The following is a 72,089-nucleotide window of genomic DNA, read 5'->3' on the forward strand; positions in this document are numbered from 1 at the left end:
TTCTTTTTACCTTAATTAACATATAACTATAATCTACTCATTGAAAGCTTTTATAGGCTTCCTGTTAAATATAAGAATTCAGCAAATAACTACAAAGAGCAAGAAATAAATCTAGCTGTTGGTGCCTTTAATTCAAGGAAAGTAATAATAAATAACAAACTATGGGCCTTTAATAAATCTTGAACGCATATACGTACTGTATAAAATAAAATTATACATATAGCAGTTATATAGCTCTATATATTAGCTCCCAGTCCCACTCCCACTCCCCTTCGCCAGTCACCACACACATACAGCAAACTACAAAGAGCAAGATTTTATGCTCAAACTTTGATGCTATTTTGGTATAAATTTTAATGGCTGAGCTCAAAAAACAAAAACTTCATGATACATATTAACATAAATTCAAACACGTACACATGCACGCACATATATGAGTGGATTATACTTACATGTACATACATGCATGTATATATCAGAATTCATAAACAAGAGTTATGTTATGGATAGGTATCATGGCACCATCCATGTGACATGAGCATGATCGCCCCAAACGCCGCGCCGGCTTAAACATTGACAAGAATTATGGGTGGGAGCGCCATCTCCATAACGGCAACCTTTAAGCTCATTTTTGTTGGGATCGATCGATCCACCCACTAACAACCAATCAAACTTTTTTTCTTTTTGTTTTTTTATTTCCTCAACCATCCTAACTAGCTAGTTAAAGCTACGTAACCCACAACACGTTAGTTAAAAGGTGGGCTAGTTAAAATGTGTCTGCCTACATGGCATTACATGACGTGACGATTTAACTGGCTAGTTAAACCAAAACGCAACCTAGCTAATAACTAGTCGAAATAAAAAGTTAGATAGATTTCTATAATTTTGATAATTAAACTTCCTTCGAGGAGATTTTGCGAACACAAACATGAAATTATGACAGGACGACTTGATAAAATAAATTATGATTGTTTTTTAGCGGCATTATCATTTCTTATAAACCAAACTTTGTTTAATTAACTCTTCATTAAGCTATCGTCCTTCTATTTTCTTTTCATTTTTTTATACCATAGTTTTAGTTTTATTTATATCGTTTTTGATTAAATGTTTTCATTTTTTATTTTGTTTAATTAATTCTTGATTAAAAATACTCATTTAGCATAATAATCATAAAACGGGCACAAACAAGTTCTGATAAACTCAGATTGAAACGACGGCTAAAAGATGATAATGGTGGAGGTGTTGATCGTGTCGTAAAATAAGGCTGAGGGGTGTGGGGGGGCTCTAACGGGGGCGCGAGTGGGGGCTCCAGCCAATAATAATGTGACGTGTGGCAGAGAAAGAAACTGGATAAGGGGGGTGTTGGAGCCCCCGCTGGAGCCCCTGGCCCTGGTGTGGAGGGGCTCCAGCAGGGGCTCCAGCGGATTTTTTTTTTATTTTTTTATAAATATATTCAAAAAACGTATTATTAAAAAAACTCATAAATTATTAAAAAAAACACACATTAAAAAAAACACATTAATATCTAAAAATAAAATAAAAATTAAAGTACTAAAAAAACATTATTCTTATTCTTCGGCTTGGTCTTCTTCGATCAACCTCTTTCGGATACGTTCCTTTTGCTTTTCCATCAGCATTTGATCGACCGGATTTAGGTTACTGAAGTCTCTTGTAAGGAAGTCCAAATCTCTCATTCGACTTTTTTCCTTTTTGTCATTAGAGACCACCTCCATGGTTTTGTTGAATTTATTGAGGGATTCAACAAGATCGACGATGTTTACGGCTCCCCCCTCAGCCGGTTTTTTCCCCTTGGCGTCCCGTCCCAATGGCCGCCTCCTCGGCGGTGAAGACGTTTCCTCCCCCGCAATGTTTAGGTCGAATCCAACGCGGCAATCCGACCCGGCGGAAGTGCTATACGCTCCAGACGAACTAGTTTTAGTCCGTTTCGGCCCTACTTCCGCATCATGGTCCGGCGCCACAAGCTCAACCCACTTGGAACACCTTTTCAACCTCTCCCACAACTTTAAATCGTCCCACGTCTTCACCGTCCCATACCTCCGCAAACACTCCTGCCTCCACTCTTCGACCGTGAAATTGTAAACCGCCAAATCATCACTGCCACTTGGTCTCATACGACCGGCGTTCCTGTTGAAAAGATTAGTAAACAAGCCGACAAATTTTCTGATTTCGGACCACCGACCCGAAATCATATCGGCGTTTCGCTCTATACTCCCAACGAGCGTATAGAATGTCTCCCTAACCTTTGTCCAAAAAACCTTGCTTTTTTGGTAGTCGGCTGCAAAATGAATAATTAAATTAGATTTCCAGTTAACTTTTTTATTTAACTTTTTTATTAAAAATCATTTTTAAAAACGTTAAAACAATTACCGCAACGCCGATCCTCAGAAATGACTATCCAAGCCCGACACAAGGCTTCCTTCTCATCCGATGACCACGGAGTGGTTTTCCGTTTCGTCCTCGGAGTCGAAGCCGGTCCCGGCCCGTCCGTTGCAGGTTGTTTTTTCCGGTGGACGCGTCTTCTTGCTCCCGTAGCATCACCGTGTGATTCTTGTGTCTCTGGAACAACAAAGTTAGGAGACGGTTGTATGTTGGATGGTTGAAAGCCGGATGTTTCCTGCGGCCCCGAATAAAACATCGGTTGGTCTGGTGACGACCATAAATCGTCGTCAATATAATCTGAATCTAGATTTGGGTACCAATTTCCAGACATTTTTGGGTATTATATAGGAGTTTGGGATATTATATAAGAGTTTGTAAGGTGAAATTGTGTTTTGATATGGTTGAAATGGGAGTAATTTGGGGTATTATATAGAGGTTTTAAGGGTTTTTTTTTAAAAAAATCGGAGCTCCAACGGCTCTTTTGGGCGAGCTCAACGGCTCTTTCTCTCTCTTCTCCCGCGACCACACTCACGCCTGCCTGGGGGCTCGCGCTCGCGCCCCGTTCGCGCCCCGGTTCGTGCCCCGGTGGTGTGGGGTTAGCGCCTGGGGGCGCGAGCGGAGGGGCTCTCACGCCCAGGTTAGCGCCCCACACCCCTCAGCCTAAGAAACATCAGTCTCTCCCTTACCACACCACAAGCTCGTCATCGGCTAAAAGATGAATTTGTAGGCGTTATTAATTTGTTTCTCTAGGTAAGATATGATAATTGTATTTAGTTCGTGGGTAGGAAAGGAATAAGGATCGGATGGACGGCGGAAGGAGCGTGGGGAAGGGGTGAGACAGACACATATTCTAGATGGGACCCATGAGCAGGAGGAATCCTACGCACACAGTGCGTAAGTTAGGGGCTGAGATGAAATGAAAAGATATGGCAACGAAGCTAATCATTTCGAATTGTCTTGAAAATTGAAGTAATTGCGACGCCTTCTTTTCCTTCCTTACACACCTAAAATCATCATTCCTTTTGGAATGATTTTTCTTTTATTACGGCCGCCCGGAATTTATTTTATTTTATTTATTCCTTTTGCATTTTCCATTTATCAACCTTCTTTTATAATCTTATAAACTAGTCAATGTGTATCAAGTTACGACATCGAAACCAAAGAAAGGAAATAAACCTTTCATCGCTAAAATACAACAAATTATGATACGTAGAACCAAAAAGACCCGACACATTACAGTTGCGAACCAACACAAATTCAATTAGTATCAATGGTACCAACACTAATTCATGAACATAAATTTGTAAGTAAAAAACATAACTTTATTTATGGAATTATAGCTAGTGATTTAATGGTTATTAACTAATAATTAATAAAATATTAAAAAATTGAATAGTAGATTGAACAATGACTTTGTGAGAAGGATTGAATCCCCTTTTAATATATATAAAACAATATATATTCTATCAAATCTTATTTATTCTAACTCAATTAATAAGGGTCAGAAATCAAAATTTTGAACCAAACTCGAATTAGATTTTAAGTTCAGTATCAAATTTCATCATTTCAGTTCGGTTTCATAAAAAGAAAAAAAAGATTCAAACCGAACCAATACACACCTCTGGCCTAAGTTGTGCACAATTAAGTTAATACTCGAGAGGGATATATCAGAGTACACGACACAAAAGTGTAGTTTTTTTTTGCCTTAGTTTTAACTCTCACGGCCATTAGATCACTCATGTTTTGTTTGCCGTGTCTCATTAGTTAATAAGGCATTGAGTTTTGGAAAGAAAAAAACAAAACATTTTAGATCTTTGTACAAATGATTGTGGGTCCTAAATAGTCAATGACACATAAGCACAATGCTATTATGATCGTTTTTATGTATAACATGTAGGGCTGGCAATTCGTGTCTTAACAGGTTTAACAGGCAAGAGGCGACGCGTGTAACACAAATATCAAACTTGAATACGACTCTTTTAACTATTTTATATGTCATGCCTATAAGATAATTTTAAGTTTTGTGTACCAATAAGGGATTATGGGGGAGTCTAGCCTACTAATTTTAATTATTTAAGAAAATAGAAAATTCACATACCGCACTTTTTTGATTAACAGGTCTTATCGTGTCTTTAACAGATATCCAATTACCAGTAACATGTGATCCAAACTCAAAAAAGACAAAACCCTATAAACGTTTAGAGAGAAAGGTGACATGGTACGATGTTGTTTGATTTGGGTTAGGTGATGAGGTATTGGAGAAGTACGTTTAGTCTTTATGGAAGTACAAGTAGTTAATGCATGAGCCATACACTAGAAAAACATATTGCATCACATTTGAAACCCTTTTTATGTAATGTCGTGTAAACAAGTTGCCATTCTCATATAAACTTATAAGTACATCAAGTATGTTGTAAGTACCACTCCTTCCTGCCTTTTCTACTTTCAACTTGTCTACCTTACGTATGCTTAATAGACAATGAGTGCAGTACGATTATGTTTATTATTATCACATGTAGATCCATATATGTAGGGTCAGGTCGGGTCCATCGGGCCTAACTATGAACATTTTAGTCTAATTAAGTGTTGGATTTTAGTGTGATCAGTCAAAAAAAAATTATTTAGTAAAACCCGATTCAATAAATATGACAATAATAATTAATCCAATTAATTAATATATGCGCAACGGAATTATAAAACGAGTGATCAACACTTTAACGAATCCGTAGGATCCGGTTACAAAACGACATACGAGCACGATAACAATACACAATTTGTTATCAGCTACCGATGAGATAAATTATACCTCGGTTAATGATTAGCTGGTCAAGACACCGAAAGTTAACGACTGACGCTAGGTGACGAAACGAGACAAGTCCGGTAGTGGTGGCGACGCTTGATAACAGCAGCGGTGGTTAACGGAACAGCAAGTAGCTGCCCAAAATTGAGAAGTAAAAACCTAGAGTTGAGGGCCGGCTCCTGTTATGATTATTTTCCAAGAAAAATGGATTATATTGAAAATATTGGATTGTTATCCAAATTTTAATAATCGAAGTGTATTATTAAAAAAAAAAGATTATCCATATAATCCATATATTATTAACAATAATATTAATCAGGCCTCAAAGTTCAACTCGGTCCACCTCTCGCTTAAAGCCTGCTCCATGTATATTTATCTAGTAGTAAGAAACTAAATACAATTATTATTTATATTTAGTATAAATAATAAATATCGTTACTATTCGTCTTTACCAATTAATAAAGTTAAGCGAGTTTAACGCTCGTTACCCAAGGTGTAACTCTTACGGGGTTATAGCTCGGTCAACCGCGTTAACTTACTCGAACCGGTCCATTATTTCCATTATTAAGAATACCACAATTAGCTAACTGTTTTGACATTGTTTGTTTGGAACTATCCCAATACTCGAGCGAGTCTTCCTAAGACGGTATCTAACTCACCCAAAAACAATATCAAAGAGGAAACTCACCACTATAGGAGAACCCATTTAGTCAAGTTTTAAACCTTAGAGTTTGAGCTTAAAAATTCCAAGCCTTAACCATCATCCCACGCCATTTAACCAAAAAGCCAATTGCCATCAGCTAACTTTATATGTGATGAGAAATCACTATTCATTTTATCCGCTCATCAACCTACAGTCGGCTCAACTTGTTTTATTTTTTTAAAGTTTAATCAAAGTTACAATTAAAATTTGAAACTTTAAAAGTTACAACTTAGTTCCTGAAGTTCAACTATAGATACCATTTACACCCTATACTTATCCAGTTCAGTTCTTCCATTTCTTCTGTTTTTTTTAATCTTTTGTAACGTTTAAAATACAGATCTTATTAATTACAAATGTACTACTGCGTAGTTATTATTTGTATATATGTTTCCATGTAAATTTCATTCAAAACAGAGTTGTGCTTGATTGATAATGTAAAAGTCATCGAAACACAAAGGTATAACCCGTCATATCTGCTTATAATTTTCGTTTTTACTCTTACAACTTTTAAAAAATCTAAATTTACCATTACAACCTGTTAACTTTTATTACAGTTTCGGTTTTTTTAGTCCAATTTTGCCATTACGACATACATATTTTTATTAGCATTTCGACATGAAACTTTTAAACGTTTCGTTTCTTTATATAAGTTTCTAATATTAGTTAATGTATTAAATATTTAAATGTGATTACAAAAACAAATACTTTAATAGCAGGTTAGTAACATCATTGTTTTATACAGTATGTTGGCAGAAAATTGAAGCTGTATAGATAATGGTGGTACCTGTTTCTGAAGACAGCCATCAAACATAAATATATTTTCTACTTTCTTCCAACATATGCTGCCAGTTTTGACAAATCTGGGATCCAAAACGACAATTCAGAAGAACCCGTAACAAACATTAGACTGCCTGGGGCCCATTTTATGACAGGCGGTTCGTTTTCGGTGCTCAACCAACTAGCCACCTGTAAAGAATTAGGTTGGGACACAAATAAGCATCTGCCTTTAAATAACTTTGTTATATAAATAACAAATACCGAATTGATTATAATAATACTTTGAACCATACTTCTTTGCCACTACGAATGTTCCAAGCATAAACGCTGCCATCACCAGAACCTGCAAAATAACATTCTAATTAGAATCCATAACACACTGATTATTATAGAGCATTTGCATTTCACCTGATATAACAAACATTCCTTCGGGGCTAAAAGAGGCCTCCAAAGTAGAATTACTTGAGACCGGCTTTACATTATGCGTGCCTAACTGCATAAAGAAAAGTACAAAAACAAGCCTTTTCTATATATGAATTGAAATCATCTTTAACTGTTCAAAGAATTTTACAATTAAAAATAATACTCACAACTGTACCACGAAAGGAGTCAAGTACATGAACACACCCATCCTTAGTTGTCAACAACATAAGTTTACCATCATTACTGAATTTGACAACATTTGCATCCGACACGTCTCCACCAACAGAAAATATTTCAAAAGGACCCTTCACGAGATCAAACTTCACAAACTTAATATTTGCTTAAAATTTGAATTAAAAAATAAAACACGGTATTTTTACCTTTTCATAATTACGTGAATCAAACATCCTTATCGATCCTCCAAAAGCAACTGCAAAGACAAGCCCTTGATCATCATAAGCTGTTGCTGGTCTTCCTTGTACACGTAAAAGTCCCTAAATCCATAAATAATCAACTAGTTTCATAGAATATGCATGCATACATATATACACATACAACGTTGTAGAATATAGAAAACAACCTGACATTTATCAGCTCTTTGATCCCAGAGTAGAACAGTTCTATCAAGAGAGCCAGAGATAAAATGTTCTGCTCGTGCACATAAACTGAGGGAGACAACCCTAGAAAAAACAATGACACAAAAAGTTGGCCGGTCAATTCAGTACTATAATTGCAAGCACGTAAAATGGGATATGATGTGGGACCCTACCTGTCATGATGACCTCTAAAGTAGCGCAAGTATTTGTTGTCGTGCAATGAGAGAAGCCGCAGAGATTCTGCATTATGAAATAAAATAAGGATCAAGGACTAACTGAAAGCACACGTGAAATGATTATTATGATATACGAACCATCCCATCCGTTTTTGGAGGAGTATATAACAGTCGTGGGATGTGAAGTAAAGGACACCAAGTCAACTCCATACTTTTTGCTATTAATCGTCTTCAAACATCTGCAATAAAGAAATCACTGTATCAGCAACTGGATATTAAGTATACACTATACTACATATAAGTTCACTAGTTATATACAACCGCGGCAGTCGATTATACATATAAGTTCACTAGTTATATACAACCGCAGTAGTCAATTGTTGTTCACTAATTATTTTAATTTACTGCTGTGCTACAGAAACTTATTCCTTCTTTCAGAAGATTCACAGATTTCAAACAAAAAACATACGTTGCATTAGCCACATCATAGAGTCGAATGGACTCATCATCACTAGCAGTCACCAAATTATTTGAAGCCCTGTGAAAATCCATTGAGCTTATCCTACCACTCTGCAATTAAAAAGATTTGCGTATCAGTGTATCAATTAACTGGACACGTAAAATTATAGTGCAGCATCATGACCATAAATCAACTTATGTCTACAGATATACCGATCATGATCGGGAAAATGAATATCACATTATCAAGTATAAACCTCAAAAGCACTAACCACCTTCCACTTGAGTCTCAGTATAACAACAGAAAAAAAGATACACAAAACCAAGAATATAGCTTCAGTTGTAACTTGTAAGTAATACTGAAGTCAGCTCAGTTGAAATGAATTCATTGGAGATATTAGCACTAATCAACAACACGTCAACACCATGTGATGCACCAATAAAATCAAAGCTAAAAACAAATTCCAGTTCCAAAACAAAACAGTAACCAGCATAGTTACGTGTGCAGAAATGATATCAACATTCTGAAGTTAAGTAATGAAGTCGAACCTAGCTGTTAAACACAGCTGATGCTATATAATAAGTTGAATAGTTAATAACACCAAAAGAAGTATATTTAGTTGCTTGTTGAATTCTTGCAGATAATCAGATGTCGAGTTATAAAGTAACAGTCTAGTAAACAAAAGCGTTATTTCTAGAAAGTAATATCAACTGTCCCTTATATTACAAGTTTATACATAATTTACTTTGCATATAATAATATTCTACTAACAACATCATCTGCTGCATATATATAGAAGCTTTGAAACCCTAGAATTGCAGTGATCACAAACTTTCAGCTATGAATGAAATTCAGAAGCTTACGTAATCACGGAAAGCCATGCCTACTTCCATGCTCTGAATAATTTCTTCCGTAAGCTCCAATGACACCTTGTCTTCTCCTTCCGTTTGTCCACCTGCAAATGATGGTACGATACGATAACGAAAGCTCAATTAACTGAAGCATTAACGAAATAAATACTGGCATGTTATGAATCTATCGACGGAGTCTAACTACTCGCCTGCCATAGGCAAGCTTCGTGCGAAATAAATACTGGTATGTTTATTCGGTGGCTCTATCTGTTAATTGAAGTAATAATGCGTTGAATTTTGAAAGATAAGTGGAGAGTGTAAGGTGAATTGGTGAATTTGGAGGGAATAGCCGGATTCCGGTGTATCGCCGTCGTCTCTTCCGGTCTTTGGGTTAGTTAGCAGGTGTTTCCGGTTTGGGCTCAAATATATATGTGTTCATGTTCGGGCCCATATAAATCAAAAAATCATATTTTCATAATACCATTACCAAGAGTTAATTATACAAATACTCATTTGGTTATACTTATACACATTACATACATTACACAAACATTTAAAATCGAAGTTTAAATATTACATGTTTAGATGATTTTTATTGTAATAACGGTACAAATAACTAAAGTAATTATGTTAACATTGGTATAATTGTTAGTACTCATTAACTTTTTAACTAAAGTCATTAATATTATACTATCTCATTTTCTTATAACATAATTACACTAGTTAAAAACTGTAATTACTCTAGTATTTTTATGTTTGGTTAACTAAAATTAATTCATACCAGATCTCATCTTTATATGTTTAAGACTTAATACTAACTTTTTTTTATAAATAAAAACTCTATAAATTGTATAACATTACTAATTTACCATTTGAAAGAATAAGTTATTTAAAAAGGGAAAAACCCATATGTGCTAATTGCAGTGACGGATCCAGGAATTTTTTTTAGGTGGTTCCCTCTTAATTTATAAGGTGGTTCCTACGCGTCTTCTATATATCCGTACACTATTATTTCGAAACTCGGGTGGTTCCGGGGAACCACCCGTTTGTATGCTGGATCCGCCCCTGGCTAATTGACCGGAGAGTGACCATAGAAATGAAATGACAAGATGTAACGGTGATGGTTTTTTTGTGTGGTGGTCAAAACTAGTGGTAAAGAGAGTGTTGGTGTTTAGGTGATGTATGCGGGTGGTGGTGGAATAAGAGGGAGACTAGGAGAGAGAGATTGACGATGCCTCGGTGATATCCGTGTTCAGTAGTGGAAATTAATTATCCATCTTAATTAATAGCAAATGTAACGAGTCCTTTAAACTCATAACTAAGCTATTGTCACATTAAAATTTTCCTCCTATTTTCAAGCATTCTCATTTATTCTTCATGCATCCATTATCAAAACACCCTTTAAAATATTCACACATGTGTGTGTTTTCCAAAGAGCGTTTAATGAGCATGGCCTTGAAGAATAAATGGTTGTGTTTGGATTTAACATGACATATACAATAGATATCTTGCTTTTATGTAAGAGGGGCTTATTTGCTTGCATCTGGAAATCTAAACAAGCTCGAGTAGGGTGTGGGATAGAGTTCGAGTGAGGCATCAACGCATATCTCTCCACCATCTAAAACCATATGAGCTCTCCAATGGATTCATCCGACCACCTAGATGTCCATTTTGCCACGTGTCCACTATCATCCATTTAATTGCAGATGCTCTAAGGTCGAGGTTGTGTGGTCGGAGTTGGTGGATGGGGATGTTTATCATTGCTTATTTAATTTTTTTTACATAAATATTCCATCTGGTTTGTGAAAATATAAAATGGTTATTTTCATAAATTTTATGTTGCTTTTTATGAAAGTTAATGTTAAACCGAGATATGTTATAAGCTGAAAACCTTAGATGTCAATTATGTAACTTTTTAAAGAATCATCTTTTATTGTTTAAATAAGAACTCATGCTTTACCAATATTGATAGATTGGACACTTTCAAGTTTTTTTTAGGTTAAAATGTATCAAACAACATCGACACGAGTTATGATTTGTTGTTTTATATTATCAGAAGAACAACAAGAATCAATATCAACATCAAAGTTCCACCAAATGCCACAAAAGACCCATCAACATTGTATAACAAATAATCAATGTGCACCTATCGTTTTATACTTTAAAGTCATATAAAGCCTATACCATTGAATTCAATTTCATAAAATAAATTCCAAGACTTAGATCATTGTCGTTTGAACATAAAGCATGTGCTCTAGTTCAAATCGTTAACAATTTGAAAAGGGAAAAAAATGATAACACTTTTTTTTCTCATTTCTAAAACATGAGATCAAGATATAAAGTTGGGTTCTAATTAGGATGTGACATCTTAAGCATGCCACACATTAGTCATGAACCATGTAGATATATGATAGACTATAAGAAATGTCTTGCCACAAATACCGTGAGCGCATTTTATGTGTTTTGTTTCCAGATGGGGAAAAACTTTATAGTTAAATTAAATATAGTTAAATTAAATGTCATCAAATGAGATGAGTTTTCAAGATAAGTGACATCATTAGAAGTCTTCACTTATGTAACTAAAAACGTAGTAATGAGCTTTCGATGGGCAAAGAGAACACTACTAGTTGGTATAATATGTCAAATTGATGGTTACATACATGTTCTTTATGTAATCAATGATGATGGGCAAACCTCATCGAGCCCATAAACTAGGAGGGGTTGTGATACCTTAGATGAGTCCCATAATGCTCCTGGACATGATAAATTTCGTGTAATAAGAAGTGTATAACTTAAAATACTATCAATGCATTTTTGGTTTTTATGTAAATGATATGAAAAATGTGTGAGATATTTGTAAGGTTGAGAGACCTCGTCATAAACTTTATCATAAACTTCTACACAGATAACCAAAAACAAATAATGAGATCTTGAATGTTACATATATGGATTTTCACATCATCATAAAACAACAAACATATAACACATGTGATGGTAATTGGTGACGAATAAAATGGAATTTCATACAAACTCCACCTAAGCATGAACTCTTTTTTAAAAGCAAAGTTTGGTGAATGTGCATATTAATAGTTTGATCTCGTGAATATTAATAATTTTATGCATCGAACTAGTAGTGTGAACTAAACTAGCTCAGCTTGTTACTTTGATTCGATCTAGTAATTTTTTTAGGAATTTTTACATATTTCCCCTTGCTAAATACCCTTAATTACATATATCCCCAACTCCAAAAATCAATTACATATTTCCGCTTTTTATATGTGCTAGGAAGGGGAAATATGTAATTATTTTTTTATTTTTAGGGAAATATGTAATTAAGGATGTTAGGAATGGTAAATATGTAAATGCCCCATTTTTTATGCAAAAACTAAAACTTGTGAAATAAATTTAAATCAACTTCACATGAAAATCTTCATCCTAGTATTAAACAAACTTGACACTTTGAATTAATATCATTAATTCAAACTTATCAGTTTCATTTGTTTTACCTTATTTAAATTTGGATTCAACGTAAATTTATATTAACAATATATATTATCAACCCTATATATATATAAGTATATAACTAGTTAACTACTAAAAAGACCTAAAAATGAGGGATGACCCTGGCTTGCCAGGGTTCGAGTCCTGATCTCACCCGGTTTTACCGGCTCCTCGTTGTCCTGTCGTTTGGCGGGCGTTGGGGTCGGGTTTTATCCGGTGAATCCCTCAATAGGTGGACCGCTAGGGGCTCCGTCCGTCCGGACTAGTGGCCGGCTCGGGCTATCTTTAGCCATTGGGGGCCGCGTACAGAGTACCCGACATTACTTAGTTGACCGTTCAAAAAAAAAGACCTAAAAATTAGGCGATAGTCATGAAAGTTTACTATATATAATCTTTATTATACCAAAGGTAAGTAATCTAATACCTAGTGGCTAGTGACCATCCTTATTGGAAAACTTTTACCAACTTAGGATTTCATAGCAAGAGGTCCGACTTATAGCAATAAGCCGAATACAACATAGAGACGAAAACTATCTCCATATGGTGTTAGGATTAAACACACATACGAAACTGAACACGACACGAAAGCAATAAACGACACGCGGATTTAACGTGGTTCGGTCTAAACTGACATACGTCCACAGGTGGCAACTAGGTATATCTTTATTGAGTGACAACGATTACAAGTACATAACAATCATATATGTAGAGATGCGACTAGGGTTAGTATCTTATTAAACAAGAAATCCAAACCGGGCTGGGCCTGCCCTTTGGACTTCAAATAATAAACCGAGCCTACAGCGAAAAGGCCTACGAAACCCAACAAACTCCCACTCGGAAGCCTTGAGTACTCTCGTCTGCACTCCTGATTGTACTTCTGTAATCTAAACATTTAACTTCTAAGTGCCACCGCCTTCTCATCAATTAACCTGAAGGCCCGTTGAAGCTCCCCGAAGCTCCAACAATTCAGTCACGGCTAAAACTGCCCCTGACCCGTTATCTGTCCCTACCGGCTCCCACTGAAACAAACTACCGGATCCTGAGATATCCTGAGAACAAACACTCTCCATATTCAGCAAGTAATTCACTGGAGAGACTTTTACAGCTAGAATACTGGTTTTCTTAATCCACTGTCGACCTAGAACTGTAACTGAAACACGACATGTGCTCCCACTGTCACGATGTCCTCTGACTGATTTAACCTTCCTAGCTCGTTCATCCTGAATCTTCACTTTGGCTCTGGGTTTGTTACTTGCAAAACGAACCTTCTTCTGCCCACGAGATTCTGTGAACCGGACTTTGTCTTTCACCAAAACTGGATCCACTCCTTTCAGTGACATATCGACCATATACAACGAACCCATTTTCTTGCCACGAGCAACAACGAGATTCCCTTTGACTACTTTCCACTGCCCATTCCCGAACTTAACATCGTAACCCTGGTCATCCAACTGCCCAACTGAAATCAAACTTTTCTTCAAACATGGAATAACCCTAACATCTTTCAAAGTCCAAGAAGTACCGGCTGAAGTTATCAAATCAACATCTCCCATACCCGTAACCTCTAGAATATCATCGTTCGCAAGTCGAACCTTTCCAAAATCCCCAAACTTTAGATTCTTTATCGTTTCACTACAGTGAGTGGCATGAAACGATGCACGAGAATCCATCACCCAAGCATCAACGTTATCCTCAACACTAAGAACGTAAACTCATCCTCTGGGCATTCTTCTGCAGTGTTGACTTCTGTAACGTTCACCTCTTTCTTACCATTCGGACACTGATTCCTGAAGTGTCCCTTCTCTTTACAACCCCAGCATTCAATATCATTACGAGTCCTAGACTGACTCCTCTTCCTACTCCCACCGCCTCGTTGTTTTCCCCTACCTCTTCCTTCTGTGACTAATATATTACTTGATGATTCACCTGAATTTCTGCGTCTTGAATCTTCTCCAAGAATCAAATCCCGAATCCCATCAAAAGTAATTTTTGTAGACGAACTACAAACTGCAGTCACTGTTTGCGACCAACTGTCGGGAAAGGAGGATAATAACAACAAGCCTTGAACTTCATCATCAAACTTAATGCCGACTGACACTAAGCGGGAGAGGTTCGAATTAAGATTATTGATATGCGTTGTAACTGACCCACCCTCTTTCATTCGAGTTGTCACTAGCTCTTTGATAAGATAGACCTTATTCGCTGCCGAAGGCTTCTCATACATATTGGATAGTGCGTCCATCATACAACGGGCTATGGTTTCTTTCATGACGTTAAACGCCACGTCTTCCGACAACGACAAAGTAATACAAGCCCTAGCTTTCTTATCTAACTTCTTCCAATCTACTTCTGACAACTTTTCTGGTTTTTCATCCTCAAACACTACATCTAAGTCTTTCTAACAAAGTAGCGCCTCAATCTGCATCTTCCACCAACCAAACTTCTGTCCGTCAAACTTCTGTATCGAAACCTTTCCGTCTTCTGCCATGACAATGACTAAAACGAAAAACTGGATAGAAACAGTGACAGACACATCAACACGAGCCTGAACTTAACGATTGTTCTACTTAACTCTGTTAAATAATCAACCTATTTAAAACACAACGGAATAACGAACTGAAAATCAGAAACTGAAACGAGAAACCTGTCAAGCGCGGTTTGGCACTAGTTTTGGTTTCTTTAACGCTTCTTCTAATTGACAACGGTTTTTCAACAAAAAAAATAGGATATTGATTTAACTGTTCTTGGCTCATACTTTGCAACTACGATGTTGACCCAAATTTATTTTCAGGTTAAACTGCCCAATCCTTTTGGTCCACACAAAATAATAACACTAGGCCTACTGCCTTGTATTATAAGACCTAAAGATAAAATAATAATAGAAGTTTGCTCCAAATAAAAAAAACAATCCTTTCTTCCTGGTCAACAACAAACTTCAAGAAAAAGAGACAATATTATTACCCTTCGTCTACTATGGGCACTCACAACCAAAACCGGTTCTTCAAGGATATTTATCGGCAATCACTGTCATCAACGGCAGTCGACACAAACCAAAAAAATAAACCTAATCGCGGTTTTCAAACGAGCAAACGGGTGAACAGACCTGAACGGTGGTGATGCGCTGCTTAACTTGTTTCGTACGGAACCCAAACACTCCAATCTTTGACGGCAAGCGACCGCGACAACCGGCTGCTGTGGCGGCGAGAATCGGACGGCGACGACGGCGGAACCCTAGCGCAGTAGGGTGGCGGCGACAACTCGGTGGGTTCTCGTGTTCTTCGTGTGATCCTAAACCTAAGCTCTAATACCACTTGTTAGGATTAAACACACACACGAAACTGAACACGACACGAAAGCAATAAACGACACAAGGATTTAACGTGGTTCGGTCTAAAGTGACCTACGTCCACGGGTAGCAACTAGGTATATCTTTATTGAGTGACAACGATTACAAGTAGATAACAATAATATATATATAGAGATGCGACTAGGGTTAGTATCTTATTAAACAAGAAATCCAAACCGGGTCGGGCCTGCCATTTGGTCTTCAAATAATAAACCGGGCCTACACCGAAAAGGCCTACGAAACCTAACAATTCTTACTTTGGAAACCATACCAAACGGGAGATGATTCATTTCTCCTTTTGGGTGCATACGTACCAAGTAACGTAATTAAACCTTAAATAACACGCAAAAGGAACATTGTATGGCGACTAGCCGACGACCTATACTTATGTCATGGTTGGTTGTAAACTTATAATAATTGTATGCAACGTTCCTTTTGTGGGTTAGATACTGCAAAATAGTTTTTTTCTTAGTTACATCTTAGATGCTAGGTAAGTAGGTGGAACATATGAGTGCTTTATGATGAATGACGTGAAGTTGATAAAGGCTCAACGATTTGTAACTTGCCACACCTTTATTTTTTTCCTACAAAAATCATAAATGATTTGTTGTGTTTCCTTAGAGTTAGTTTGAAAAAACCGGTGTTGTCTTTATGTCCAGAATCACTCGATATTCATTCCCCATGTAATCAGCATAAGCATGCCCGCCTTGCCTCCTTTCTCTTTCGTGTGTTGATTGCACTCTCCACTGCGGTCTAGATAGCCACCATCGTGTTGTATATATTGTGTAGTCTATAACCCAAATTAATCACTTAAAAGAATAAACAAACTTGGTAATCTTGTATGTGATTATAGATGAAGAAAATGCAACATGGATTATTCTCTGAATTGTGAATGACTTTCAGATTAACCTATTTGTGGGTTACACAAAATGATTTATCGAATAAAAAAGAGAACTCTTAACATGAAGTTGATTTTTTATTGTTATTGATGAAGATCCAAAAAGAACCTAGCAATCGTGGTTCTCCTCTGTATGTGTGCAATCAAAAGATTGATTCTCATATTGGAATGAAACATCGGTCAATTATAAAAACCGATTCTACATCTCCACATGAACCCAATTAAAATTAAGCCAAGCCCATTTCACATATCACTTAAGCCTAAGTGAATAAATAATAAACCCAATGTTACTATAAAGCCCAAATAACATTTAGAATAAAATGTCAATATCATTCAGATTTAAAATATAAAACTATAAAACGATTACCATAGAGTGGCAGGTAAACGGGCAACAAGCTGTGCCGCAACCCCCTTTTGAATAGCAAAGTCAATCCTGCTAAAAACGAAGCTTTGGGACCTAAGAGCTGAAGAGGTTCCGTGTATGAAACGCTGAACCCTACTCAAAAAATTCACAGCCTCTGGGGCCAGAAAACCAAATGTATCAAAGGAAAATGGTAGAAAGACATGTTGATTATCTAAACAAGCTTTCTCGTGTTTAACAACTTTGCCCGATTCAACCTTCAACGCAGCCTGACCCACAACAAACCCACGCCCCCTAAGCCCAACAAGAGGAGACACTCCTGTAAGATCCACACATGCATGTTTCCCCCTGCCCACCCGAACACAAGAATATCAGTTGGTCGTAAAGTAGACCTCCCTTCAAGAGGATCCGTGAGAAATTAACAGGGGCCTCCTTTTTAGCAGAAATCCCTGCCCGTTTAAGTCGAGCATGTGCACTATCGCGTCACCTAACTCGTTTAATCTCTAAATGTTATTTCCTCGATCGACAAATTAATCCAATAACACTAAAATAACTAACACATCCCTATCCACATCATCGTTGCCACCACCATCTTAACGTATTGTCATTTGCCACATTGTTCTTATACTTGGCCATTGCCGTCCAAATTTTTGCCACTATGGTCTAGATTTGTCACCGCCATGGTTAAGCTATATACAACTTTGTGCACCCATATATTTAACCAATCATTCATCACTCATTCTCTCTAACCCTCCTTTCAATTGGTATTCTAAATCTAGTCACAAATTTAAGAAATTGTTTATAAAGATTTAAGAAAAAATAGCCACATACTTCAAATATAATTTCATAAATTTCAACTGGAAAATTGATAATTATAATTATTTCCTCTATCACCTTCTATTTTGAGAAAATCCCATTAAGTAATGGAATTAGAGCTTTCTTTTTAGTTTTCTAGATCTTGAAGGATGAAGGGCTTCTACCTTGCATCTTTGGCACTTCAACAATCACTTCCGTTGGCGTGGGAGTTTCAAAGTTGACGGATCATCTTGTTTCAATTAAAACTCGTTATCATATTCGGATCACATTTGTCTATGGTCGGCTTCACATAAGTTGGTTTTGGATTTTGGATAAATTTGATCTCTTCTATCCGATGGACGTGTAACAACTTGGATATGGTCCTCTTGTTGACTTCATATGGTTGTGTTCTGATTTTGTCTCTTCAACTTGTTGTTTGAGTGACATAAGATAATATATATCTTAGAACCTTATTTACAAACTAACACATGTTAAACTTAATATATAGCACACATAATCAGATGATAATACTTTAATAATATATATTTTATCACGAGCTCAATATAACCTCTTTTAGCTTCTTGTGTGCATAAATTTTGCCCACTAAAAACCTTTTCTCCAAACAACATAATGCGACTAAGTGCGCTTAATACATAATTTGGTTAGTTGAGTGTCAAAACTGCCCTTGTAATTATTAACACTCCATGACTCCATCAACTTGGAAAACTTGCAATTATGATAAGGGTCATTAAGAGTAAAATGGAAAAGTAGTAACTACTAACTAGTAAATTATACTTACCTGACTATCCATTTCAAAAGGATAACTTTTTAGAAACAGACTAAAAATAGTAACAACTTATGATCCTCTAGAACAGCTCGGACGGAATTTGAGCTTACCTACACCAAGAACACCATTGTTAGAGCATCGAGAACACAGGCCTCCATTGCAATATAAATCGAGATCTATAAAATCAGTTAAAAAAATACAATTTCAGTTATATGCAAACATAAAAAAAAGTAAAAACAAAAAATAAAAAACACTAAATTTATTGACATGAAGAAAATGGATCTTATTTTGAAATTTGTACCTGTCCTTCCAAACCCAGTGCAACACCTGATACAAGAGGCTGCAAGCATATATATTTCAAGTCAAATTACTTAAAAAATTTCAAACAATATGCCTCTGAATATATTGAATCTTAAACAAAACACACCTTCCATGGTAAAACACAGTTTAGACGTATTGGTTTCAGTGAAAAGCCAAATAGAGAGTTTTGCGTGTGCCTGCTTTAGTAAGAGTAAGGAAAAAGCTTGAAAAGCGTACTTGCTTTAAAAAAAGTGAATAAAATAAAGAACATACGAATGGCAAGCTGCAGCAACAGCAGATTAATCTACTTTAGACCGACAAATAATTAACAAAATTAGTAAAAGAACAGTATGTTTGCTAGCATAATTCAAAGAACATCATGTACACCAGTTCCACTGATAAGAAACAATAGTACCAACATCTGTAATAGAGAAAGCAGCATTAACATACCTGTCTGTGCAGAATGTTTAGCACAACCACATTATGATCAACCATACCCAACCGGCTAACCTACCTGTCAAGATTTAACTAAAATAATTAGTCCAACAATCTCTAAGGGCATAGTTTCACCATTAGGGGGTGAAAGCAGATATTTCACTCACCTACACCACAGGCTGCTAGATATATATAACAGAGCAGGTGATCCCAAACCACCAGCTCCAATAACTAAATTCATGAGCCGCGTCTTTCCAGTCTTTGTATGGCTTTTTAAACTTTAACCAACCAAACTAGGCGATTCATTAGAGCGGATTCCACGGAGTGGGAGGTGGGAAAGGCTTGAAAAAACCCGATACCAGGTGGAACTCCGTCCCTCTTTTTTTTCCCGGGTTACTTTCACCAGATAGGGATACCGAGGAAATGCAAGAAGAAAAATGGGGGAGAAAGTTATGTGAATTTTGATTCGGGAAAAATTATAGAGAACACCATCCACAAGTTCGGAGAGCTAATCTTTTATAATTGTGTCATTATTGGCTATCATATCAGACTCCAACCATTGTAACCATGTATATAGAAGAAACCTTAGTATTTTGTAACTATGGTATAATTCAAGTTTGGTTCATAGTTAACAGTTAACACCATATATATCATCTTGAACCGAACTGACTCCACCGATTACAACACCTACGGATATACCTAGCTAGCTAACGTTATAAGTTTTTAATTAGTTACTAAAATCTAATAATACATGAGTTGAAAACATCACAACCGAACTTACGAGATAAGAATGTAAATTGCATGATTTTGTATTCCGTAACCGAAGTTGATCAGTTGTGGAAGGGTATGTATAGTTATTATTAATACAATAATTAAGCTGGTATTAATAAATCACAAACATATATTAATTAAAGAGTGCATCATGTGGATGGAAGTTTGGCTCTAAGGTCTTTTCTTAGAATCTTTCCTGATGCAGATTTGGGTATGGAGGTGACAAAGTACACCTTGTGCAGTTTCTTGTAGAACACCACCTGTTTCGCAATGTAATCTTTAACCGCTTCTTCACTCAGCTCCATGCCAATCGACAACACTACGAATGCAACGGGCACCTCCCCAGCAGCGACATCTTTTTGCCTGCTACTAACTAATTAATTAATACCGCCCACTTGTACATTCGTTTGATTATTATTATTGTATATGTTCAACTACTTACGGGACAACAGCAGCATCAGCAATACAAGGATGGCTCACTAGAAGAGCCTCCAGCTCAGCCGGTGGCACCTGTGGAGTTGATAATTAAAAGCTAGCTAGCTGCACATATATAATGTAGGTAGCTAGTTGGTTGGTACCTGGAAACCTTTGAACTTGATGAGCTCCTTAACTCGATCTACAATGAAAACTTCATCGTCGTCTACATAGCCAATATCACCAGTGTGAAGCCAGCCTAGTTGGTCTATAGTTGCAGCTGTGGACATGGAATCATTCAAGTATCCTTTCATGATCTGAGGCCCACGGATACATATCTCACCAGGTTGGTTATATCCGAGAGAGCAACGAGTGTAGGGGTCAATCACCTTGAGCTCAGCATTCCTAACAACAATCCCACAAGATCCCGACTTGGTAGGCAAAGGTTGTTTCGCAAACGCTGCACTCATTGACAACACAGGCCCTGCTTCTGTCATCCCATATCCCTGCACTCATTCATCAATCATGCAAATAATATTTGAACTTATCTGAAACTACTTCCCAACCAAATACTACACTATGCTGTAATTACACTATGTTATATATATAATTACACTACTTGATTCGCACAGTTAGAATATTAATTTAATATATTTGAATAAATAAATTAATAAGTTGGGCAACTTACCTGACCGAAAATTGCCTGGGGGACTCTACCTCTGAGACCATCTTCCAGCTCCTTTCCAAGAGGTGCCGCCCCCGACAACACCACCCTTATCGAGCTCAAGTCGTAGCTCCCAACCATCGGATTCTTAGCCAAAGCCAGCACCAAAGGAGGCACCACCGCGGCCACAGTCACTCTATACCTCTGGATATGCTCAAGTAGTGATCTTATCTCAAACTTAGGCATCAACACCACCGCGGCTCCAGTTCTAAGAGAACACAAGAGTATGGAATTAAGCGAATATATATGGAAGAGCGGGAGCACGCATAAAACCACGTCGTCTTGTTTCAAATACAAATTCGGGTTCTCCCCGTCTACTTGCTGAGCCACGCTCGTAATCAAGCTCTTGTGGGTTAGTATCACACCTTTTGGCAGCCCTGTCGTCCCAGACGAAAATGGCAAGGCCACCGCGTCGTCTGGATCAATTGTGACAGAGGGAATATCATCATTATCATCATCCAGGTCATTGCAAATCAGAACAGAGAAATGCATGCACTTGTCCTGGACGGGTGGGTCATCGACGGTGAAGATTGGGATCAAATCAAAGTCGTCCGTGTTATAATTACAATTACGAATTAGCTTGTCCACGTACTGAGCTTGGGTGATTATTATCTTGGCGCTTGAAGCAGTGAACTGCTTGAATATCTCTCCAGCAGTGCAAAATGGATTAGCCGCGGTGGTGATGGCGCCAATCATGGAAGCGGCGATGAAGGTTAAGGCGAATTCGGCGCAGTTTTGAAGGAGGAGCATGACAACGTCACCTTTTGAAATACCTAGCCTGAGCAAGCCTTTGGCAATCCTGCGAGAGAGAATATGTGTCTGGGAGAAGGAGTAAGTGGTACCGGTGGAGCCGACAACTAGACAAGGCCGGTCTGAGAATCGCGAAAGATTTTGGAAGCAGTAGGAGTGAAGAGGCATGTTGTTTGGGATGTAAGGCAAGTCTGGTAACTTTGATCTAAACACAACCTCTGAATCATTCTTGTTATGATTATTATTATTATTATTATTATTATTATTATTATTATTATTATTATTATTATTAATGCAAGAAGTAGGAGAAGAAGAAACCGCGAGTGGTGGTGGATATGGAGGTGGAGGAGGATGTGTTTCGGGTTTCTGAGCTGCTAATTTTACGGACAACATGATCGTCTACGTCGATGAAATAAGGTGTTTCTTTCTGTTATGGAAGCTGTCTTGTGTTGATGGTAGCTAGGTACAGCTTGTTATTAGTTTGTTATTTGCATGTCTTGTAAAATATGGGATAAATTTGTGAGAGTAGAAGAGGAAGTGCAAGAGGGTGACATGCAATCCCATATCCATGCACTAGCTCATTGATTGATCATGCAAATGGAGTGACAACCAACACGTACTTACGTAATGTATAATAATATGTAATCTTTTGAACTAATCTCAAACTACTTCCCAGCCAAATACTACAACATTCATGTTGGATTAATTTCTATTCCGGGTTATAAGTCGGTGAACCGGGCCTAAGAGGTTTTAACAAGTCAGTTAAAGTCTAAGGGGTATTATGAAACATTCCATATGCTTGGTGGCCAAGTTTACCTTGTTGTCCAAGTTGACCTTGTTGCCCAAGTTCACCTTGGTGGCCAGGTTGAGTGGTGACCACATATTATGCTTGGTGACCAAGTTGGGTTACTAGTATAAATAGATGTACAAAGTTAGTGTTAGATACAACACAACAACAAACACAACAATCACCACCATCACTACCAAAGTTATTGTAATCAGTTTTTTGAGTTATATTTTCTGGTTATAATATAAGTCGGTTATCTACAAGTTGTGCGTTAATTATCGTTTATCATTCTTGAATTGGTATCAGAGCTCGGTTCAAGAACGCGATAATTAACGGTAACAAAGAAGGTGTTTCGATCAAACAAGTTGGTTTGATTTCCCGAAGAAGTTGTTAACGTGGTTGATCGAACAAGTTGGTTTGATCTACCAAAGAAGTTGTTGTCATTGTCGATCGCATAGTTCATTCAGTTTTTACTTTATTCAAACAAGTTGGGTTTGAGTAGCCATGGGTGACATAACTCCACCGCTGCAGCCACCAAAGGGGAAAGAGAACGGGCCATCTTCCGTTCAATGTCCAATGTTAACTACAACGAACTATACCGTGTGGGCTATGAGGATGAAAGTAGTCCTAAGAGTTCACAAAGTTTGGGACACCATCAACTCAGGTGTCCCCGATGAAGACAAAAATGACATGGCTATGACCTTGTTGTTTCAATCCATACCCGAAACCTTGATCATGCAAATTGGAGATCAAGAAACTGCTAAAGCCATGTGGGATTCGATTAAAACCCGACACTTAGGTGCCAACGGGTGAGAGAAGCACGTCTCCAAGCCTTGCCAATGGAATTTGACAATATGAAGATGAACGAGTCAGATTCCATAGATAACTTTGCGGGCAAGTTATCGAGCATTGCCTCGAAATCAACGGCTCTCGGCGAAGTTATAGATGAAGCAAGGTTGGTAAAGAAGTTTCTCAAAAGTCTCCCAAGATCGAAGTATATTCAAATGGTTGCTTAGCTTGAGCAAATGTTGGATCTCAATAAAACGGGATTTGAAGATGTTGTAGGCCGACTCCGAGCCTTTGAGGAGCGAATCCGAGAAGAAGAAATTCAAGGGGGTGACCAAGGTAAACTTTTATTCGGTAAATATGATTCATCAAGTCATAGAAGTTTTGAATCTAATGGGGGACGAGGACGAGGAGGTCGAGGTCGTGTTCGAGGCCGTTTCAATGGCCAATACCGAACCCCTAGTACCGAACAAGGGTCATCAAGTCGGGGAAAAGCAAGGATGAAGAAAAATCGTTCAAAGATTTTATGTTACCGATGTGACCAGTTTGGTCACTTTGCATCCGGTTGCCCGGACCAAGTTCAAAAGGGTCAAGAAGCAAACAAACTCGAAGTCCGTGAAAATTTTGATGATGCGGCGTATATGCATCAAGTTGTGTTCTTAAATGAACAAAACCTAATACCAAAAAAATACGAGACCGAGCGGGTCGAAGATGATGTATGGTATTTGGATAATAGGGCAAGTAATCATATGACGGGAAACCGGTCATATTTTTTAGAGTTAAACGAGAACATAACCGGGAGGGTTAAGTTCGGAGATGGGTCATTTGTTCAAATCAAGGGAAAAGGCTCAATTCTTTTCCAAGGAAAATCGGGTGACCAAGACTTGTTAACCGAGATTTATTATATTCCGGAGTTAAAAAATAATATAATAAGTCTCGGTCAAGCAAAGGAGTCCGGATGTGACATTCGGATGAAACACGATCTTCTGACCATGTACGATGAGAACGGGAGGTTACTCATGAAGGTCAAGAGATCCGAAAACCGACTCTATAAAATACGAATGAAAATTGGAGCTCCCGTGTGTTTGCAATCAAAGATTGAAGATGATGCATGGCGTTGGCACGCAAGACTTGGGCACATCAATTTCGAGTTAATGAAATCGATGGCTAAGAAGGATCTTGTACGAGGTTCACCACATGTTGAACATGAAAATCAGTTGTGCGAATCGTGTTTGGTGGGAAAACAAACGAGGCGTTCGTTTCCGGCTACATCCTCGTTTAGAGCATCCCAACCATTAGAGTTAGTTCATGGTGATTTGTGCGGTCCAATAAGCCCATCCACTATCTCGGGTAATAGGTATGTCTTTGTTATTATAGACGATTACTCACGATATATGTGGACGTTTTTATTGAAAGAAAAATGTGAAGCGTTTGAAAGTTTTAAGAGGTTTAAAGCCCTAATCGAGACGGAGGCGGGTTTACCAATGAAAACTCTTCGAACCGATAGGGGAGGAGAATTCACTTCACGTGATTTCAATCGGTTCTGCGATGAAAGTGGAATTATTCGGCATTTAACCGCCCTGTACACGCCGCAACAAAATAGCGTGGTAGAAAGGCGAAACAAAACTTTAATGGGGATGGTGCGGAGTATTCTAAAGGCAATGCAGATACCAAATTATATGTGGGGAGAAGCGGTCCGACATTCAACCTTTTTAATCAATCGGGTTCCAACCAGGGCCTTGGTTGATCAAACTCCATATGAACGGTTCAAAAAAAAGAAACCGATTATTGAACACGTTCGAGTATTTGGGTGCATAGCGTATGCTAAAGTTGATAGTGTACATCTAAAGAAACTTGATGATAGGTCAAGACAGCTCGTTTATCTTGGGTCGGAGACGGGTTCAAAAGCATACCGTCTCTTCGATCCGAACACCCGGAAAATTTTTGTTAGTCGGGACGTTATGTTTGACGAAAACAAAGGGTGGAATTGGGAAAAGAAAGTCGAAAAGAATGACTACGAGCCGGGTATGTTTTCTATTGTTTGGGGGGGGGGTGCGGTTGACAATGGAACTGGTCAAACTGAACCCACTATTGAAGAAATGTCTAGAAGCAACCCGGGTAGCCCAAGCTCTGAACCTACATCATCGGTTCAACCCGAGTCCAACGACTCAGCCGAACCAAGTCATATCGGGCCTAATTCCTCAATCCGCTCTCAAGTTCAGTTGACGAGTAATGGGTCACAGGTCCATTCGGGTGAAAATGAGGCCCAAACGGGTCTAAGACGTTCAACCCGAGTCTCGGTTTTACCAAGAAGATTACAAGAAGATTATGTGTTACATGTTGACTCTAACTATGAGCAATTGCTTCTTACATCAAGTGGTGAACCGAGTAGCTATTTTGCGGCTAAGTCAAACCAATAATGGGTTCGTGCTATGAATACCGAGATCGATTCGATAAACAAGAATGAAACATGGAGGTTAGTCGAACTTCCAAATGGTGCAAAATGTATCGGGTTGAAGTGGGTGTTCAAAATCAAACGAAATGCGGATGGAACGATAAATAAGTACAAAGCTCGGTTGGTTGCAAAGGGTTACGTGCAACAACCCGGGATTGACTTTGATGATGTTTTCACTCCGGTAGCCCGAATCGAGACCGTTCGGCTACTAATTGCATTGGCTGCATCTAACGGGTGGGAAATCCACCATCTTGATGTAAAGACGACATTTCTACATGGTGAATTGAAAGAAGTTGTGTTCGTTTCTCAACCCGAAGGATACGAGAAAATAGGCGAGGAGGCAAAAGTTTACAAGTTGTCAAAGGCCTTGTACGGGTTAAGGCAAGCTCCCCGAGCTTGGAACACAAAGCTCGGTAACATCCTACGAGACATGAAGTTTCAAAAATGTTCCAAGGAACAATCGGTTTACCGAAAGACGGATGGGAAACATTTTTTGATCGTAGCCGTGTATGTGGATGATTTATTTGTGATAGGTACAAGCTCGAGTATAAATTCCAATTTCAAAAAGGGTATGGCGACCAAGTTTGAGATGTCGGATCTCGGGAAGTTAACCTACTATCTCGGAATCGAAGTATTCCAACGAGAGGACGGGATAATAATTACACAAGAAGGATACGCCAAAAGGATTCTAAAGGAGACCGGTATGCAAAACTGTAATCCTTCTCAAGTCCCGATGGATCACGGTGTGAAATACTCAAAAGCCGAGAATGAAGTCGAACTCGATGCAACCGAGTATCGAAAGGTAGTGGGTTGCTTACAGTATTTATTACACACTCGTCCGGATATGGCATACTCTGTGGGTATTGTTAGTCGATATATGCAAAGCCCACGAGAATCTCATGGTATGGCAATACGACACCTATTGAGATATTTGAAGAAAACGACGAGTTACGGGATCAAGTACGGGAAGAACAGGTCTAAACGACTTGTAGGTTATAGTGATAGTAGTCACAATATAGATGAGGATGATGGTAGAAGTACCACTGGCCACGTGTTTTATTACGGGTAATATCCAATTACATGGTGCTCACAAAAGCAAGCGACAGTTGCACTCTCATCGTGTGAAGCCGAGTACATGGCGGCTTCAGCAGCCGCATGTCAAGCTGTATGGCTTCGAGAGTTGTTGAGCTAGTTGACTGGAGAAACGTTGCAGAAAGTTGATAACACGTCCGCAATAGCCCTTGTGAAAAATCCGGTTTTTCACAACCGAACAAAGCATATAAAGTCTCGCTTTTATTTTATCCGAGATTGCTACAACGACGGCGAGGTCGATGTTGAGCACATTAGCGGGAAAGAGCAACGGGCTGATATCCTCACTAAAGCACTCGCAAGAATCAAGTTCACGGAGATGCGCGAGTTACTTGGAGTTGAAGACCTTTCTAATCCGAATCAGAAATTAGGGGGTGAATGTTGTATTAATTTCTATTCTGGGTCACAAGTCGGTGAACCGGGCCTAACAGGTTTTAACAAGTCAGTTAAAGTCTAAGGGGTATTATGAAACATTCCATATGCTTGGCCGCCAAGTTCACCTTGTTGTCCAAATTGACCTTGTTGCCCAAATTCACCTTGGTGGCCAAGTTGAGTGGTGATCACATATTATGCTTGGTGACCAAGTTGGGTTACTAGTATAAATAGATGTACAAAGTTAGTGTTAGATGCAACACAACAACAAACACAACAATCACCACCATCACTACCAAAGTTATTGTAATCAGTTTTTTGAGTTATATTTTCTGGTTATAATATAAGTCGGTTATTTACAAGTTGTGCGTTAATTATCGTTTATCATTCTTAAATTCATTGGTTCATATATATAAATTACTAATGAATTAATATATCAATTGACACAAACAACTTCCATTGAAAATTAACTACAAAGTTTGTTGTAACGAAATAGTAAATAAAACAAAATACATAAAGGGGGTCCTAGTAGTTTAACCCGGTACGAAAAGAAGTATTCATTTTATGTAATTGTCAAAATTAGAGTCCAGTTGCGTTGTTTGGCCCAAGAAAAGGCCAACTGCCAATGTAACACATGTGAAGGATTTAAAAGCAATAAACTAAATTTAATTCAAACAATTTACGTGTAATAAAATGAACTTTGACTTTAAATGGTCAAAATGCATCATTTGGCATATTCTACTTTTATTTGTTTATGTGAAGTATATAGCCTAAACAACAGTTGATTTCGTCTATACAGATTCAGTAGAGCAACAACATGATAATATTTTAATACTTAAATATGGTGTGATTACTATAAATTACTACGATTTTCACCATCTTTATAAGGGTTTTTTTTACCTATTTTAAGTAATCAAACACACAAAAATAGATCAACCAAAGTGTCTATAAGTATAATGAGGGTGCAAGCACAATATCTCTCTTTGATCTTTGAAACTGCATCTTTAAATTTGGATTTAAGTTCAAAGTCGTCAAACGACTTTGTAGCTAATAGTAACTGCTGAAGATTCTCTTCCATTCTCTTGATACCTCCGATCAAACTGCCTTCAAATACCTGTGTTATTTTTATTATCTTGTAAAATTTGACCCTTTTGCGTATATATAATCTTCCCCATAATATCATGCATAAACAAACTCACAAAACTCTCAAAGTCCATTTCAACATGTCAAAACAATACATCATTCAAATCAATACACATTTGGAACAAACCATGTAACAATATAACAAAATATGAATAAAATCCCACGCAAGCCTGAAAGACCGACCTGTATAAGGATAAACGAGCTACGTTGTCAAGCAATCAAGATTTGTTATAAGTGATTACCGACTTCATGGTTTATCACAAGGAAAGGTGATCCGCCAAGCTTGACAAAAGTAATATTGTAAAAAAAACCGAGCCCATCAAATCACGATGGAAGAACATCAACGGTCGTTGCTAACCCAGCAAAGGAAAACAGATTTTAGATTTCATGCGTAGTATATGAGAGATACGGTTTTAGAAGAAAAACAATAATTTTTAGACGTTGGGATGGCTTATCGACTTTTAGTTTATTTTTATATCTTAGGACTTGTTTATTTTATTTATGTTTTTTTTATTTTGTTAAGTTTTGTAATTTATTTTACTAGTGGAATGTTATTTTAATTTTATTATATTCATGCTTTTAATTTAAGGGTTTGGATCAAATACAAATGAAATTAGCGTGCTAAACGTGAGAATCAAGTAGAGTAATTATATATACAAATAGAGTAATTATGTACTTACATCATAGAGTAATTATTAATGTGTTAAACATGAGAATCAAGTAGCGTAATTATGTAATTACGTCATAGAGTAATTATGTAATTACTCTATGATTTAATTACATAATTACTCTACTTGTATATATAATTACTCTACTTGATTCTCACATTTAGCACGCTAATTTCATTTGTACGTTAACTTTCTCCTTAATTTAAAGACAATATATTTAATTTAGAAACAAAATTGTTGAAAGATGGATTGGGATGGTTGCAATGGTTTAGGATGGTTGTGAGATTATTGATGTGGCGCTAACATGAACGAGAGATAGCGTGAAAAAGTGGTGAAAAGTGGTCTAGGATGTGGGATGGGTAGCATTGCTCACACCCTAAGGTTCAAAGGCAAAGCTAAGACAAAACCTATACAATTCCCTATAAATCTGTGATTTAATTCGTCGTCTCCACAAACTCTTACTGACCGAATTCCCTTAATATCCTCACCATAACGCGCTGGCTCTTCCACTATTATAAATTAAATTGTTTGTATTTTGTGCCACTGCAATAAACAATGAATAAAAACACATATGGTGACTGAGAGTACCTTTTCTAAGTGGTTTAACCTTACTTTACAAAAGTGTAATCACAATGTCAGTACCTCCATAGTTTGATTAGAGTAAGAAATAGAAAACTGGTAAACAAAGATGACAACAAGCCCTTGGTGAATATGTTAGCATATTAGGATGTTGATAGAAGATAAAAGAATACAGTTTCAAATACAAGTCAACAATTAATACATTAACAAAATGGTTCCAAACCATCAAATTTTGGTTGAAAATTGCCTCACATCTTGCGTATGTGGACCAAATTATGGCATCAAACCCATCCAAATATGTTAGGCTAAGCAAAGTGTACCAAAAGTAATGCAAGTGATTAGCTCTTCAGTACCATATGTAAAAGTCACCCATCCGCAACATGTAGGCTGTATTACTAGTAACTATCATATTAATATTAAAACCTCTAGAAAATAAACCCTTTATTATGATTCATTAAAAAATAAAAAATGTGTATAGCACGCAAATGGAAAAAAGTAGTTGTGATACTTTTACGTTTATGAGCAAATGCCATAAATAAACCAACCTGCTTTCTATTGTTTCTCATAAAAGTCCCTCTATTTTTTTTGCATATAAAAGTCTCTCTACATTGTATTTTTAAACATAAGTGTGAAATGAGTTATAACCATTATATGAGTTAATTACTTGAATGGTCCCCAACTATAATTACAATATAATTAGTTGGCTCGAATATATATTTGTTAAGCTTTTAAAAATCATTAAAATATCTTAATAATAAAAAATTTAAAATAGCCTAATGTTCGTTCTGCTCCTGTTTATCTCACCAACCGCACGCCACAGAACCGGAGAGTTTCCCATCAGGTCTGTAATCGTTCCAGACGGTAAAATCCATGGTTTCTAAATCTATGCAGAAAAGACGTGGTCATGACTCGGTTTTTACCAGAAAGTTGAAGAAAGAGACGATGGAGATGGCAGTAGGCTGATTTGTAGGTAATTTGTGGCTAGGGCGATCCTTCGTCCGTTCCCCAGCCCTCTAATTTCAAGTGTGGAGATGGTAGGCCGGCGGAAACCGATTGACGGTAAACCGCACATAGACAAACTTAAAACCCTAATTCGCAAAAGTAATGAGAGAAATCAACAACACCTGTTGATTCATATTGTCATTGCCGTTTACATCGAAAGGAATGAGAGGACACATAAGAGAAGAAATTTATGCAACAAGTTGTTGTACGGTGTGCATTAAAATACCAAGCAAAGAGAAATAATGATTTCCCCTCACATGCGTAGTCTTCTTTTTAATATATAGTTCCATAAGTTATTTCATGCAAAATACTAGGCTAAATTTGTAATTTTTATAAGTTATAACAATATACTAAACCAATGTATATTATAAGGATCATTAATGTAATTAACTCATATAATAATTAGAAGCTATTACACATTTATATTCAAAAATGCTATGACAATGGACTTTTATATGTAAAAAAGAAAATGGATCATTAATTGTACATTTTGTTGTTGGGGTCTATTTACTGAAAATTATACTATAAAATATTTTCTAATATGTCATTCGTATTCAATGTCTTTGGAAACATTCTATTGTTATATGTTAACTTTAGATATTGATTATTCTTTTTATGTTTAATTATCTTTTTATATAATTTTGATTGATAATTTCATGATGTTAAAAAATAATTTATCATTTTTTTCAAATTAACATCTGTCGTGATCACTCAATTAATTTGTTTAATTTTGCCATAACTGATAATTCGATTATAGAAAATGTTAAAACTAATATTTAATAGTATAATTAAATTAAATCATGCAGCAACGCACGGGTAATAATGCTAGTAAAAATACATTTACAAATTATTTATTTTGTTTTGGTTCATAATTTTTATAATATATGAGTAAAACCAATTTATAGGTAACAAGAAGTATATAAACATAATAAAAATAGGAAAAAAACAATTTGAGGATAAATAAAGGCATTAAGAAAATCTAACATATTTGTTCCTTCTTTGTTTGCTGATTGGGGGATGCCTTTTGTTGTTGTTCAAGTGCGAATAAAAGTTGCAATTCGGAAAAGAAAAAAAATCCGAAAACACGTGTGAAGGACATCCAACTAACAAGTAATCAAGCATGTCTATTTTCTTTTACTGCTATATTCATGTAAATAAGTACATGTGTAGAATTTTACACCTATAACTACCGATTTCAATTGATTTTAACACTCATAACTATCTATCAAATACTTCAAAAGTAAATAGTTTAATAACAAAATACTGCCCAAAAACAAAAATATAGCAAGAGTCAACTAACGTTTGCTATAAACATTTGCAAACCATTTTAAATAATAACAACGAATCAACAAATAGATTCAAATGCGTTAACGGGTCGGGCACCGATTTTAAGTAGCATCTTAAATAGCAACTTGAGGACTCCCAAATATGTTCCAAAGTCTCAAAGTCTCATCTCCTACAGCTAATGCCATTGAACACCCATCCGGACTCTGCAACAACAAAAAAAACATTAGAGTATTAGGCTATTGCTAGTTACCAATTTTGACTTTGACTTTTAAAACTATTTTAACTTTCAAACCTATACCTGTGTCCTGAAAATAACTCTGGATGTATGACTTTTGAGCTCAGCCATTTTAACCACTGATGGATACTTCCATAAAGTCAATTGGTTCTGACTGAACCCGTGTGAACTCAATAGCTCGCGCTAACGTGTGCTCCATAAAAGTGAACACACCTGGGACCCGGTGTTAACATTAAATTCAAGCACGAACCTGTGTGCGCGTTCCAAAACTTTATGCCCCGACCATTACCACCAACTACCGAAGCAAGGCTGTTAACCTGAAACGGGCATCACACGAGTGCCTTTATGTAGTGTGGTCCTCCAAGCAGTGGAGCCACTCGGTTCACGAATTAACATAACTCATTGATCGGTCCCAAATATAGAGAAGATTGTCATTTCCACCACTGGTCAGCTGTTAACCGGAAGATGACCATTTTAACCAAAAACATCATTTTATACTCTTGCATGTTCTATATATACAATAAACTTTACCGTTTCACTGTTTGCTAATTAAGTGATAAAAACATACTACTTGCATTTCAACTTGAAATTTTAGGCTATGAATTTAACTTTTATTATTTTCATTCACTAACTACTAACTTTAGAAACTTAGATGAAACATACAACTTGGATTTACTATTTATCGCTTTATGCATAGTCACTTCATTTATTAAACATATTAAAAGTGGCTATTTATATACTTTTTTCATATAATATTTTCAGTGAAATTGCACTAATTTTGACGTTATTTTACTAATATTGTGAAAATAACATTAAAAGTGATGAAAGGTTAATCATGCATCATGTGGTGGTGTTGATGGCCGAAAGACAAATGTACATGCACCAATCAGTTAGCTAGTGTATGAATGGTTGAGTGTTATGTGTCTTATGTCCCAGGCTTGATGCAAAACTACTATCGAGCCGGGGGTCTCACCGGAAGCAGTCTCTCTATTCCTAAAGGGTAGATAAGGCTGTCTACATCTTACCCTCTTCAGATCCTTTCATAGCTTTGCTATTGGTGGGATATACTGAATATGATGATGATGATGACTTCAGGTTTTTTAAATTTAACCAAAACCGAACCGAGTTTTAAATTCAATTCCAGGTAGACAATTTCGAAGTCAGGTCAGTACGTTTTTGGATATGGAAATTTAACCAAAAACGCTAAACATAAGCTCGCAGCACATCGACGCGAAGTCAGCCTGTATCAAGTTACGACATCGAAACTAAACAAAAGAAATAAACATTTCAATGCCAAAAATACAACAAATTATCATATGCAGAACCAAAAAACCCAACACGTTACAACTACGAATCAACACAAAGTCAATTAGTATAAGAGGTACCAACACAAATTCATAAACATAAACTAATAAGTTAAAAAAAAAATTTAAAAGCGATGTATCAAACGTTGAAGCACATATATAAAACCATGCGACAATGATATATTTTTAAATCATGAAAAAGTTTCGGTCATTGTATAGACGAACTATAAAAAATATGAAAACAAAGTTTAAAAAAATCGTTTAACCGCCAAACAAAACATGTAAAATTGATATTTACCCAAGTTTAATGTTTAAAAATATAGTTTGTTAAATATTTCAATTAGTTGAAATAAATATCATAATTTTATTGATGGAATAATAGCTAGTGATTTTATAGTTATAATTAATAAATTAAACAAATAAATAGTAAAATGAATAGGAACTTTGTGTGGAGAATTGAATCCACCTTTTAATATATATATTAACTAGTTTTTATCCCCCGTTTTACGGGGGGTTGTTTTATTTTGTTTGTTTTAATATTTATTTATTTTTCGAATTTATATTTTCTTTATTGTATGAAAATTAATAATATACTTATGGTTTGATGATAAATTGTTTCACAAATAAATGAGATGTTATAACCAGATTTAAAATCTATATAGTATTGATGAGACCCAAGACCCGTTTATTTTTTTTACTATAAAATTGGTTTTTAATTATAAATAATATTTATGAAAGTTAATAATATACTTATGGTTTGATGAGACCCAAGACCCGTTTATTTTTTTACTATCAAATTGGTTTTTTAATTTAAATAATATATATATATATATATATATCTTTTTCTAAAATAAATAAGATATCAATTCTTATTATATCTTATTTTATAGGATTTTTACATCAATAATTTTGTGTATTTAATTTTCAATTTAATGAGATGTTATAACCCGTTTAAGGAATCTGGGTTTGGTAAGACCCATATCCATGAATTCGGGTCAAATGCATGAAAATCCTCCATTTAAAAATCAAGCAAATCTGGTGACTCCAAAAAAAGGGGAGCGACCACATCACGACACGTAGGATTTTTATGTCTTCGTTTATATATATTATAGATTAACATTGACAAAAAGACAATAAACTTTTGCATCCTCAAAAGATTCAAAAGTAATTTCAGAAAAGGTAAAACTTTATCTACTTGCACCAAACACTTTAATAGCGGATCAAGATATTGGCAAAGTACTTTTTCCGCCCAATTGTGAAATATCTGTATATATTTGTGTATTATTATTATTTATATATAAATAATTATTATTATTATCATTAAAAATGCATTATTATATGAACTTAATATCACAATGTAGTTAATTAGTTGTGTATTATTATATGTAATTAATGTAATCATTAAATAAGTATCATTAGTAAAAGACAAAAAATCCTTTTGTATCCTCAAAAGATTCAAAATTAATTTCAGAAAAGGTCAAACTTTATCAACTTGCATCAAATGATTTAACAACGGATCAAGGTATTGCCAAATTACTTTTTCTGCCAAATTGTAAAATATCTTCTTTGTCCCTTAATTGTGAAATTACACCCATAACTCTTCCTTAATAATAAATGCATTATTATATGAATTTAATATCATAATGTAGTTAATTAATTGTGCATTATTATATATAATTAATGTAGTTATTAAATAATAATTATCATTGACAAAAATAATAAAAAAACCTTTTGTATCCTTAAAAAAATTCAAAAGTAATTCCAGAAAGCCTAAAACTTTATCAACTTGCACCAAATGATTTAACAACAGATCAAGGTATTTTCAAATTATTTTTTCCTGCCCAATTATGAAATACCTTCATTGTCTTTGTCCCTTAATTGTGAAATTACATCTATCACCCATCACTCTTCCTTAATAATAAATGCATTATTATATGAACTTAATATCATAATGTAGTTAATTAATTGTGAATTATTACATGTAATTAATATAACTATTAAATAATAATTATCATTGATAATTGGTAAAAGACACTAAACCTTTTGTATCCTCAAAAGATTCAAAAGTAATTTCAGAAAGGGTGAAACTTTATCAACTTGCACCAAACGCTTTAACAACGGATCAAGGTATTGCCAAATTATTTTTTCTGCTAACTATGAAATATTTCTTTGTCTTTGTCCCTTAATTGTGAAATTACCTGCATCGCCCATCACTCTTCCTTAATAATAAATTCATTATTATATGAACTTAATATGATAGTGTAGTTAATTAATTGTGCATTATTATATGTAATTAATGTAGTTATCTACCTATACATTTAAAGCAAAATCATTTTTTCATATGCCATTAGAGTAGCCAACCAGGATATTAACTAATTCTATTATCTTTTAAAGAATTATTAACAAAGTTACAAATGTAACTTTAAATGTTATATTAAATAAGTTTTTTAGATATTTATGAATTATAAAATTTTATCTATCATTATTTATATGTTATGAATCCAAAAAGTATGTTATTATGTCTATTATTAAATTTATTTTTTTGTTGTATTTTTAACCACCCGTATATTATACGGGCTATATCCTAGTTACATAATTATTATTATTGGCTAAAGCACAATACATCTTTTGTATTCTCAAATGATTCAAAAGGTGATTTTAGAAAGAGTAAAGCTTTGCCAACTTTTATTAAATAATAATAGTAATTATTATCATTAAAAATGCATTATTATATGAACTTAATATCACAAAGTAGTTAATTAGTTGTGCATTATTATATGCAATTAATATAGTTATTAAATAATAAATATCATTGGCTAAAATACAATAAATCTTTTGTATCATCAAAGGATTCAAAAGTAACTTCAGAAAGGGTAAAACTTTATCAACTTGTACCAAACGCTTTAACAACGGATCAAAGTATTGCCAAATTACTTTATCACTAACTGGTCGTGTAAGGTAAAATGTTTGGCGAGTACTCTAAACTCGAAACTCAACGATATAGAATCCACCCGAGTCCAAAGTTCCTTTTCCGATAAACCGTAAACCTTAAAACTAAAAGGACCGTTTATGCAACTGATCAAAACTGAAGCTTCTCCCTTCGGTCTATAAATTTCCCGAGGCCCTCTGAAGTGCGAGTACGAGTAGGGCTATAGAGACCTGCTTATATGAATGAATGAATGATCACCATATCAAGCTTCGGTTTCTTCTTCAATTAAACCACTACAATCAACCTTCTACTTTCGTTCTGCAAGACCTAATTCCGTACAGTTATAATAATCTCACTAGCAGTTACAGAAGCAAAATTCGCAGTAATTTTGCCCTAGAATTCAATTTCTATTACAGTAGCGGTTCGTGTTCTGTTCAATAGCGTTTGAGAGTGAAGCTAGGGTTTATTACGTCATCATGAGTCCAATTCAGAATTTCGAGCAGCATTCTCGCCATCTCATGGAGCCTGATTTACGTAATTATTCTATTATTATTGTATTAACAGTTTAACACACGCACACGACGTCGTTTAATAGTTGTTGAAACTGAAATTGTATTATCTGTTTCTTAATTCTTCATTTGGATTGTCACTTCTGTACGTGTGTGATTTTTGAGTTGATCAAATTAACACTCACACACACAAATGATGAAAGTTTTGAGACGATTAATTGAGTTTAATATTTAGTAATTAGTAATTCGTTTCGTAGCCCTAGATTCACGAAATTGAAGTGCTATATTAATTTGTTGAATTTGTTACTGGAAGAAAATGAATAATTTAAAGTGATGATAAGAAGGTTTTGAGATGATTATTTTTGAGTTGAATCATCATCATCATCATCGTACTCAGTATATCCCACCATCATCATCATTATTTTTGAGTTGAATGTTTTAATAATTAGTTACTGGAAGGAAATGAATAATTTAAAGTATTGATAAGAAGTAGTTTTTGAGATGATTATTTGAGTTTTATATCTTAGTAATTTGTTTCGTAGCCCTAGCTTCGCTAAACTAATTGCTGTATAGGAATTTGTAGAAGTTGTTACAAAGTTTAATTTAGTTACATGTAATAAACTAGGACACTAGAAGGAAATGAATTATTTAAAGTGATTTGCAGGATTGTGTTTTGTGATTAGATAGTTGTTTTTAACTTTGTATGATATATAAAGTAAGTGTGTTCTGATATTGTTTTTCTATATGTGACAGCTATTCAAAATAGGCTTCAAATGGTAATGGAGGTTAGGGATAGTTTGGAGATTACACACACAGGGGAGTACTTAAATTTTCTAAAGTGTTACTTCCGACCATTTTCTGGGATTCTGTGTAATCTAACAAAGCCGCAGTTTAAGGACAGCCCGGAGCATAAGTTGCGAAACATTATTATTGAAATCCTTAATCGATTACCTCATAGTGAAGTGCTAAGGCCTTTTGTTCAAGAGTTGTTAAAAGTTGCGATGCATGTTCTTACCACCGATAACGAGGATAATGGCTTGATTTGCATTCGCATTATATTTGATCTTTTGAGGAATTTCAGACCAACCCAGGAGACTGAAGTGCAGCCTTTCCTTGACTTTGTGTGTAAGATTTACCAGAACTTTAGGCTCAAGGTTAGCCATTTCTTTGAAAGTGGTGCAATTGTGGCTCCAGCAATGCCACCCCATCATCAATGTCAGCGTTACCTTCTCTTGGTGGTGAAGATGTAAAGCCAATGGACATTTCAGATCAAGTTGGATCTTCAACTGCCTCAAGCACTGGGTCGGGGCAACTTAATCCAAGTACCAGGTCGTTTAAGATTGTGACAGAGAGCCCCTTGGTGGTTATGTTTCTCTTTCAGTTGTATAACCGGCTTGTTCAGACTAATATCCCTCAGTTATTGCCATTGATGGTTTCTGCTATCTCAGTCCCGGGTCCTGACAAGGTTCCACCACATTTAAAGACCCACTTCACAGAGCTAAAAGGGGCTCAAGTTAAGGTAATTTCTTGGGATCTTCTTTGTGTTCTTCCTTCCTAACTCATATTTGAAGCATTATATCTCTCGTATTATCACGTATACTTATCTGTTTCTGGACCTATTGGTGCAGACGGTGTCGTTCCTGACTTACCTTTTGAAGAGCTTTGCTGATTATATCAGGCCACATGAAGAAAGTATATGCAAAAGCATTGTGAATCTGCTTGTGACTTGTTCAGACTCTGTTTCCATCAGAAAGGTGATAGCATGACCTAGATTGTTTATCCTTAATTTACTGTTTCTTACATTGTTTGTGAACTAATATATATACTTATCACATGCAGGAATTGTTGATAGCATTAAAACATGTCATTGGAACGGATTTTAAGAGGGGCTTATTTCCTCTGATTGATACACTCTTGGAAGAGAGGTAACACTGATATTTTGTAAATAGTTAGCTTGCCAATTTTGTTTTCTGATTTTCTTTGTCATTTAATTTCCACATTGTCATTGTATATGGACGCTTCAAATAAAAGGTTTTCACATATTTCTATAAAACCTAATTCTTTTACTGACTTACCTTTTTGTTAAGTTATTAGTGGAATATATAATATTTCTTTCTTTTGAACAGTTCGATTGATAGCTATCAAACATCTAAAATACGCTTTTTAAAGGGAATATTTCATACATACCCATACGAACTTGTAAAATATCATGTATATCTAACCCAAACTTAAAATATCAAGTCTTTAAAAGCTAAAGTATCGTATTTACCCATTTCATGAAATAATTCAAGTAATGACCATTCTACTCTTATTTTGAAACTTTACTAAAATATCATATCTACCCTTTATTTCATTAAAAACAATTTAGAATATAATCACGCTACCATTATCTTATTCAAAACATTAAGATTAATTTCATATTTACCCTATACATTTTTATTTTCTTTTTAGTTTGTAGGGATGTATATGAAATTTTCCCTCTAATAAAATTATTTTCTTTTTATTTTCTATGTAATTCTATTCTAATTTAGCTCTTTAGTTCCCAAATCTATGCTACCATGTCACCTTATAGTAAAGATGACAATGGGTGAATAGGTTATTTTTTCAATGGAAATGCCCCCAAAAGAATAATATTGCAAATTTTCTTGACACCCTAAAAGAAAGTATTGTAAATTTTATGAGATAAAGGACGCACAACTTTAATTAGAAAACTTCTTATAAAAGGCGAAAGTAATGCACCGGGATCCTGGTTCTGCCCATTCAGGACATATGTGAAAGAGAGATGCTGATTTAAATAAAATGACTTGCTTTTAATTTCTTTAAATAATGTTTTGCATTCAACGTAATGTTCATTTGATTAGTTTGTTAACTATATTAGGGTTCTTGTGGGAATTGGTCGGGCTTGTTTTGAGACACTGAGGCCATTGGCATACAGTCTCTTGGCAGAAATTGTGCATCATGTTCGGGGAGATCTCTCATTGTCCCAGGTTTGCAGTTTGTTTTGAGACACTGAGTTCAGCAAATAAATTATAGTTCTGTTGATTGCCTGTATGCATTTATCATCTTAACTTTTACTTTATCTGCAAACAGAGATGTTAAATAGTAATTACACAAATGGAAAGATCACTGTTCAATGTAGTAGAAAATGTATCCACTTAATGTTCTTTTTAGACCATGGCCTTGTGAGGTATAAGTGAACAGCATAAGAGACTATTGTAACTTGTGATGCAGATACGTAGGAGGAAGGCGTATGCACTTTGAAATAATTAGTTGATTACTATCAGCATGCAGCAGAACATAATGCATATAACTAGTTAATTAAAACACATTTACTATCTTGGATAGCTGGTTGTATATGTACTTCTTTCAGTTTGGTTGTTCTAATCTGTTTTCTAGAAGTGTTAACATGTTTTATTTTGTATACATTCTAAGTCTATTTATTGCTTCCTTTTTTGCCTGACAGTAGCAATACTTATCAATATTGATGCATTTATAACTGATGAGTTGTTATGTGCTGTTTTCTTCATTTCATGTGCTACATGTCTTACTATCGTGTTATCATTTTGTTGCAGCTGTTACGAATTATCTACTTGTTTTCGAGTAATATGCATGACGCTTCATTATCTCTCAGCATTCACACCACATGCGCACGGTTAATGTTGAATCTGGTATCAGCTTGAATCTATCAGTTTAAAGTGTCAAGAGTATTCCGACCTCATATTTCTTTGAATCCCAAGTTTATATTAATAATGTGAATAGGTGGAGCCCATTTTTGAGAAAGGTGTTGATCTACCATCCATGGATGAAGCAAGGATCTTACTGGTAAGATTTTATATGGCCTCTTAATTTTCTGTTATTTTTTCTGGAGTTGCAGTGACCCACATTGCAATTTCTTGATGGTTTTTAAATCAGAATAATGATAGCTGATTCTTCTTTTATTTGCAGGGGCGAATATTGGATGCTTTTGTTGGGAAATTTAGCACCTTTAAGCGAACTATACCTCAGGTATACATCACTTTGCTACACTCAGTTCCTACTTGCTTTTAAAGAAAGATAATTTGTCTGAAGATGGTATAAAGGGTGAAAATGGTCTATTAAGAAGTAAGAACTGAATTTTGATTTTGGTTCAATCCAGTTAAGCATAGCTAATAACTGATGTAGAGGAGTGCCATTATCATGCTTAAATGCCTAACACAATTTATTCATCAATTGTTTTATGTCAAGCTTCTTCCCTAGTCTGATAACTCTTGCATCTTTCTACTAATTGTGATCATTTTCTATGACAGCTTCTGGAGGATGGAGAGGAAGGAAAGGAACGATCCACCTTAAAAGCAAAGCTCGAGCTGCCAGTGCAGGTTGTATTAATTATTCTAACCTTTTTTCCCCATGAAAACCCACTGTTTCTTACTTTCTTATGATATGAGGCGAGCATCTATGTAAGAAACTGAAATGTTTGATGGTTCAATTCTACTCTAACCATGAATACTTCTAGTTACCACTAAGTGAAGTACACTCTAGAAGGTAAAGGCAGCCAGTAGCTGTGAAGCTACTGGGAATTTACCACACTAAATCTTCTGTAAGTTATCATACACACATATTGGAAGGATAAATAAATATATTAACTAATTACATAAATAGCTTAGGTGTATCTAGGCCTAGAAAACCTAGCCCATTCACTCAATATTGGATCACTCTGGGTGTTTATAGAAACCTAATGGGTCATTCTGGGGGAGAGTTAGTTTTAAACGGATTATTCTGGGTCATAGTTTTAAACGGGTCATTCTCGGTTAAATGAAAAAGAGTAAAAGTTGGGACATGTCAGGATGAGCGGCAACTTAAAAGTGAGATGCTTGAATGGGATACTAGGCGACAATTCCTCTTCTTGATTATTGTTCCAGTTTTTCACGCCTTGCACTTATCCCTAGAACATTATCGTAGCTTGCATATTTCTTCATTGTATGTCGATTGCCTCTTGTTGGTTCAGGTTTTCCTTACAGTTTTCGTTAGGGACTTGGGGTTTGTTAAATTCGGTGTTTTGATAAACCATACTATCCTTTCATCATTCCGACAAGTTTTTTCCAGTTATTTTTCAAACAGATCAATCGATGCGTCTATTACTTCATTTACACTTTCGTATAATATTTGACGTTAGTTATATAGCTGGTAATTTGTTTTTTTTGTTTATGTTTTTTTTCCTATTTTCAAATACTTTTGTGTTCTAAATTTTACCTTCACTTAGGTTGAAATGATAGATTATTGGTTATATGTGCTTGATTGAATTCTTGTTATGAAAATTGGGATGTTTTGTATATGTGGAAAAACAGGTCAGAGGAAGTTTGGGTCAGAATTCGGGTCAGAATGGGTTTGTGTCAGAACAAGCAGTTTTAAAAAGTGATCATTTTGGTTTGGGTCAAAACGGGTTGAGTCAGAATGGATGTCAAAATGGGCTGCTTTGAAAGGTGGTTATTTTGGTTCGGGTCAGAATGGGCTTTGGCCAAAATGACAAATAAGAAGGTTATTTGATTATAGCTAAATCAAGATATACCATATGATTAAAAGTGGCAAAAACTCTGGATCTTTATATATGCCATCTGACATAATAAATTTTAAAACATCGATAAACACAAGAGATATTAAGATTAGATAACCAAATTGAATAAGTTCTTTTAAAACATTGATGAATATAAATGTTGTAAAACACTGCTGTCGTGTGAAAATACCTCCATCATCCGGTTCCAATTTTTTTTATGTTGATCAATGTTTAAAAGGAGTTTATTCAATTTGGCCATCTCTCATCTATTCTCTTATGGTCGTCAAAGAACCTAAGTTTATTTTTTCCCACTTTTCATCATATGGTATTTGCTTGATTTAACTGTAATCAGCGTATAACCTTCATATTTGTCATTTTGGTCAACCCGTTCTGACCGAACCAAAATGACCCCATTTTAAACGGCCTATCTGACCCGCCCGTTTTTTCATTATAGGTGTATCATGTTATATGTTCGTGTTCGTGATAAAATGTAGCACACTAACACCAATTGAACATGCAAATTTCTGGCAGGCTGTTCTAAACATTCAGGTTCCGGTAGAACATTCCAAAGAAGTCATTGATTGTAAGCATCTGATCAAGACCTTGGTTATGGGTAAATTTCTTCCATTCACTTATAGCTGATAGGCTCACTTCAAAATGATCATTTATCAATCCCTAATAATTCGTTACTTTTTTATAATTTATAGGAATGAAAACAATAATATGGAGTATCACACACGCACATCTACCCCGATCGCAGGTTTCAACTTCCACCCATGGTACACCTCCACAGATACTTCCAACAACCCCACCTAATTCAGCCACAGGCCAGCCATTTAAAGGGCTGAGAGAAGAAGAGGTGTTTAATTATTTATTATTTATACAATAAATGCTATCACCGAATAAGATGATTATTAATACTAACTTGTGAAATGGATTTGATTAGGTGTGGAGAGCTTCTGGTGTCTTGAAGAGTGGTGTCCGTTGCTTAGCTCTCTTCAAGGAGAAAGATGAAGAAAGAGAAATGATCCATCTTTTCACCCAGATTTTGGCTATTATGGAACCTCGAGATCTCATGGATATGTTCTCATTATGCATGCCAGAGCTTTTTGAATGCATGATATCCAACACACAGCTTGTGCACATATTTTCTACTCTTCTTCAAGCACCCAAGGTTTTCAGACCATTTGCAGATGTCTTGGTTAATTTCCTAGTCAGCAGCAAACTTGATGTTCTGAAACATCCGGACTCCCCTGCAGCAAAACTTGTTCTACATCTATTCCGGTTCTTATTTGGTGCTGTGGCCAAAGCTCCAGCAGAATGTGAGCGCATTTTGCAGCCCCATGTTCCTGTTATTGTGGAAGCCTGCATGAAAAACACCAGTGAAGTTGAGAGACCACTTGGTTACTTACAGCTTCTTAGAACACTGTTCCGTGCCCTAGCTGGTGGAAAATTTGAGCTTTTATTAAGGGACTTAATTCCCACACTACAACCATGCTTAAATATTTTGTTGGCAATGCTTGAGGGCCCCACAGCTGAGGAAATGAGAGACCTTTTACTTGAGCTTTGCCTAACACTCCCTGCGCGGTTAAGTTCATTGTTACCTCACCTTCCTCGACTGATGAAACCACTTGTAATGTGTCTTAATGGGAGTGATGAACTGGTCGCCTTAGGGTTAAGGACACTTGAGTTCTGGATTGATAGCTTAAATCCTGATTTTCTTGAACCAAGTATGGCAAACGTGATGTCTGATGTGATTTTAGCATTATGGTCCCACTTAAGGCCTTCACCGTACCCATGGGGCGGTAAATCTTTACAATTACTTGGCAAGTTAGGTGGTCGTAATAGACGGTTTCTCAAAGAGCCACTTGCACTTGAGTGTAAGGAAAACCCAGAGCACGGTCTTCGATTAATTCTTACATTTGAGCCTGAAACTCCGTTTCTGGTACCTTTGGATCGATGTATTAATCTTGCTATAGCAGCTGTTATGAACAAGAGTGGTAGCATGGATGCTTTTTATAGAAAACAAGCTTTGAAGTTTCTTAGAGTATGCTTATCATCACAGCTTGATTTGCCAGGTCCTGTAACTGATGATGTGTTAATATCGAGACACTTATCGACTGTTTTGGTCTCCTCGGTTGATCCATCTTGGAGAAAATCGGAAGCATCTGATGTGAAGGTTAGTTTAATTACAAGTTCTATCTTGATTACTATTAATGCTTGTTATTTATGTTTTTCGTTTGATTTCGTTTTTTACTTTACATTGATTTTTTGTATATTTTTTAATTTTTGAATTTGGGTGGCTCTCTTTTTGTTTAAAAGCAGTGTGAGTATTATACAACCATGGAGTTGATTGAATGTTTTTTCTGTTAAGCTCTTTTCTTACTTTGGAAATGATTAATTTTGTCGCCATGCTTGTTTTTATTTTCAGTTTGATGCTTATTAATTTCTCTTGCAGACTGACTTGGGAGTTAAGACCAAAACACAATTAATGGCTGAAAAATCCGTATTCAAGATTCTTCTCATGACCATTATTGCTGCTAGTGCAGAGCCTGATTTAGATGACCCTAAAGATGAATACGTTGCTAATATCTGCCATCATTTTGCAATCATATTCCACTTGGAAAGTTCTTCTACTAATGCTCCTGTTTCAGCCATTCCTCTTGGTGGTCCTTTACTGTCTTCAAACAGTTCTAAACAAAGAAACAGCAACAGCTCCAATCTAAAAGAATTGGACCCACTGATCTTTCTAGATGCTCTGGTGGAAGTGCTTGCAGATGAAAACAGACTTCATGCCAAAGCGGCCCTCAATGCACTAAATATATTTTCTGAAACTCTTTTATTACTAGCTCGATCCAAACATGCTGATGTGCTCATGTCAAGAGGGGGTCCCGGTACTCCTATGATTGTTTCTAGTCCATCAATGAGTCCTGTTTATTCACCACCTCCTAGTGTCAGGGTTCCTATCTTTGATCAGTTATTACCTCGTTTATTGCATTGCTGTTATGGATCTACTTGGCAAGCTCAAATGGGTGGGGTTATTGGTCTTGGTGCTTTAGTGGGAAAAGTTACTGTTGAAACTTTATGCGTTTTCCAAATGCGAGTTGTAAGAGGGCTTGTATTTGTTCTTAAAAGACTCCCTGTTTATGCTGCAAAAGAGCAAGAAGAAACTAGTCAGGTGCTGACTCAAGTCCTCCGGGTTGTCAATAATGTTGATGAAGCAAACAGTGAAGCACGCAGACAGAGTTTTCAAGGAGTTGTTGAGTTTCTTGCTTCAGAGTTATTAAATACAAATGCAACTGTTAGAGTCAGTAAAATAGTGCAGTCCTGTTTGGCACTTTTGGCTAGTAGAACCGGTAGTGAAGTTTCTGAGTTGCTTGAACCATTATACCAGCCTTTGCTTCAGTCTCTTCTAATGCGCCCTCTTAGGTCAAAGAATGTTGACCAACAGGTCAGCCACATACTCCCTGTAACTATTTAATCAATCATGATTTCTCTGTGTGCTTTTGCTGTCTAACTTTCTTTCTGTATTAATAGGTTGGGACTGTGACAGCTTTGAATTTTTGCCTTGCATTGAGGCCTCCTCTTCTTAAGTTGACTCCAGAATTAGTCAACTTTCTTCAAGAGGCGTTGCAGATTGCTGAGGCTGATGAGACTGTGTGGGTTGCAAAGTTTATGAACCCTAAAGTTGCCATGTCATTAACCAAACTTCGCACAGCTTGCATTGAACTTTTATGTACAGCAATGGCGTGGGCAGATTTTAGGACACAAAATCACTCTGAGCTACGTTCAAAAATCATTTCCATGTTTTTCAAGTCCTTGACAAGTAGAACACCAGAAATTGTAGCCGTCGCTAAAGAGGGATTGAGACAGGTATCCTTTTATAGATATCTATGGTTGTTATTGCTGCAACGAAGTAGGATTTCGTGCATTTTGATAAAGTTGTGTTATATATAACTAGTGTTTATTGTATTAAGCCACTGATTCTTGCCTTTTACTTGGGTGTCTTTTGCAATTTAGGTTATTTTGCAGCAACGAATGCCTAAAGAACTTCTACAAAGCAGCCTGAGACCTATACTAGTTAACCTGGCACATACCAAGAATCTCAACATGCCTCTACTACAGGGTCTGGCCCGCCTCCTTGAACTTTTGGCAAATTGGTTTAATGTGGCGTTGGGAGGCAAACTGTTGGAGCATTTGAAGAGATGGTTGGAACTGGAAAAACTCCAACAGATTCAAAAATCTTGGAAAAGCGGTGAAGAACCAAAAATAGCAGCTGTTATGTTGTGTTTTTGTCTTTTTGATGATGAAGATGGTCTTTTTCCCCTATATAAAGTAAGAATTTTATCATATTTAAATGCACTCCTGTTAACTTTAATGCAGCCATCATCGAGCTTTTTCACTTACTCCCCAATGCAGCAGGGAAGTTTCTTGATGAACTTGTAACTTTGACTATTGATTTAGAAGGAGCTCTTCCACCTGGACAGTTTTATAGTGAGATCAACAGTCCCTATCGTCTTCCACTAACGAAGTTTTTAAATCGCTATCCACAAGCTGCTGTAGATTATTTTCTTGCTCGATTGTGTGAACCAAAGTATTTCCGCCGGTAGGATTCAAATTTATTTTAACTTTTAAGTTTAAACTTATTGTTTTGGTGAAGTTCTCATTTAGCTTGTTTGAGCATGATCCAGATTAATGTACATCATACGGTCAGATGCTGGTCAGCCCTTGAGAGAAGAACTTGCAAAGTCACCATCGAAGATACTCTCAAGTGCATTCCCTGCTGAGTTCATCCCTAAAGCTGAGGCATCAGTGGCTCAGGGATCTCAAGAAACTTCTTCATCAGTGGCTGATGACAACGCTCAGCCTCCATCTAACCCTACTGCCCCTAATGTTTCACCAGATGCTTATTTTCAGGGCCTTGCTCTTATAAAAACATTGGTCAAACTCGTTCCTGGATGGTTGCAAAGTAACCGCATTGTTTTTGATTCATTGGTTCTTTTGTGGAAGTCCCCTGCAAGAATTTCTCGGTTGCAGGATAAGCAGGAACAGAGTTTGGTGCAAGTAAGTATTATACTCCGGCCAGTTGTTTTCTGGTTGTCATATAATGTGTGATATTCTAATTTTGTCTGTCTCAACAAAACGAAGGTAAAAGAGAGCAAATGGCTGGTCAAATGCTTCTTAAACTATTTACGCCATGACACAAAAGAAGTCAATGTCCTGTTTGAAATCCTCTCAATTTTCTTATACCATACACGGATTGATTTTACCTTTTTGAAGGAGTTTTATATAATTGAGGTATGGTTACTTTGAAAATGGTTGTTTGCATATGAAACTTCATATATCTTCCAAATACAGACTTTATCTTTGTGTATAGTTTCAAGTCTGATTGTATCATTTTCATTTAGGTGGCTGAGGGCTACCCACCCAGTATGAAGAAAACCCTCCTTTTGCTCTTTTTAGACATCTTCCAATTGAAGCAAATGACTCACAATCACTTGGTGGTCATCATGCAAATGCTGATTCTTCCAATGCTGGCTCATGCATTTCAGAATGGGCAGACATGGGAGGTTGTAGATCCTGCCATCATCAAAACAATTGTTGACAAGCTTTTGGATCCTCCTGAAGAGGTAAATAACCAACCCTTATTTTATTTTTCTTACTTTTTAACTTAATGGTACAAATTATGCCGTCTGAAATCAATAAGGCTCCAGGCTAATCTGTTTCTCTTGTACAGGTCTCTGCTGAATATGATGAGCCTTTGAGGATAGAGTTACTACAACTTGCTACTTTACTTCTCAAACATCTCCAAACTGACCTTGTTCATCATAGAAAAGAACTCATAAAATTTGGGTGGAATCACCTAAAACGTGAAGATAGTGCTAGCAAGCAGTGGGCTTTTGTCAATGTATGCCACCTTTTGGAGGCCTATCAAGCTCCAGAAAAGATTATATTGCAGGTATATTCATATAATACGAGACACATATTGAGATTAAAATTGGGAAACTTACTAACTAATTGAACTACTAAATTTGCAGGTGTTTGTTGCCCTACTTCGGACATGTCAACCAGAGAATAAAATGTTGGTCAAACAAGCTCTTGATATATTAATGCCAGCACTTCCACGAAGGTTGCCAATTGGTGATAATTCCCGTATGCCAATTTGGATACGCTACACAAAAAAGATTCTTGTTGAGGAAGGACATTCGATTCCAAATCTTATCCATATTTTCCAACTTATTGTTCGCCATTCAGATCTTTTCTACAGTTGTAGGGCTCAGTTTGTACCTCAAATGGTCAATTCTCTCAGTCGCCTTGGTTTACCTTATAATACTACCACAGAGAACCGGCGACTTGCAATTGAACTTGCTGGATTGGTTGTCAATTGGGAGAGACAGAGACAAAATGAGATGAAAATAGTCAATGATGGTGAAGGCACTAGTCAGAGTAATGATGGGTCAAACCCGGGTTCAAACGGCGCTGAATCTAAACGGTCAACTGATGGACCCGCATTAAAGGTTGAGCCTGGTCTTCAGTCTCTTGGTGTCATGTCACCTGGTGGTGCCTCCTCAATTCCAAATATAGAAACACCAGGATCTAGTGGACAACCAGATGAGGAATTTAAGCCTAATGCTGCAATGGAGGAAATGATAATCAACTTTCTGATAAGGGTTAGTGTTTTTTTCTTAAGTATAGACTTTTGTGAAAATCATATAAGGTCAGTCGGTAGTTGATTAATAATATATACTTAACAGGTAGCATTGGTGATAGAGCCTAAAGACAAGGAAACAAGTCTCATGTATAAACAAGCTTTAGAGCTCTTGTCACAAGCTTTAGAAGTGTGGCCAAATGCTAATGTAAAGTTCAATTATTTAGAGAAGCTTCTGAGCAGCATTCCACCAACTCAGTCAAAGGACCCATCCACTGCGCTGGCCCAGGGTTTGGATGTGATGAATAAAGTTTTGGAGAAACAACCCCATTTGTTCATCCGCAATAATATCATTCATATTTCTCAAGTAAGTGTGTGTGTGTTAACATGCCACCTTGCATATTTATGCTCAAAGGTCTAACAGTAATCATCAATAATGTTCTTTTGCAGATACTTGAGCCATGTTTCAAGTATAAAATGTTAGATGCTGGAAAGTCGTTGTGCTCTTTGTTGAAAATGGTTTTTGTTGCTTTTCCATCAGAAGCTTCTAGCACCCCACAGGATGTTAAAGCATTGTACCAAAAAGTTGAGGAGCTTATACAGAAGCACCTTGCTTCTGTTGCAGCTCCTCAAACAGCCGGTGAAGATAACTCTGCTTCTATGATTAGTTTTGTGCTGTATATTATAGAAACCCTAGCTGAAGTGCAAAAGAGCGTCATTGATCCTTTTAACCTGGTTCGGGTTCTCCAATGTCTGGCTCGTGATTTGGCATCTGCACCTGGATCCAATACAAGACAAGTATGTCTTCAAAATATGATAGAATACTTTAGTCTGCTTTTTTTGTATACGGCTAATTTGTAATTATTCCTTGAATCAGGGTCAAAGAACAGATCCAGATTCTGCAGTTAGTTCTTCTCGTCAAGGTGCTGATGTTGGAGTGGTGATTGCTAATCTTAAATCTGTCATGAAACTCATTGGTGAAAGGGTCACGCTTGTGCCTGACTTCAAAAAGTCAATAACACAAATTCTAAATTCCTTGCTCTCTGAAAAAGGAACCGATCATACAGTGCTTCTTTGCATCCTTGATGTAATAAAGGGATGGGTTGATAAAGACTTTGGTATGCCTGGAATGACTAATACTTCTGTTTCTTTTCTTACTCCAAAAGAAGTCGTATCCTTCCTTCAAAAGCTTTCTCAAGTTGACAAACAGAACTTTTCCACAAGTTCTCTTGAAGAGTGGGAACGGAAGTATCTCGAGCTTCTCTACGGGCTTTGTGCAGATGCAAATAAGTAAGCATAAACTTTGAATATTATAGTAACATATTGGTGAATGAGCATGAACCTGTTGAAGCTTATATCCTTTGATTGACTCACAGGTACCCATTGTCCTTACGCCAAGAAGTGTTTCAGAAGGTAGAGAGACAGTTTTTACTAGGCTTAAGAGCAAAAGATCCTGTGATGAGGATGAAGTTTTTCTCCCTTTATCATGAGTCTCTTCAGAAAACGCTCTTCACACGGCTGCAATACATTATTCAAGTTCAAGACTGGGAGGCTTTGAGTGATGTCTTCTGGCTGAAACAAGGGCTTGATCTTCTTCTTGCCATCTTAGTGGAGAATAAGCCGATTACACTTCCTCCAAATTCTGCCAAGGTTACCTCTCTTCTGGCCGCAGGTTCCCTTCCAGAACATTCTGGAGCACAATCTATGGTTATTGATGGATCTGGATCTGAGGTGGCAGAAGATGTTCCCTTAACAGTTGATTCTCTTGTCTCAAAGCATGCGAAGTTTATGAGTGAAATGAGCCGGCTTCAGGTATCATCATTGTCTTCACAAGTACCAACTTATAATTTTATTCTTGGGATCTTGTTAAGCTTCTTTTATTCTCTTGCAGGTTGGTGATCTTGTAATTCCACTGAGAGAGCTCGCTCATACAGATGCGAATGTTGCATATCATTTATGGGTGCTGGTTTCCCATTGTTTGGGTGACCTTATGCAAAGATGAACAAGTCAAACTTGCTAAGCCAATAATCTCTCTCTTCTCAAAAGATTACCATAAAAAGCAGCAGGGTCACAGGCCAAATGTTGTGCAAGCTCTTCTGGAAGGACTCCAATTAAGTCACCCACAACCTCGAATGCCCAGTGAACTCATAAAATATATCGGAAAGACTTACAATGCATGGCACATTGCATTAAATCTTCTAGAAAGCCATGTGATGCTGTTTTTGAATGAAACAAAATGCTCCGAATCTCTAGCCGAACTTTACCGTTTGCTAAACAAGGACGATATGAGATATGGGTTATGGAAGAAACGATCAATTACCGCTGAAACACGGGTCGGGCTATCACTTGTTCAACATGGTTACTGGCAACGGGCCCAGAGTTTGTTTTACCAAGCCATGGTTAAGGCAACCCAAGGCACTTACAATAACACTGTTCCCAAGGCTGAGATGTGTCTTTGGGAGGAACTATGGTTACATTGTGCGAGTCAACTCAGTCAATGGGACGTGCTGACAGACTTTGGTAAACTTGTTGACAATTACGAAATATTACTTGATAGTCTCTGGAAGCAACCTGATTGGGCATATTTAAGAGATAATGTAATCCCAAAGGCTCAAGTTGAAGAAACCCCAAAGCTTCGTATAATCCAAGATTATTTTTCTCTACACGAAAAAAATGCAAATGGTGTTGGTGACGCTGAGAATATAGTCGGTAAAGGTGTTGACCTTGCTTTAGAACAATGGTGGCAGTTGCCCGAGATGTCTATTCATGCCAGGATTCCTCTTTTGCAGCAATTTCAACAGTTAGTTGAGGTCCAAGAATCTGCTCGAGTTTTAGTAGATATTGCTAACGGTAACAAATTAAGTGCAAATCCTTCTGTTGGTGTACATGGCAGTCTTTATGCTGATTTAAAAGACATTCTTGAAACCTGGAGGCTTAGAACTCCAAATGACTGGGATAATTTGTCTGTTTGGTATGACTTGCTTCAGTGGAGGAATGAAATGTATAACTCTGTGATTGATGCATTTAAAGATTACGCAAACACAAATTCTCCACTTCATCACCTCGGTTACCGTGACAAGGCATGGAACGTTAACAAACTTGCCCACATTGCCCGCAAGCAGGGTCTTCATGATGTTTGTGTGACCATTTTGGAAAAAATGTACGGCCACTCTACCATGGAAGTGCAGGAGGCTTTTGTTAAGATACGAGAGCAAGCAAAGGCATATCTAGAAATGAAGGGAGAGCTTACAAGTGGTCTTAACTTGATTAACAGTACTAATCTGGAATACTTTTCCGTCAAACACAAGGCAGAAATTTTCCGACTTAAAGGCGACTTTTTATTGAAGCTGCGTGATGCTGAAGGAGCCAATCTTTCATACTCAAATGCCATCAGCCTTTTCAAGAACCTGCCTAAAGGATGGATAAGTTGGGGAAGCTACTGTGATACGGTATCCATTTATTTATTACTTTATTAACTTCCAGTGTTGCCAATTTGTCAGTCAATGCTTAGTTGCTTACAATGATTCATTTTACAGGCTTTCAAAGAGACACATGATGAGATTTGGTTAGAGTATGCTGTGAGTTGTTTTCTTCAAGGTATTAAATTTGGCAGTCCTAATTCCAGAAGCCATCTTGCTCGTGTTTTATACCTTCTCAGCTTCGACACTCCAAATGAGCCTGTGGGTAGAGCATTTGATAAATTTGTTGTTCAAATACCTCATTGGGTCTGGCTTTCCTGGATTCCCCAACTATTACTCTCTTTACAAAGATCTGAAGCCCCACATTGCAAAAAAGTTCTGCTAAAAGTTGCAACCGTATACCCTCAGGTAAATATGTTATATATTGTATTACTCCTTGAACTCGATATAAGTTTATTAATAAGGCATTGTATTACTGGCTGCGAACTTATTTGCTTGAGCGACGTGACGTGGCAAATAAAACTGAGTTTGGTAGAATGGCAATGGCTCAACAAAGGCTGCAACAAAACATGGTTAGTGGAGCTGACGGGAATGCCAGGCAAACTGGCGGCTCTTCAGCTTCAGACACTCAGATTCATCAAGGAGCCCAGTCAACTGGTCCGGTTGGGTCACACGAGGGTGGTGGCTCTCAGGGTCAAGAACCTGAACGGTCCACAGCTACTGAAGGTGGTAATGACCAGCAGAATCCTTCCACCAATAGCGATGGTGGTCAGAACGCAATAAGGCGTAATTATGCTATGGGTTTAGTTGCTTCTGCTGCTAGTGCTTTTGATGCTGCTAAAGATATTATGGAAGCACTCAGAAGCAAACATGGAAACTTAGCTAGTGAACTTGAGGTATAAATGCATAATTAGACATTTGTTAACATTTTCTAAATGTAACATTTGTTCTCATTTTGACAGAGTTTACTAACAGAAATCGGTTCAAGATTTGTGACACTACCAGAGGAGCGGCTACTGGCGGTGGTTAATGCTCTACTCCACCGTTGTTACAAGTATCCAACCGCCACAACCGCAGAGGTACCCCAGTCTCTTAAAAAGGAGCTATCAGGTGTTTGCAGGGCGTGTTTTTCAGCAGATGCTGTTAACAAACATGTTGAGTTTGTGAGAGAATACAAGCAGGATTTTGAGCGCGATCTTGATCCAGAAAGCGCGTCTACATTCCCGGCCACCTTATCTGACCTCACCGAAAGACTTAAACACTGGAAAAATATTCTTCAAAGCAATGTCGAAGACCGTTTTCCAGCTGTTTTAAAACTCGAAGAAGAAAGCCGAGTGTTGCGTGACTTCCATGTGGTTGAAGTTGAGGTTCCCGGTCAATACTTTACTGATCAAGTAAGTTAGAAACCTAAATATACTCATCATTACTTTTCTTTATTTTACGTCAACCCTAATGTTTTATATTTTGACTGCAGGAAGTTGCCCCTGATCATACTGTGAAACTATACCGAGTGGGGCCTGATATCCCGATCGTGCGTAGGCATGGTAGCAGCTTCCGTCGGTTGACTCTCATAGGCTCTGACGGGTCCCAACGCCACGTTATTGTCCAAACATCTTTGACTCCAAATGCCAGAAGTGATGAAAGAATATTACAGCTTTTCCGTGTGATGAATCGTATGTTTGATAAGCACAAAGAATCAAGAAGCCGCCACATCAGCATTCACACACCAATCATCATCCCTGTTTGGTCTCAGGTATCACATCTGTACATATATGTTCACAAATCTGGATGCTATTTTATTTACAAGTTTTGGTATTCTACAGGTTCGGATGGTAGAAGACGACTTAACATACAGTACTTTTCTGGAGGTATATGAAAACCATTGTTCAAGAAACAATAAAGAGGCTGATCAACCAATTGCTTATTTCAAGGAGCAGTTAAACCAAGCGATTTCGGGTCAAATATCCCCTGAAACTGTAGTGGATCTTCGTCTACAAGCTTACAACCACATCACAAAAGATTATGTGTTTGACAACATATTCTCTCAGTACATGTACAAAACACTTTTGAGTGGAAATCACATGTGGGCTTTCAAGAAGCAGTTTGCCATCCAGCTGGCACTTTCAAGTTTCACATCTTTCATGCTGCAAATTGGCGGAAGGTCTCCGAACAAAATATTGTTTGCTAAGAACACTGGGAAGATATTCCAAACAGATTTTAATCCAGCGTATGATGCCAATGGGATGATTGAGTTTAACGAACCGGTTCCGTTTCGGTTGACTAGGAATTTGCAGGCATTTTTCTCCCATTTTGGCGTCGAAGGTCTCATCGTGTCTGCCATGTGTGCATCAGCTCAAGCTGTTGTTTCTCCCAAGGTGAGTTATAACATTTTTTTTTTAAATTCAGTTTCAAAAGTCACAATCACTGATATTTGGGGCTAATTTGACTCTACATGTGAATTACAGCAAAGTCAACATCTGTGGCATCATCTAGCTATGTTTTTCCGTGATGAACTGTTATCATGGTCGTGGAGACGACCTCTTGGAATGCCATTGGCTCCGGTGGTTGGTGGTGGTAGTTTGAACCCAGTTGAATTTAAGCAAAAGATCACCACAAATGTGGAGGAAGTGATTGGGCGGATCAATGGGATTGCACCTCAGTTTATAGCGGAGGAGGTAAATTAAATATTTATCCATTTGATCTTTATGTATATTAGACTTTTTGAATTTTGGTTAATAATTGTTTGATGGGGATTCAGGACGAGAATTCAGTGGACCCACCGCAGTCGGTGCAAAGAGGTGTGACCGAACTTGTCGAAGCAGCTCTTACTCCCAGAAACTTGTGCATGATGGATCCAACTTGGCATCCCTGGTTCTGAATGTGGCAAGAAGGCTTGAGGCATACAATGTGCAGATATACATGCTAGCTTTTGAGTTCATATGCATATTAGAAACATAACTTGACTTGGTTACAATTGGTGGCTTGGAATTTATGAACTGGTTAGAACATTAGCGTTTTAATGATAATTTCTGCAATTTGCAATTGTTGTTGATAAGTGCATTGCACCTGACAACTAGGGGTGTTGACAAGGCTAACAGTGTGCTTCAGCTTGGGCTCGGGCTCAAAGCTAAATGAGTCTGCTTGGCTATGCTCGTTTATCTTAACGAGCTGAAATTTTGAGCTCCAGATCGGCTTGTAAAAGGCTCGGACCAGCTTGTATGTTTTTCAAGTTTTATTTTGCCAGAATTCATAAATAGAGTATGTTATGTAGCTCATAAGTTAGAAGACCAGAATATTCAAATTAGAGAACGTTTCACCTTCAGACTTCGATATATGAGTATTCCCGGGAAAACTGACGGGTCAGGTTGGTAAAATAAAATCGGTTCGGTACAGCTTTGAGTAAAAATGAAATTGAGTTAGAAAAGGCAATGATTTACATTATTGGATTGAGTTTCAGGAAATAAGAAAGTATAAAATAGGTTCAACCGCTCTATTTATTTTATTGAGGGTTTGTAGAACGTAGAAAGGCGGTGGAGCCCTAGCTGAGAAGGCGGAAATGATGGTGTGGAGGTGGTGCCGTCAGCGCGGAGGTGGACGTGTTGACATTGTCATGGATGTTACTTGCCAATTGGAATCCGTTTTAAGTTATCAAGTGTTTTAAGAGTGGCCTATTTTGAATTGCTGTTCATTTAAGTTGATCTAGTTTGACCCGTTGTCTAGTTTGAGTGGACCTAAAAACCCGAATGCAATCTTTTTTTTTAAAACCCAGATCAACCCATCTATTGAATTGATTAGCTGTTAATGATTGCAAGACCTGTAATTGAGCATTAGGCTTATTAGTACAGAAAATATGAGTATAGGATTGATACTAAGTGAGAATATTATTAAAGTTGACTGTTGAGATTGAGACCATGTGTAGTCATAACTCTACACATTCAGGTATTATGCGCCACGTGACGCCCAGTCAGAGTTATGGTTTTTTACAAAAACAGGCTGTAGTCATAACTCTCCACCCCCAGGCATTATGCGCCACGTGACGCCCAGTCACTTTTACATTTTTTGTTTTTTGTTTTTAATTTAAAACTACATTAAAATAAAAAATATATTCAATTTAAAAATAAAAACTACATTAAAATAAAAAAATACATTAAATTTAAAAAAAATGCAATAATAATAAGTTGTCAATTCTTTTCTTTTAAGTTTAGGGACCAATTTTGATTAATAAGGTTAGAAGAGGGACAATATAGCAAAATACTCAAATAAAAATCCACCAACCCCAACTTATTCAATTCTTCTTCATCTTTGTTCTTGAGCACACCATGGCAGCCTGCATTTTAAGGTATGCATTTAAATTATTTCTATTACTTAAACAATATATACATAATATTTTAAAGACAAAAACTGAATACCACCATTAAATTTTGTTCCAAACCCACGTTATACTCAGACTGAGGGTAGTGGGGGGTGAGCGGGGGGCGCGACCGCCTACGTGGCTCGCGAACACTGCTACACCCCTCAGTGGTTGGGGGCGCGGATGGGCGGCGTGGCTGTGGCCGCGGGGCGAAATAGCCGTTGGGAGGTTTTGGTTTATTATAAATAGCCGTTGGAGGCTATTAAATGTGATTTTTTTAATTCAAACCCACTATAAATAACTACCCATTTTATAACAATAACACACAATTTTCTCTACGTTTCTCTCTAATACTTTAAAAACCTCTCTAAGTTTCTCAAATTTAAAACCATGTCGTGCTCGGGTTACGGTAATATCAACACACAACCGGAGCCGGCTAAACTCGCAGAACAATCCCAAAAAGGTAAGGAGAAGAAAACCGGAGAAGCGGGATTGGTGAAGGTCGAGATAAAATTTAACGAATTGTCCAGTACCCTCCTCTCGATTAGTGAAGCTCGACATACAAAAAATCGGTTAAAGAGTTTGGCGTTTCTAGCTAAAGACTTTAGCCACCTACCGCTATCCGATCAAGCGATAATGGAGGAAGAAAAAGATTATATTCGGAAGAAATTGACGGAAAAAAAATAACAACGCTATTTTTATGTATTTTAAATTTATGTTTTTATTTTCATTTTTATTTATGTTTTAATGAAGTATTTTAATTTATATATGTGTATATAACAAAAAATAATAATAAATAAAAAAAATCAATCAAGCCCCTGATCACCTGGACCACTACACTCTCTGGGACTTGGTTGAGGGGCTTGATCCTGTGCCACATCAACGCCTACGTGTCAGATTTTGCTTGGCTCACTTGGGGCTCAACCAAGCCCCATTACCCTTAGCCTCAAAACGTTCAAAAAAAGAATTTCCCCAAAACGCCGAGGGGGCGGTGTGCCCCCGACGTTATAGCCCAAAACGCCGTGGATAAAGCTCCACTACGCTTGGTCTTAGTTCCATACCATGTAGGTCCCCTAAGCTCACTTCTTCTTCTTCTTCTTCTTCTTCTTAAAAGCTACATCGTTTTGGACCTTTGGTTGATATGGATCCAAGACAAGAATAATGAGTGTCTAGCGATCTAAGCAATCTCTCTTGTAACATGTCGGCTGAAATGGAGGAATGCTAATTTTTTTAAAAATATTCCGATTTTGGTAGTTAAAGTGGTTAATGATATAAAAGCTATATCATTTTTATGGGTCTAAGCGTAGGAGGTGGAAAATGAATTTGGATTGAGAAGCTTAGTGCATATTTGGTTTCGTCAATTTTCTGTTATAGTTTAAACTAGGTTATTGACCCGTGGGCGTCACGTGTGGAAAAATATAAATCATGAAATATCCACACGTTTCTAGCATCAACTAATATATAAATCATGTAAAAACATAACATTCAACTAAAATAACATCAATTTTACAATTATAAATTAGTAAATAGTTCCTTATAAATCATATTTGTAGTTTTATTTGTAATTTTATCTTCATTGTCTAATATAAGCATTTTAACACCGTCTCTACTCCTCACTTATGATAAAGCCACATATAGTTGACCATGTGTAGACACCGGTTCTCGCAGGTATATGCCAACTCTTGCTAGTGATTGGCCTTGACTTTTATTAATGGTCATTGCAAAAAAATCCGCAACAGAAAATTGTCTTCGTTTCAATATGGATGACAGTTTCTTATCTGAAGGACTTAGACCACTACGAGTTATATAAGTGCGAAACTCAATGTTAGTACCTGAAATAACATTTAGTTCGATAAAACGTCTCCTCAAGTTAATTACTTGTAATCTGGTTCCGTTGCATAAACCGTTCTTCTGATCCATATACCTTAGTAACATTATTGGCACACCAAATTTTAGAACCAATCTATGATTATGCATACCAGACATCTTTAAACCATTTAGAAAATCCGATGAGTGTAATGCTGGATCGAAACCAGGACCAACACTATCAGACTTGTCTATACTATCACAACTGAGCAAAGACAAAAAGTTGTCATTGATATCTTGGACAACCTCATTTAAAGGTGCAAGTATGACCCTTTCTTAAAAATATGAAATATCATTAAAATGTTCCAATAATGCTGGATATACAAAATCAATCAGATCATAAATATGATCGAATGAATCACCAATCAAAAGATCATCTGGTATATCTATAATGACGTTGTTGAATTTATAAATAATGAAATGCAAATGTTGTATTTATAAATAAATGATAGTTTTATATGAATTATAAGACATCATAACTTATTTGAATCAAATACAAAAACATACAAAGACTAACAAAGATAAATGAAAAATTAAACTATTTTATAACTTACATCATGAGCACAATAATAAGCAAACAAAGAAATTAGTCTCTAAATCAACAAAACAATTTTATAATTTTGATTCAACAAAACTTCTATCTCAATGTTGATTTAAAAGAACATTATCTAAGACATTTGTTACACATCAATAACCATAATGTTTATTACTCTAAGAAAGTACCCGTGTTTATTTACACATCAATTTAAATATATGTTGCACATCAATGTTAAATGATGAACAATATCTAAGACATTTCTTTTTATAAGTATATTTTAAATTTATGTTACAAAACAAACTGTTATGACAATCTAAAACCTAAATTTAGTCTTTCATAATACAATAATTAATTGATCTTCAAACTAAAGTCTTAATTAATATTTAGTAACATATTAATTTTCACTCAAGTATAGCTGGCATATAGTTTATTCCTAATATATATCATTTAGGAAATTGTGCAAAGCTTTCTCATCCATTTTTTTATAACTCATTTGTGGATAAATTATGTTAAATAGTTATTGAATACATATAATAATAATAATCTAATATTGTTTTAATAGTTTGTGCTATGTAGCTGTATTGTTTTACCCATTTAGACAAATTGCATCTACTCGGGAGATTAAACTTTTCGCCATATTTCATACATTCTAATTTGGTGGTGATGAAAATAGAAATTTAATTTTGTTAAAACTTAAACATATGGTCAACTATATGTTGCTTTATCACGAGTGAAGAGTAGAGACGGTGTTAAAATGCTTATATTAGACAATGAAGGAAAAAGTACAAATAAAACTAAAAATGTCGTTTATAAGGAACTATTTTGTAATTAATGAAATTCTCATTTTTAATCTATCTAATGATTGTAAAATGCATGTTATTTTCGTTTGAAAGTTATGTTTAATAAAGTTTTTATTTTGTTACCGACATTATTAACAATTGTGTATCATATTCTCGTCTTCACATATATGTATGACATTATGTTTTCCACTTTCATATTACCGGTGGATGTTACATATTTTATATGTTTCCACCCGTGGCGCCCACAGGTCAATAACCTAGTAGATAATATACATCTTTGATTCTTTAAATGCATAATGTATGAATCTTGCAAGTTATAAAAGCAATGTTATATTCACTTTAAAAAGTGTTGTAGGTAACAATATGAGAATCAAAAACCTAAATTTAGTCCTTCATAATACTATAATTAACTGATCTTTAAAAATAAAGTCTTAATCAATATTCAATAACATATTAATTCTCATTCAAGTGCAGTTGACATATAGTTGATTCCTAATATATATCATTTAGAAAATTAACCAAAGCTTTCGCATCTAGTTTTTTATAACTCATTTGTGGATAAATTATGTTAAATAATTATTAAATACATAAAATAATAATATAATATTGTTTTAATAGATTGTGTTCTTTAGCTTTTATGTTTCTTTCAATGTGTATCCATTTAACCCATTTTATTTGTAGCTATATTTTTGTTAGCTATTTAGACAATTGTATCTACTCAGGAGATTAAACTTTTCGTCATATTCCGTACATGCTAATTTAGTAGTGATGAAAATAGAAATTTAAATAAAGAATTAATTAATACCAGTAAATTTAAAAGTGTAACATAATTTAAGTAATTTTATTTAGTATAACGATAATTTTGGTAATACGATTATTATTGATATAGAACAAACAAATAAAAGTTTAGTATATTTAAGGGAACGATTATTATTGATATAATCGTTAATATTGATATCCATATTAGAGTCCGTTTTACACACGGTTGAAAATATAAAAATAATAACTTAAGAACTTGTTAAAAATATACTTAATTTTTTCAATCCCGGGTCATAGTTCCAAATCCATAATAATCTAGCTAGTATTTGAACTAACAATATACCAAAACATATTTATAATCTAATAATACAAAAGATCAATATGGTACCAAACTACCAATTAAAAGTAAACTATAACCCACAACCTTTGTCTCCTTCAAACAATATGAAATTTGAAATGAATGATCAACTTTGTATTGTGAGTCTCTTGGACTTGTTTGGCTGCTACAAATTCGAATTATAAGTTATTACGTCATGAATATTAGTTAAACGGTAATTGCATCATTTGAAATTAAAAGTACAACTCTAATATAATTAATATGTTATAAACAAAATGGATTCATATGTTATAAACAATTACAAAGGTTTAAATAAACATATATGTTATAATAATAACATATAAAATGATTCATAAGATTTTATTTCCATTCCCAACATCAACTATAACATCTTTTGTTTTAGACTTAGTAACTACTTTTAAAACTGCACCGTCAACACTGTTATAAAGATCCTTGATGTTCCTCTTTAGATTTGTTAAAAAAGCGTTTTGTACCGGTTAAGGTTCGAGTTTTTCGGGGGTTTTTTTCGGTTCGGTTTTGTTTTTTTTATTTTCGGTCGGTTTCGGTATCTGCTCGGTTTCAACGGTTTCGATTTCTCGGTTTTTACGGTTTCATTGTAGTTTTGTTTTAGTCGGTTTTTCGGTTTCATTTCGTTTCGATTCATTTTGTTTAATTTTGGTCGGCTACGTTTCAGTTTTTTTGTTTTATTTTGGTAAACTTTTTGATTGCATTTCACTTTTTTTTTTGTTTCGTTTTGGTCGGTTTTTCGGTTTCATATCGGTTTTTTTGTATCGTTTTGATCGTTTTTCTATTTCGGTTCAGTTTCGTTTCAGTTTTTTGTTTCGTTTGGTCGGTTCGGTGTTTTTGTTTCGTTTTGGTCCGGTTTATAAATTGCATTTAGTTTTTTTATGTTTCCTTTTGGTCAGTTTTTCAGTTTCAATTCAGTTTTTTTGTTTCGTTTCGGATGTTATTCTATTTCGGTTCAGTTTCGTTTCGTTTTTTTGTTTCGTATTGGTCGATTCAGTGTTTTGGTTTTGTTTTGGTCAGCTTTTCAATTGCATTTTTCTTTTTTTGTTTTTGTTTCGTTTTGATCGTTTTTCTATCTCGGTTCAGTTTCGTTTTGGTTTTTTTGTTTCGTTTCGGTCGATTCGGTGTTTTTGTTTTGCATTGAGCTTTTCAGTTACATTTCGTTTTTTTTGTTTTGGTCGGCTATTCGGTTTCATATCGGTTTTTTTTGTTTCGTTTTGGTCGTTTTTCTATTTCAATTCAGTTTCGTTTTGGTTTTTTGTTTCGTTTTGGTCGGTTCAGTGCTTTTGTTTTGTTCTGGTCAGCTTTTCAGTTACATTTTGCTTTTTTTGTTTTTGGTTCGTTTTGGTTGTTTTTCTATTTCGGTTCAGTTTCGTTTTGTTTTTTTTTTTGTTTCGTTTCGGTCGTTTTTCTATTTTGGTTTTGTTTCGTTTTGGTTTTTTGTTTCGTTTCGGTCGATTCGGTGTTATTGTTTTGTATTGATCAGCTTTTCAGTTGCATTTCGTTTTTTTTTTGTTTCGTTTTGTCGGCTTTTCGGTTTCATGTCGTTTTTTTTGTTTCGTTTTGGTCGTTTTTCTATTTCAATTCAGTTTCGTTTCGCTTTTTTTGTTTCATTTTGGTCGGTTCGGTGTTTTTGTTTTGTTTTGGTCAGCTTTTCAGTTGCATTTCACTTTTTTGTTTTGTTTCATTTTGGTCAACTTTTCGGTTTCATATCGGTTTTTTTGTTTCGTTTTGGTCGTTTTTCTATTTCAATTCAGTTTTGTTTCGGTTTGGTCGATTCGGTGTTTTTGTTTAGTTTTGGTTAGCTTTTCGGTTGCATTTCGCTTTTTTTGTTTTGTTTTGGTCAGTTTATCGGTTTCAATCCTGATTTTTTTGTTTCGTTTTGGTCGTTTTTCTATTTCGGTTCAGTTTCGTTTTTGTTTTTTTGTTTCGTTTTAGTCGGTTCGAGGTTTTGTTTTGTTTTGATCGTTTTTTGGGTTTCGGATGAGTTTGGTTTCGCACGTGATAGTTTGGGTATTTTGAATTAGATAAATTTTGGATAACTTGGATATTTTGTCTTGACCCATTTTAACCTATAGATGAAACCCACTTGTATATTTTCAACCCATCCTGACCCTCCTAAAGAATTTTTATGATCCATCCTAACCCATTTTACTTTTAAAATTTATCCATCTTGACCAAAAACAATCCATTTGGGTTGGGTTTGCCACCTTTACTCAATCCATAAAATCTTCTTTTCTCATTCAAAAAATTCCTAAAATTAAAAAAACAAATACAATCTATGAATGTGTAGATTTGACATATATTAAGACAACCTAAATCTTGTTCATCATCCATATAAAAAATATATAAAAACACAATAAAATTAAATGTATAATATTAATCAATGGGAACTTGTGTTCACAACTTACAAATGTATATTAGAAAAACAAAATGAGAATATTGTTTTGAGTCATCCTCATTTCAAGCAAAAAATCATGCTCATGAGTAGGGGTGTTAATCGGGTCAACCCGACCGGGTTTCGGGTTAATCGGGTCGGGTTATTCGGGTTTTTCTTAACAAATATCTAACCCGACACCCGACCCTATTAAGGTTCGGGTTAGTCGGGTTCGGGTTATTCGGGTTTCGGGTTAGTCGGGTCGGGTTAGTCGGGTTCACCATGTTACTTTATAATTTGAAGTTGATTTTTATGTTTGTAACTCGTGGGTTGTAAAATTTCTCATTCCACTCAATTTTCAAAGTAATTATCTTATAATTACATACACGATCAAAGGCATGCCCGTGTTGTTCGTTTAACTTTAAACGAATACGATCACGAACACCTAATCAAACGAATATTTGTGTTCATGTTCGTTCGTTAAAAAATGAGCATGTTCGTGTTTTTTTATGATCGTTCATTTAAAATCTAAACGAACAGTTCACGAACATAAATGAACACAATTAAATAAAGATAAACGAAATTGAAGGAACATGTACATACATTAACGAACGCAAACATACATAAACGAACATGAATGAATGCATTACACATTATGGTGATATAATTTCTAAATGCAAATAATATTTAATAACTATATATTAACATGTGAACGAACATGAAATAACGTAAACAAAGTTAAATTAATGATCATAAACGAGTGTTCACGAACATAGATTAACGAGTGAAACAGTTGTTCATGTTCGTTCGTTTATTTTAAAAGAACTTCTAGTCTAACGGTTCATGAACAAATAGAAGAATAATTAACTTCTCTATAAAACTTTCAGTATTGACTTTTTAGTGCTTATTTCACATTTTCATTATTGTATTTGAAGTAAAGTTTCATCACTAATCGGGTTATTCGGGTTAACCCGAAACCCGATTAATTTCCAAAAATAAACCCGAAACCCGACCCTATTAACAATTCGGGTTATTCGGGTCAACCCGAATAACCCGATTAATACTTTTGACCCTATTTAACCTGACCCTAATTAGCTTATTCGGGTTTGGGTCGGGTTGGGTATTTTGGACACCCCTACTCATGAGATCTTTTACTTCTTTCATAAAAAAATAATTCTAAAACTAAAACACAAATCAAAACTATGAATTTACAGATTTAGTTTTCCTTTGATCATGACCATAATACCAAAGATACTACTTAACAAACTTCTTCAACCCGGTCGCCAATTCCGTCATCGGCTTATACCCAAGTTCCCGTCTAGCCAAACTTTTATTCGCGTGCGTAAATAGAACATCAATATAACAATCAACGACCTATTCTCGCCAAGCCACACATCATGCTTGGGGATGCAAGCCTTTCTTACATAAGCTTGAATTTTGTTACCCTGAGACATTATTATTAACATTAGTATAAAATTGTATGAATAATATAGTAAAATTAATGAAGGTGTAACAATACCATTTCGTCTTGCAAAATTATTTTTATCGATCAATCTTCTCCGGGCTTTGAATTGTCCTTGAGACGCCATAGTTTTAAAATACGCACCTTGTGGACATGGTCACTGTTTAGCACATCCAATTGGTTCAACATTGTGATGTTTGTTGGCTCCATCTTCCTAGTGGTGACAAATTAAAAATAAACAAATTATTAATTTTGGAAAAATAACACTTTTAACCAAAAAAAACTAAAAAACATAAGGAATTATATAAGCACGACAAAAAATATAAACCTTACAAACAAACAAATTCGTTTTTTTGCTAAATATGTTGTGATAGTGTAAGAATTCTTGTGTCAAAGTTATAGTATTTATACATAAGAAGTAAATGATTGAATTCTTGGAGAGTTGAATAAATAAGAAAGATATAAATGTAATTAATTAAAAACATAAAATTAGGGATTTTGAATTTGCATGAATTATGGACGAAAATTAGGAGATGTTAATTAGGGGATTTTCAAAATTTGAAATACTTGAATGTAATGTACCTAAATTATATTATAATACAAAATAATTAAAATTGATATCTTTAAATCAACACCATAATTTCAACCTACATGATTAAATTATTAATGTAGAAAAATAACTTACTCATTTATTTATTAACATTAATACAATTAATCATCAATTCAATAATTCTGTATATGTAAAATTGATTATCAATTACCATATATCTAAAATTATAATAAATTATGATATATTTAAAACCTTAATCATATGGTTGAAATTTATAAAAATAATCAACATAATATAATTAATCAGCAAATCAACATAAATAACTTACTATTTTTTTTATTTGTTACCATTAATATAGTTTCAATTGAATCAAAATACAAAAAATAAAACCTGATGATTTAAGTAAGAACGTTAAAACTCTAATTTGTATTATAATTGTTACCATTATGGATTTGTAACTCAATTGTTAATGTTAAACAATAATAAGTCAATGGATTTGTATTATAATTGTTAAAACTTAATGACCGTAATTAAGTCAATGGGTCAACATCCGTAAATATGGTAAAACTTAATGATTGTTAATTAATTCAAATTTACATTCAAATTTACACCATAATTTATACAATAATTAATTCATATTTACAAATTAACTACACTCAAAGAATATACAATAATTAATTCAAATTTACAAATTCCGTAATTAAACCATTTCCTTAATAAAATGGGTCATTCTTTCCTAAACTGAACATGAATGGTACAAACCTTTACAACTTTATGAATTTGATAATTTTAAATAAATATAATATTTTAACAAAATTTTAATATTTTAAATCGATAATCTCTCTACATTATATATATATATATATATTATTCGTAATCTCTATATTAAATCCGTAATCTATTCTATTCATGAAATATCAAATAATTATCTAAATTATATATTATATATTATCTAAAAAATAAACAAAGGTGGTGAATGAAATCAACCATAAATAATAAAATATTCAAAATGAAATTTTGAATATTTGGTTTTAGAACTTATAGCTATGATTTTAAAATATTACATTAATTAATATATTCAAAATGATAAATTAAACATTAAATGAAATATGAAAGATAATACTTTAATAGCATTGATAAATCTTATTTTAATATATTATTGATTTATTTCATTAAGATGAAAATTAGAGAAGCCAGTGATATACATGGAAAGTTAAGAATCAACCAATAGAAAGGGGGGATTTTAACATAAAGCTTATTGCTTTAATAGTATAGTTAGATTTTTGGTAACTTGTTTGTCTTAAAATCTTGTAATTTTGTATTCTCTGTGGGCTTAATTTGCCAGTAGTCTTTTTTTTTTTAATGAATTTGGCAAATAAAGAAAAGTATCATAATCACAATTTAATATTATCAAGTGAATATTTTAATAATTGTAAGATACGTCGTATATTTGATTGATTCTCTGTTTACACTTTATATGATCAAGTAATATTTTAATAATAATAATAATAATAATTTAATAATAATAGATTTATTATTACTTCATTTTAATAGCAAAATTTTCCATTTAAATTCCTCTTAACGATCCGAACCTTATCTTAGTGAAAATTTCAAAATTCTTGCTTTATTTTGTTTTTTACCGGACAAAGTTTATGTATTAAATAATTTCATACACTTATTATTATATTATTATAATAAATTTTTATGTACAATAATCAATTATGTAAGTTATGTTATAGAGTGAATGGCAGTATATTGCATACACGCTTTGTATATATATATATATATATATATCATTCCAAACAAGAAAGTTAAGTGCATATTCTTTTTTTAAATAAATTTTGTATCTATTATAGATTTTAATAATTATGAATTGACTCTCACTTTTAACATCTACTAGCATAAGTGCCCGCGCATTGCGGCGGGATCATATTAAGGTGTTGTCGATGACGTGTTTGTTGGTATATTCTTACGATCAGTTGGATCAGTCGAACCAGAGTCAAGAACCAGATAAGTATATATATTTTTATATAATTTAGTATATAAATTAATATTGATGAACCGTTAAATTGAATAATACCATAAACTTTGTTTAGAGTAAAACTAACTGAAGTATTATCCTTGACTTCCTTGATCATGAACTAACTTGATAAAATTATCTACCATTGTTGGACGCATGAACGTCATACCTAAATATTTTTAGTTACATGAATCAATAATCAATTAAATATACCTTAACAGAATGATTAAGCTACATTTAATATTTTGGTTCAATATTTTCAACCAAATGATAAACCCAAGAAAATGGTTTTCATACACTTAAAAACCAACATATACCTGGACTTTTGTCATTCCCTCTTCTTTATTTTGAGCAAGCGTGACATAAAACGGTTTATTTCCATTATGAATTTCAATGTTACTTGGTTTGATAACAACTATTTTCCTATCTATACCCGTAAATTATATATTAAGTCTAATGTATAGTCAAATTATATTAATTACTTTGCACGGTTAAAATGTATATTAACATTACACATTTTAGTTTAAAATGCCACTTAGCGTGTGTTCGTTTCACAGAATTCGTGGGAATTCAAAGGAATTGGAATTAAAATCCCATTACATGGCGTGTTTCTTTCGTTGGAATTGGAATCTTTATTTCATTTTGGTGTGTTCGGTTCAAAGAATTAGAATTGGAATTTAATTCCTTCAAATTCCCTTAAATACATTGATTTCAAATCCTTCCAATATATTGAGGAATTCAAGGAAATTCATTGGAATCTTATCTTGAGTTTTTTTTTAACGAGGACAACGAATAAAACATTTTAGCCTTTTTACTTTTTTTGTTTTTAATTTATATTTTGAGTTATGAATTTATTATTATTATTTTTGAATATTTTTAAGGGGTTTTTGATCTTAATATAAAACCCGTAAAAAAATGCAAATAAAGTTAAAAAAAATCATAACGCAAAATATAAATAAAAAACAAAAAATCTAAAAAAACTAAAATATTTTCGTTGTTATCATTGTTAAAAAAACCTTCTTGATTTCTATTCATTTGTCAAACGAACACACTATAATGTATTTGGATTTCGATTCCCCTCAATTCCAATTCCTATTAGAATGTTCATATTCCAAATCCAATTCCTTTAAATTCCAAATCCTATGCAAATTCCAATTTCATTCCATTCCATTCCGTGAAATGGACGCGCCCTTAGAGTTTGAGAAGCTATTTAAGGAGTTAAATGCAACAACGAAAGACCCTATACTATTTTCATTGTTGTCCATTATTACCTATTAAATTATCTCAACTCATATAAATATAAAATTTAACAAAACCTTAAAAATAATTTAGCAACAAAGCGACAATTGTATCAAACTCAAAAACAATTCTTTACGTAATCCAACCTGCCTCATGTGACATATTGTTATAGAGATTATTTTCAACCGGCGTGTGAAAGGCGTCGTACACCTGATGGGTTTATGCTAATACAAGTCACATTGGGTCCGCCAATTATGTTTCAAATATCAACACCCTAAACTTCAATCTATTTATCGACTTGTATTCATTTTTATATGTTATTTTACTATTATCTCAGCAGTTTCTCATGGATTAAAAGATTAATGTGTGCAAAATTAAGGAAAATTCAAATCAACAAAACAAATTAACACACTTATAAAATAACTCGTTTTGACCCGAACCAGCTTGACAACTTTTTAAAATGGCCCGCTTTGACTTGAACCAAATCGATACCTTTTTAAAATAACCAATTTTGAGCCAAACCAAATCGTTACGATTTCAAAAAGACCCGTAAAGACCCAAACCAAATCGATACGTTTTTATATTGATTTGGTTTGAGCCAACCAAATCGACATGCTTTTAAAATGACACCTTTCAAACGAAATTTAAATTGACACCCTTATGAAATGACCCGTTTTATGGTATTCGAATTAACACACTTTTAAAATGACTTTCTTAAACTGGTCGTGTTACGTGGCAGGGATACTAATTGTTTTGTGTAGGCTATCCTTCGTTTGCAGTCGACGTTCCGGCAAAGTATGTCCGTCGACATTTGAATGTTTAGATCTGGTTCGATTCATGGTCTCATCTTATAATACCTAAGGAGCTAATGAAACTGTCTCAATTCCCCGAAAGTCGCACTAAAAAATCGACTTCCGTTTATTATTATTATTATTATTATTATTATTATTATTATTATTATATGGTTCACAAGGAATGCATCGAATTCAATGCACCTGGTATATTCTAGATCATGAATATAATTGTCCATTCAATCTATTACAACATACGGTGTGTATTTGTGTAATTATGAAATAAACCTATCAAATTATATTTCCTAATCATGAAGATAATTATATTACCCTAAACCCTAACTTCTATTCTAGCTAATACCACATTTTTAAAGTTGTTAATTTAACTCACAAGACAATTTTATAATATCCATCTATTTGATTCACGCCCCGTGTATTTGTTGTACTATAGGAATGAAGACATGTAAAAGCTCTTAAAAAAATTTTTAACATGCCCATGCTATATGTTTTATAATATAGTATAGATATAGATAATATAGATTATATAGATATATTTGAGTATTTTTATCTTATATGAACTTAATGTGATAATGTAATTAATAATTATTATATGACTTAATGTGGTTATTAAATTATAATTATCATTAGTTAAAAGACCATAAACCTTTTGTATCTTCTAAGGATGCAAGAGTAATTTTACAAAATGTGAAGCTTAATCAACTTGTACCAAACCCTATGAATTGCCATTTTTGTCCTTGTCATGTAATTATGAAATTACTCAATTGTCCATCACTCTTCCTTTATATATAATATAGAATATAGATATAGATTTTCAACTTGTGTACGACCCGCCCTACTATAGCTCGTTTCATCAAGAAACACCATTATAGGCAACTCTTCTTTAGTTGTTGAGTTACTTGTAGAGCAAGGTGAAAGTTGTCTCATTATTGAGTTATGGATACGGTTAGCTTTTATTTTCAACTTTATAATGAAAACCCATTAAGCCAATTCCTAAAGTTACTTAAATATATTGGCCCAAATCATAAATAGTTAATGTAAGATGGAAAGAATGAACAACATGTGACATATTAAACTAAAGTGCAATGCAACAATACTAACATGTAACAAATAATTTAAAGTCTTGTCTACAAAAGCACTCTTTTTAGTACCCAAGATTTTTAGCAACCTAAAAAAAATGAGCAACATTTTCTTCTGGTGTGCCTACAACAATCCCATGACCAAGAATCAATATATGTTTACCTTTCCTTGCTTTCTTCACGGTATCACGTATCCTATTGGCGATGAAATCTTTTGACCCGAACAACACACCCGGGTCTATGTTCCCTTGAACCGCTATATCAGAACCTAACCGTTTCCTGCCTTCAACCATATCCACGGTCCAGTCCAAACTAACCACATCCACCCTGGTCAAAGGTAGCCATTCCAACAACCCACCTGACCCACTTGCATAAAGAATTAAAGGAAGATCCAGGTGAGTTTGTTTAACGGTTTCTACGATTCGTTTCAAGTAAGGCAAACTGAATTCTTCAAAGTCAGTCGGGCTCAGCTCGGTGGCCTATGAGTCAAAGATTTGAACTGCTTGTGCACCATTGTCGGCTTGGTATTGAATGTATGTAGCAATTGAGGTTGTGAATTTTTCAAGCAGTGCGTGTAGGACCTGCAATAGTGAACCGACTGAGTCACTAACATTTAACTTAGGAAATATGAAATTTTGAATTATAATAATATAATGTAATAAATTAATCACCTTAGGCTGTGAGAAAGCAAGCCTCTTAATTTTGGAAAAGTTCTTTGATGATCCGCCTTCGACGCAATATGATGCTAGAGTAAAAGGAGCACCAACGAAATCTACAAATTTCCAACACTACCAAAAGTGTTTTTACAAATTTCCAACATTACCAAAAGTGTGCTTAGTTTAGTCTGAACTTTACACTATCATC

General features: G+C 35.2%; 2 protein-coding genes and 3 pseudogenes across 4 annotated transcripts; 1 reads left to right on the top strand and 4 right to left on the bottom strand.

Moving 5' to 3' along the window:
* Positions 1-6,566: 6,566 nt before the first annotated feature.
* Positions 6,567-9,288, bottom strand: LOC143548808 (protein ANTHESIS POMOTING FACTOR 1-like). Of its 2 annotated transcripts, none has more exons than XM_077039886.1 (10): positions 9,199-9,288; positions 8,345-8,445; positions 8,014-8,114; positions 7,873-7,939; positions 7,684-7,783; positions 7,484-7,597; positions 7,271-7,408; positions 7,089-7,173; positions 6,974-7,023; positions 6,567-6,869 (listed from the first exon to the last, which is right to left on the bottom strand). In XM_077039886.1, exons 1-10 carry the CDS (start codon positions 9,226-9,228, stop codon positions 6,726-6,728), a joined length of 930 nt encoding a protein of 309 aa, XP_076896001.1. In that variant the 5' UTR covers positions 9,229-9,288; the 3' UTR covers positions 6,567-6,725. The 2 variants fall into 2 exon arrangements, with proteins under 2 accessions (XP_076896001.1, XP_076896000.1); XM_077039885.1 differs by having other exon boundaries at positions 6,962-7,023.
* An 11,023-nt stretch (positions 9,289-20,311) lies between these two features.
* Positions 20,312-22,661, bottom strand: LOC143548810 (4-coumarate--CoA ligase 2-like). The gene is made up of 4 exons (XM_077039888.1): positions 21,483-22,661; positions 20,959-21,300; positions 20,823-20,890; positions 20,312-20,743 (listed from the first exon to the last, which is right to left on the bottom strand). Exons 1-4 carry the CDS (start codon positions 22,659-22,661, stop codon positions 20,530-20,532), a joined length of 1,803 nt encoding a protein of 600 aa, XP_076896003.1. The 3' UTR covers positions 20,312-20,529.
* Positions 22,662-32,344: 9,683 nt separating this feature from the next.
* LOC143548814 (cell division cycle 20.2, cofactor of APC complex pseudogene) lies at positions 32,345-33,146 on the bottom strand (annotated as a pseudogene).
* Positions 33,147-37,123: 3,977 nt separating this feature from the next.
* Positions 37,124-56,393, top strand: LOC143548811 (uncharacterized; annotated as a pseudogene). The gene is made up of 33 exons (XR_013138017.1): positions 37,124-37,438; positions 38,167-38,932; positions 39,042-39,167; positions 39,253-39,338; positions 40,292-40,400; positions 40,986-41,081; positions 41,173-41,235; positions 41,359-41,418; positions 41,700-41,768; positions 43,475-43,556; positions 43,651-43,802; positions 43,890-45,122; positions 45,402-46,394; positions 46,481-46,816; positions 46,964-47,231; positions 47,327-47,549; positions 47,635-48,007; positions 48,092-48,241; positions 48,352-48,573; positions 48,681-48,902; positions 48,982-49,614; positions 49,699-49,959; positions 50,043-50,390; positions 50,470-50,882; positions 50,969-51,404; positions 51,484-53,041; positions 53,129-53,419; positions 53,476-53,907; positions 53,974-54,405; positions 54,486-54,764; positions 54,835-55,386; positions 55,477-55,686; positions 55,770-56,393. The product of XR_013138017.1 is annotated as an uncharacterized LOC143548811 (transcript).
* A 14,897-nt stretch (positions 56,394-71,290) lies between these two features.
* Positions 71,291-72,089, bottom strand: part of LOC143548816 (uroporphyrinogen decarboxylase pseudogene) — a 1,165-nt pseudogene continuing 366 nt past the window's right edge.

This window comes from Bidens hawaiensis, unplaced genomic scaffold (genome assembly GCF_021521415.1).
Source record: "Bidens hawaiensis isolate Kalapana, Puna unplaced genomic scaffold, B.hawaiensis_p1.1 tig00015252_1, whole genome shotgun sequence".
Lineage (NCBI taxonomy): Eukaryota > Viridiplantae > Streptophyta > Magnoliopsida > Asterales > Asteraceae > Bidens > Bidens hawaiensis.

Coding starts and splice junctions, on each gene's coding strand:
- LOC143548810 (XM_077039888.1), bottom strand. CDS start 22,661: ATGTTGTCCGTAAAATTAGCAGCTCAGAAACCCGAAACACATCCTCCT. Junction 21,301..21,482: donor CCCAGGCAATTTTCGGTCAG/GTAAGTTGCCCA, acceptor GAATGAGTGCAG/GGATATGGGATGACAGAAGC. Junction 20,891..20,958: donor TCAAGTTCAAAGGTTTCCAG/GTACCAACCAAC, acceptor TCAACTCCACAG/GTGCCACCGGCTGAGCTGGA.
- LOC143548808 (XM_077039885.1), bottom strand. CDS start 9,228: ATGGAAGTAGGCATGGCTTTCCGTGATTAC. Junction 7,598..7,683: donor AAAGAGCTGATAAATGTCAG/GTTGTTTTCTAT, acceptor TTATGGATTTAG/GGACTTTTACGTGTACAAGG. Junction 7,409..7,483: donor ATTCACGTAATTATGAAAAG/GTAAAAATACCG, acceptor GATCTCGTGAAG/GGTCCTTTTGAAATATTTTC.